We start from the raw sequence: 61390 nt of genomic DNA, 5'->3' as shown, positions 1-61390 counted from the left end.
CCTCCCATCGGGGTCCAGATGCTCCCAAAGGGGTCCAGACCCTCCAACCGGGGTCCTCCCATGGAGTTGAGACCCTCCCACGGGGTCCAGATCTTCCCAAAGGGGTCCTCCCATCGGGGTCCAGACCTTCAAACCGGGGTCCTCCAACAGGAATCCAGGCCCTCCAAGCGGGGTCCCAAAGGGGTCCAGATCCTCCCAACGGGGCTCTCCCACATGGGTCCCACTGGGGTCCAACTAATAAAGGTGTTTGGGTTAGATCGCGTATGTGTCGTAGCCCTTCACCACCCGACACAGCCAGTAAGGTTTGTCACGTTAACAAAACGCGCCCGATGATGCTGGATGTAATTACCGGCGAAACGCCGTGGACTCAAATTATAAACGTTGTGGATTTACTCTCCAGCACACTGGTGAGCTAAAGTCGTAACTAATAGGGCGCGTCTTGTGTGTATGTGACAAACATCACTGGCTGTGTCGGGTGGTGGAAGGTTACGACACATGTATACTTACGCGATCTAACCTATAAGCCCTGACTATGCTGATGGTGGTGGTGATGGCCGTGATGGTGTGAGGTGTCAGGGTGCTGACTCGCTGCTCCATCACGCGCGCGCGCCAGGATGACGCTGAAGCCCCCTCTCTCCCCACTCCAGGGGGCCCAGCAGGGAACGAGGGGGTCCTTATAGGGGCATCGCGGGGTGTGAGGACCCCGGGGGCTCGGATTAAGGTCACCCGCGGCTGGCGGGGGTGGGCGGGAGTCGAGAACGGTCCGGACCCTGGTGGAAGGATTTGGACCTCTGTGGGGGTCGCTTTGGAAGGGTTTGAACCACGGTGGGAACTTTATGGGAGGGCCTGGACTCTCTGCTGCAGGGTCTGGAGCCCCCTGTGGGACCGTTGTCAGACCCCAGTCGGAGATTCTGGACCCCTTTGGGAAGGTCTGCATCCCTGAGGAATATTGGTCGTGAAAGCCTACGTGTTAAACCATTATTATCATCGCCACCACCGTCATAATCATACTCATCATATGCACCACCACTATCGCCATCATCATACTTACCAACATTATCATAATCACTATCATCACCATCACCACCACCACCACAATATTCATGGTCATTATCCTTCCCATCACAAGTATGACTGTCATCATCATCATACCGAGATTATCAACCACTATCGCCATAACCACTACCACCATCTCCACTATCATCCACACCACATTCTCATCGACCCTCCCACGCCACTATCACCCTCACCTCGTGTCACTCGCATTTACCCTCACCACTCACACTCACCACCTTCACCAACACCGCCCTCTACACCCACCAAACCTCACCACCGATGCTCTCAGCTCAACAGCATCTCACTACCCTCACCACCACCACCCTTACCATGACTGCCCTCATCACCCACCATTCTCTTCAGGCTCACCACCCACAGCCCTCACCACCTTCACCACCACAGCCTCTGTCTACCCTCACCAACCACACGGGCTTCCTGCATCTTCACAAACTCGGCCATGTCTCCACTCCCCTCTCCGCAGCCAGTCTTCACCCTCACTGCCACCGGCCCTATCCAGCCGCCTGCCACCGTTGCCCCGTGTCACCCCGCACTTGATGGATGCACGGTGTGGGTTTTGTTGATGAGGCTAAGTCTGGCTGTCAGCGGGCGCACGTGTTGAGACAGCGGGTTTTTTATGGAGGCACGACCACAATAATAATAATACAAATACAAGCTGGCAAGCCAGCCCGTTAATTGAGCCTCTCGTTGTTCGTGCAGACCGCAGTACAATCGAAATATTTAATATCGTGGATTGGACTAATGCCTCCCGAAAGCCCTCGCCATCTCTCACGGTCACGCGACGCCAAACATCCATCGAGCATCTGCAAACGGGTCATTCATTGAATATCGCTCCATCTCGGTGGTGGTGGTCGTCCTTTTGATCGAATCCCATCTTTTGGCTGCCATTCCGGCAGCAGTCTCGACCATTGAGCCTCATCGCTACCGGCGACGTGTCTTGCCCAACTACATTTGTTTTTCTTCAAAGTAAACACTTGTACCTTCAAACATGCACTCACCTAAACTAGCGGTAATTGAGGCAACTATTAAAACGCAGGGAAAACTGTGAACTTAAAACTACAAACTGACATTCAAACTTCCAAATCCTTTGAGGCCCTGCTTGGCGCAAGCAGCGAGCGTTGTAGTTCAGCACCGCAGACTCAGATTCTTAAGTACATTATATCATACGGTAATAGTAGATACGAATACAACTTGCACTTATATTGCGCCTGTAGCGTCATGAAACATGACCGAGCGCAGTTGTTTTAGCCTAGGGGACCCCCTTGTCGGCAGCTCTCCCTTTGCGCCACAAGATGAACACAGCACCGGCCTGTAAGTGGGTCTGCCAGTAGGGGCGGATGTTGCTGTGTGCTTATTCCAAGCGAGCAATGTGAGAGTAATATCTATTTTATATATACATAATCCGAAAAATCTGAACCGCGACATCCGCTACATACATCGCCTACTCATTTTCGAATAACGTCACACGGGATCTTTATTGTCCAAACTGGTGAAGCAGACGGCGCATATTTTCTGGTTAATACACCCGCGGTATTAAGCAGGGCGGCCGGGGACTTGAACCGCGAATATCTGCAACAAGCACCGAGCGCCCGACCGCTGGGCCGTGTCATTCGAGGAGCGGAATGTGCAGAGGCAGCAGTGGTAATTCAGGGCGGTGGTGGCTTGGAACGCGGCCTGTAATCCGGCACCGGAGGCGAGGGTTGGTGGATCACACGCAGATGTTGTTGTAAAACCGCCTTCTCGTGGGTGTCGAGGAGGTGCCCGTACCCTGGCTCGCCAGGTGAAGACATTGCAGCAAAGTGGACTAATCGCCACCTGTTTCCATCTGTACGGGGATAGGATGTTGTCTACCTCGCGCGCGTGGGGGTTTCGTCGGGTGCTCTGGATTTCTCCCACGTGTGAAATGAACGCGACTCGTCATTAATTGGCTGTGCACTTCTTACGAATAAAAAAAACAAGTGCAAAACCCTCCTGAAAAAAAGAGTCATACGACCTGGTGTGGCTTTCCTGGACAATAACTCCAGCGAGTGTTAACGGGACAACGGCACGTGGACGATACAAGACAAAGCTTACTCTTTGGTTCTTTCGGTAAAGTCGCGAAGGTATAAAATCAAGATTGAAGACAAAGCTTATTATCGAACCCAGGTGAGAGGCCCTGGATACCAACGCCATCTTGGGACAGGCCGACTCAAGGCGACTAGAGGTGGCCTGAGGTGGCCTGGTCGATCCCAGAAATCGTTGGTAAAAAATAAACATCTCCACGATTTCCAAATTACTAGAAATATCACGCGGATTCGCGAGTTAAATATCAATACCGCGTTGCTGCTGGAGTTAAATGTTGTTTATTCAGAAGAGATGTATTGGGTTAGCTGTAAGTGGGAATGGAACTCGGGTAAGCAGGAGTTTGCGTATCGCGATGCACTAACAGCTAACTACTACGCTACCGACGCGCACAAAGACAAAAATCCCCCGTATAGCCTTAACAGACTGTAGGGGCAAGTGCTGTTAGCGAGAACCTATGAAGGCCGGGGGTGAGTGGCCAGCACCACGCCCGACCGCCTTTGTCTCTCTAGTGGCAATGTTGACACACCGCACCAGGTACTAATTTGAGGCTGAGTCGACCTAGGGGAGGCCCGAGACCAGTTCAGATAATCGTCATTGGTGTTGGCCGTGAGCGGGAGTCGAACTCGGGTCGCCGGGTTCATTGCGCAGCGCGCTAACCGCTGCACCACCGCTCTCCACACACACCGGCATACACAACAGCCGCCGTTCGCCACCAAGTGGCGGTGACGTTACCACAGCACTTGTGCCAGGCTCGGTGCACTTTGAGGCCACGTGCAGTGTCGAAGGCTCGCTGACAGGAGGTCACGGGACAAACCCCGGTGCCATGGGTTGACTGACTGAGATGTATGGCAGATCCATCAGCTGTGCTCCCCACGGTGCCAACTCGCTGTGTTTAGCTGCTCCTTGCTGGGAGCGTCGCTCTTCTGCCCTCCGCTGTTGCTGGAGGGCGACTGCTTGAAGCTGCCCAGAAGCGTCCTTTACGAACCTCCGCCACAGATGCCGATCTTGACATCACTGGTACCCGTCACCGGCAAGTCCAATCAGCAGCCCTGGCACACACGCACACACGTCACGCGGCGTACATACACCATCGCACAACATTTCAACGCCTTCCTAAGAGGTGTTACTTTATCGGTCAGCACCTGCTTAATCAGCTCGGGTCACGTTGACCATAAATTACAAGAACGCACCAATTATTCACCCGGGACAGCGGTAATACATCTCGTACGGGAAGACATATGACCAGATGGGAAGGCACAGGAGCTAATAAGAAAACAGGACTGGATGGGAAGACGTGAGATCAGAAGATTCCATTGGCTACGTACGGTGCGAAAGTGGCTCAACATACATACATACATAGACCCCGATGGGAAGACAAACTGGACAGAGACTTGGCACGATGGGATCTGATAACAACAATAGCCGCACAGTAGGCGGAGAGAGATCAGGAGAGATTGTGGGCAGCAGGGTAGCAGCGCAGTGACTACACCACTCGTGGCTCACAGCAAGAACCACCCCGGTTTGACTCCTGACTCGGGCGCCTTTTTCTGCGCGGTTTGTTCATTCTCCCACCCTTCTGCGTGGGTTTCCTCCCGGGGTTTCCGGTTTCCACCCAGAGGTAAAACGTCCCAATGCTGAAAAATGGCCCGCAAATCACTCGTTTGCGATCACACGCAGCAGCAGCAGCATCGCCCCCTTCCTGACACAAAACCATGGCAGCACCCTCCTGGAAAAGAGTTCTGAGACTCAGTGAGGCTTAATAATACCGTGAATGGAACTCGTATCGGCAGCTCGAAGTGTAGCAACGCATGAGTGTGCCGCCTGATGATGATTCGAGAGGGCACTTAGCGTCAGGTGAAGCTGCTGTGTTCATTAAGCGCGGCTTATGAGGCCCACTTAGCTGCGTGGCTCTTTTTTCAGAAGCGACCTGGTCAAGAATGATAGAACCAACGAAGTGGCTTATCATCGTGTGGAAATGTATCGTAAGCCAAATACTCTAAACGCACGTTGCTTCTAAATGTGGAGGGGAAAAACCGGACGAGCCGGAGAAACATCCACGCGACCACGGGGAGAACACGCAAACTCCAAATATACAGCAGGCATAGTCAGGGTCGGGATCGAACTGAGGACCTGCTGTATACTAGGCGAGGTAGTTAACATCTCCTCGCCACCGTGATGGTGCTGAGACAGACACGCAAACTGCAGCTATACAGTCGGCGACGTCAGGGTCGGGTTCGAACCCACGGCCCTCCTGTATACCAGGCGAGGTAGTTAACATATCCTAGCCACCGTGATGGTGATGAGAGAGACACACAAACTCCAAACATACAGCAGGCGACGTCAGGGTCGGGATCGAACCCACGACCCTCCTGTATACCAGGCGAGGTAGTTAACATATCCTAGCCACCGTGAAGGTGATGAGAGAGACACACAAACTCCAAACATACAGCTGGAGTCGTCAGGGTCGGGATCGAACCCACGACCCTCCTGTATACCAGGCGAGGTAATTAACATCTCTTAGCCACCGTGGCGCCCCATGCTGATGATGAGCCCTAAAAGGGGCGAACCCAACCCAGAGTTTTGCGCGGCGTAAATGGTTGTCGCTGGGAAGATTTAATAGGTCGACAGACTGAAAACATATACACACTTAAACTTTATGTAGGGATACCAAACCAGATGATTGAGTTTATTTCCCACTCACTTTAATTATTGCTGAGTAAATAATTGGCGTTATTAATGTGACGTGTATTGGCCACGGAGACCGTGGCAGGCCATAAACAGCTGCGAACCGATAAAGTAACGCGTCTCGGAGACAAGATGAAATATCATGTGATGATACATTTACGTCTCGTGGTTTGTGTGTGCGCGTGTGCGTGCGTGTGCGTGCGTGTGCGTGTGGCGTACGGCTCTCCATGGCTGTTCGTTAACACCGCTTTCCCCAACAGCCTGGTAAGGCGAAACGGGTGATCTTTGTCTATGTATGTACATCGATGTAGGGTGTATGCGTGGGGCATCTGACAGTCATCTCAGTCAGTGAACCTATATCACCTGGGTCTACTGCCGGAACCTCCTGCCAGCGAACCTTCCACATATCACATGAACCTAGCCTGGCACAAGCCCCGTGGTGAAGTCATCGTTACTTATTGGCGAATTTCCTTTGTTGTCTGATTGCCTATGCGTGTAGGCGTGCCTGTGCGTGTGTGTGAATTAATGGGTGCGTGTATGCGAGGCTGTGTATAGGAGTGCACTTGCCCCGACAGTCTGTTGAGGCTGTACGGGGGGGTCTTTGTCTTTGTAGGAGTGCCCGAGTTTGTGTGTGCGTGTGTTTAGTGGTGAGTGTGTGTGTGTGCGCCTACGTGGGTATGCGTGATACGCGTGTGCACGAGTGCCTATTTGTGTGTGTGGCGCAGTGGTTGGCGTGCTGCGCTACGAACCCGCAGCCAACCGAGTTCGATTCCCGATCACGGCCACACCACTGTGACTATTGTCTGAACCAGTCCTTTTGGGCCTCCTTCAAGGTCGACTCAGCCACAAATGAGCGTGGTGCGCCGTTGCTCGCTAACCGACAGCGCTTCTCACTCGCAGGGGGGGCAGCCCCCCCACCCAACCCCCTCCCTGTCCCCTTTGCAAACCCTCCGCGTCACGCAACCCCCGCCCCCTCCTTGTAAGTGAATCCGGGGGTCGGACACCGTTGGCATTTCTCCGCCCGTACAGCGACAACACGCGCCACGCTTGTGCCGATTTCATTGCCCGAGGAGCCCCCCCCAAAGGGGAAAGCAAGCCGGGGGTGTGCAGGCACGGCGCGTGGAGACACGATGGGGGCAAGGGGGGGGGGGCACGTGGATGGAAGAGGGACACCACTGGGAGACGCGGGGAGGTGAGGGAGACACGGTGCGGACAAGGGGCGGGGGGGGGGGCATGGCAAGTGGAAGGAGGAAGTGACACGGGGAGACATGGGGGACGGAGACACGGCGGCGGACACGGGTAGACAAGGTGGCGGGAAGGGGGGGGGGGGCAGTGTAAGAGGGACACGGGGAGACACGGGGACACTTGGAGATACTGAGACACGGTGGGGGGGTGGGGGGGGGCATTAGGGCACGGGGACGTAAGGAGACAGGGGGGGGGGACACGGGTAGACACGAGGACTGGTGCAGGTATCAATGGAGGGGGGGGGTCACCCCTCTCACATCCACCGCCTCACCCCCCCCCCGGGTATCACGTCTCGCCCCCCCGCTCCTCCGAGCTGACGCACGCGCTATTCCGGGAGCACGTGGTGTTACATCACTCACGCGCACTTGGCGCGCGCATCGCTGACCTCACCATTGCGACCCCCCGTGGTGCCCCCCCTCCCCTCTCACACCCCCCACTAATCCCTCCCCCTTCACCCCTCCACTGCCCCCTCCCCTCACATCTCCACCACCCCCCCGCCTCCTCGCACCGACTCATAACAAACAACGAGCGGTAAGGCGTGCGGTGAGGAGAGTGAGGTGAGGGGTCAGGTGAGTTCAGACGTCAGGTGAGGGATTAGGAGTGAGTGTGTGTGGTGACGGATCAGGTGAGATGTCATGTTACGTGAGAGGTGGAGTCAGGTGAAGCGAGGTGTCAGTTAGGTGAGAGGTCAGGTGAGGGGTTAGGTGAGAGGTCAAGAGAGATATTAGAATCAGAATATTGAATTATACCGGAGGAATCCGATGAGCTATAAAGCTCTCTTTTCTCAGATGTCCAGTAGATGTCAGGTGAGGGGGTCGGCTGAGAGGTCAAGCGAGGTGAGGGGTGAGGTGAGGCGCTGCTCACCTAATCACACCTGCACGAGACCTGCTGCTTCGCTCATGCAGACCACGCTCACTTTGAAAATGATGATGGTGGATGTGATGATGATGTTGGTGATGGTGGTGGTGATGGTGGTGGTGATGGTGGCGATGGTGGTGGTGATGGTGGTGATGGTGGCGATGGTGGTGGTGATGGTGGTGATGGTGGATGTGATGATGATGGTGGTGATGGTGGCGATGGTGGTGGTGATGGTGGTGATTACGGTGACGACGATTCTGGCGACTCTGGGCACAACGCTGCCCCAGCGGATCACGGCGAATCAGCCCAGCGGTAGCGCATTCATTGCTTGTTGCAGAAGTTCCACGGCTCGAACCCAGCGGCCGCCCCGATTAATGCGGCGCGTGTATTATTATCCATACAAATACGCGCCGTCTACTGCACAGTGGACGTTAAGGATCCCGTAGGCTTTGGCGACCAATGTTATCCATAATAAAGGGGTTTTTGTTGTTGTTGTTGTTGTTGTTAATGTTGTGGGTTTACTCTCCAACACACACGCCGTGTGCTGTAGTAGCAACCAATTGGCACGTTTTTCTTACGCGACAAACCTTACTGATTGGCTGTGTCGGGTTGTGGCGGGTTTGACGACACATTTATATGTTACTCGATCTAACTCCCGTGATGTGATTCGCAAGAATAGGCCATCGTGTGCCGGCGTCAAGGTACAAACGAGCCACATATTTAAAAAAGACACCGCAAAATGAGACTCAATTAGAATCTGGCAATCATCGCCCCCCCTCCTCCTCCTGCTGCTGTGAAAACTTGGCCAGGACCTTCCTCAAAAAAGGGGGCCATGAGACTCGGGTGAGGATTTTCCTGAGTAAACGAGCGCAGCAATAAAAACACGACGATGATGATGATGCTGCTGCTGGTGAGGATTGTGATGACGGTGATGATGATGAAGGCGAAGATGATAATACGATGATGATGATGATGCTGCTGGTGAGAATTGTGATGACGGTGATGATGATGAAGGCGATGATGATAATACGATGATGATGATGATGCTGCTGCTGGTGAGGATTGTGATGACGGTGATGATGATGAAGGCGATGATGATAATACGATGATGATGAATGTCATGATGATGACGGTGATAAATGCTGGACTAGCGCGCGTGGTGGAATGCGTTACCGTGAACACGATTCCATCCCACGCGGGGATGGGGGGGGGTGTGGGGCAAGGGGGAGAGGGAACCGAGCCCCTCCCCTCGGTGCCCCCCCCCCCCACCTATTGCCCCCCCCCCCCTCCTCTTATAGGGCCGCGCCCAAACTTTGGAAGCGCTTGTGCAGCACTCAAGGACGAGGAGGAGGGGATGCGAGCACAGTGGGGACCCGAGGGTTGAGGGATATCGAGGGGATCTCGGAATTACTGGGGTCGCGAGCGTAGAGGGAACCTTAGGAATAGGGAAGACCCCAAGAGGGTGATTGCTATTTTTTAGGACAGGGACTGGGAGAGATTCTGAGTCCCTAAGGACAACGCGGGGAGAGACTCGGGGCGATTGAGGAAAATTCGTAGACACTCAGAGAGGCTGAGGGAAGAGTCAGTGAGACAACAGAGAATCAGGGAGGCTCAGAGAGACTCAGAGAGACTCGGGGAGACTTGGGGAAATTCATAGACACTCGGAGAGGCTGAGGGACACTCAGAGAGACTCAGGGAGACTCAGAGAGACGGAGGGAAATTCATAGACACTCGGAGAGCCGAGGGACACTCAGATAGACTCAGAGAGACTTAGGGAGACTTAGGGAGACGGAGGGAAATTCATAGACACTCGGAGAGCTGAGGGACACTCAGAGAGACTCAGAGAGACTCAGAGAGACGGAGGGAAATTCATAGACACTCGGAGAGGCTGAGGGACACTCAGAGAGACTCAGGGAGACTCAGGGAGACTCAGAGAGACGGAGGGAAATTCATAGACACTCGGAGAGGCTGAGGGACACTCAGAGAAACTCAGGGAGACTCGGAGAGACTCAGAGAGACGGAGGGAAATTCATAGACACTCGGAGAGGCTGAGGGACACTCAGAGAGACTCAGGGAGACTCACTGGGAGCTATGGTGGTGGAACGGCGCTTCAGACTCGACGCGGACATAAGTTTCGCGAACTATGCTCGCAGCCAAGGTGAGGACTCGTGGGGACACGCACAGACACGATTTAGCAGCGAAACATGTTTCACATGCGGGTGCCACGCTGTCGAGATGTTAACTACATCGCCTGGTATGCAGGAGGTCGTGGGTTTGATCCCGACCCTGACGCCTGCTGCTGTGTATTTGCAGGTTGCGTGTCTCTCTCCCCGTGGTCGCGTGGATTTTTTTACCGGTGCTCCGGGTTTTTCCCTCCACATTTTGAATCAACGCCACCACGCGTTTAGAGTCTTTGGCTCCTGTTATAAATGTCCACGTGATGGGCCACTTTGTTGCGCTATCATTTGTGATGGCCAGGTCGCTTCTGAAACAGAGCTACACAGCTTCATGAGCCTTACCTGGTAAAATAACGAAAACTAGTTGAGACTTTATAGGTGGTACCGCCAGGTGAGTTACCACACAGGTGAGATATCCGCTCTGGGCTCGTGGACCATGAAGAGCGGGTTCTGAGATTCCCATGGCTGTGCTACAGAGACTCGCGGGACTCGGGAATCATTCAAATATACGGGCCACGCGCAGGTGAGGGGCACCTGTGTGAGTGAGTGAGTGAGGTGAGGGGCACCTGTGTGAGTGAGTGAGTGAGGTGAGGGGCACCTGTGTGAGTGAGTGAGTGAGGTGAGGGGCACCTGTGTGAGTGAGTGAGTGAGGTGAGGGGCACCTGTGTGAGTGAGTGAGTGAGGTGAGGGGCACCTGTGTGAGTGAGTGAGTGAGGTGAGGGGCACCTGTGTGAGTGAGTGAGTGAGGTGAGGGGCACTTGTGTGAGTGAGTGAGTGAGGGGCACCTGTGTGAGTGAGTGAGGTGAGGGGCACCTGTGTGTGTGAGTGAGGTGAGGGGCACCTGTGTGAGTGAGTGAGTGAGGGGCACCTGTGTGAGTGAGTGAGTGAGGGGCACCTGTGTGAGTGAGTGAGTGAGGGGCACCTGTGTGAGTGAGTGAGTGAGTGAGGGGCACCTGTGTGAGTGAGTGAGTGAGTGAGGGGCACCTGTGTGTGTGTGTGAGGTGAGGGGCACCTGTGTGAGTGAGTGAGTGAGTGAGGGGCACCTGTGTGAGTGAGTGAGGTGAGGGGCACCTGTGTGAGTGAGTGAGTGAGTGAGGGGCACCTGTGTGTGTGTGTGAGGTGAGGGGCACCTGTGTGAGTGAGTGAGGTGAGGGGCACCTGAGTGAGTGAGTGAGGGGCACCTGTGTATGTGAGTGAGTGAGGTGAGGGGCACCTGTGTGAGTGAGTGAGTGAGGAGAGGGGCACCTGTGTGAGTGAGGTGAGTGAGTGAGGGGCACCTGAGTGAGTGAGTGAGGTGAGGGGCACCTGTGTGAGTGAGGTGAGTGAGTGAGGGGCACCTGAGTGAGTGAGTGAGGTGAGGGGCACCTGTGTGAGTGAGTGAGGTGAGGGGCACCTGAGTGAGTGAGTGAGGGGCACCTGTGTGTGTGTGTGAGGTGAGGGGCACCTGTGTGAGTGAGTGAGGTGAGGGGCACCTGAGTGAGTGAGTGAGGGGCACCTGTGTATGTGAGTGAGTGAGGTGAGGGGCACCTGTGTGAGTGAGTGAGTGAGGAGAGGGGCACCTGTGTGAGTGAGTGAGTGAGGTGAGGGGCACCTGTGTGAGTGAGTGAGTGAGGTGAGGGGCACCTGTGTGAGTGAGTGAGTGAGGTGAGGGGCACCTGTGTGAGTGAGTGAGTGAGGTGAGGGGCACCTGTGTGAGTGAGTGAGTGAGGAGAGGGGCACCTGTGTGAGTGAGTGAGTGAGGTGAGGGGCACCTGTGTGAGTGAGTGAGTGAGGTGAGGGGCACCTGTGTGAGTGAGTGAGTGAGGTGAGGGGCACCTGTGTGAGTGAGTGAGTGAGGTGAGGGGCACCTGTGTGAGTGAGTGAGGTGAGGGGCACCTGAGTGAGTGAGTGAGGGGCACCTGTGTATGTGAGTGAGTGAGGTGAGGGGCACCTGTGTGAGTGAGTGAGTGAGTGAGGTGAGGGGCACCTGTGTGAGTGAGTGAGTGAGGTGAGGGGCACCTGTGTGAGTGAGTGAGTGAGTGAGGTGAGGGGCACCTGTGTGAGTGAGTGAGTGAGTTGAGGGGCACCTGTGTGAGTGAGTGAGTGAGTGAGGTGAGGGGCACCTGTGTGAGTGAGTGAGTGAGGAGAGGGGCACCTGTGTGAGTGAGTGAGTGAGGTGAGGGGCACCTGTGTGAGTGAGTGAGTGAGTGAGGAGAGGGGCACCTGTGTGAGTGAGTGAGTGAGGTGAGGGGCACCTGTGTGAGTGAGTGAGTGAGTGAGTGAGGTGAGGGGCACCTGTGTGAGTGAGTGAGTGAGGTGAGGGGCACCTGTGTGAGTGAGTGAGTGAGGAGAGGGGCACCTGTGTGAGTGAGTGAGTGAGGGGCACCTGTGTGAGTGAGTGAGTGAGGTGAGGGGCACCTGTGTGAGTGAGTGAGGTGAGGGGCACCTGTGTGAGTGAGTGAGGTGAGGGGCACCTGTGTGAGTGAGTGAGGTGAGGGGCACCTGTGTGAGTGAGTGAGTGAGGTGAGGGGCACCTGTGTGAGTGAGTGAGTGAGGTGAGGGGCACCTGTGTGAGTGAGTGAGTGAGGGGCACCTGTGTGAGTGAGTGAGGTGAGGGGCACCTGTGTGAGTGAGTGAGGTGAGGGGCACCTGTGTGAGTGAGTGAGTGAGGTGAGGGGCACCTGTGTGAGTGAGTGAGTGAGGAGAGGGGCACCTGTGTGAGTGAGTGAGTGAGGTGAGGGGCACCTGTGTGAGTGAGTGAGTGAGGTGAGGGGCACCTGTGTGAGTGAGTGAGTGAGGTGAGGGGCACCTGTGTGAGTGAGTGAGGTGAGGGGCACCTGTGTGAGTGAGTGAGTGAGTGAGTGAGGAGAGGGGCACCTGTGTGAGTGAGTGAGTGAGGTGAGGGGCACCTGTGTGAGTGAGTGAGTGAGGAGAGGGGCACCTGTGTGAGTGAGTGAGTGAGGTGAGGGGCACCTGTGTGAGTGAGTGAGTGAGGTGAGGGGCACCTGTGTGAGTGAGTGAGTGAGGAGAGGGGCACCTGTGTGAGTGAGTGAGGTGAGGGGCACCTGTGTGAGTGAGTGAGTGAGGAGAGGGGCACCTGTGTGAGTGAGTGAGTGAGGTGAGGGGCACCTGTGTGAGTGAGTGAGTGAGGAGAGGGGCACCTGTGTGAGTGAGTGAGTGAGGTGAGGGGCACCTGTGTGAGTGAGTGAGTGAGGTGAGGGGCACCTGTGTGAGTGAGTGAGTGAGGTGAGGGGCACCTGTGTGAGTGAGTGAGTGAGGAGAGGGGCACCTGTGTGAGTGAGTGAGTGAGGTGAGGGGCACCTGTGTGAGTGAGTGAGGTGAGGGGCACCTGTGTGAGTGAGTGAGTGAGGAGAGGGGCACCTGTGTGAGTGAGTGAGTGAGGTGAGGGGCACCTGTGTGAGTGAGTGAGTGAGGAGAGGGGCACCTGTGTGAGTGAGTGAGTGAGGTGAGGGGCACCTGTGTGAGTGAGTGAGTGAGGTGAGGGGCACCTGTGTGAGTGAGTGAGTGAGGTGAGGGGCACCTGTGTGAGTGAGTGAGGTGAGGGGCACCTGTGTGAGTGAGTGAGTGAGGAGAGGGGCACCTGTGTGAGTGAGTGAGTGAGGTGAGGGGCACCTGTGTGAGTGAGTGAGTGAGGTGAGGGGCACCTGTGTGAGTGAGTGAGTGAGGAGAGGGGCACCTGTGTGAGTGAGTGAGTGAGGTGAGGGGCACCTGTGTGAGTGAGTGAGTGAGGTGAGGGGCACCTGTGTGAGTGAGTGAGTGAGGTGAGGGGCACCTGTGTGAGTGAGTGAGTGAGGTGAGGGGCACCTGTGTGAGTGAGTGAGTGAGGAGAGGGGCACCTGAGTGAGTGAGTGAGGAGAGGGGCACCTGTGTGAGTGAGTGAGGTGAGGGGCACCTGTGTGAGTGAGTGAGGTGAGGGGCACCTGTGTGAGTGAGTGAGTGAGGTGCGGGGCACCTGTGTGAGTGAGTGAGTGAGGAGAGGGGCACCTGTGTGAGTGAGTGAGGTGAGGGGCACCTGTGTGAGTGAGTGAGTGAGGAGAGGGGCACCTGTGTGAGTGAGTGAGTGAGGTGAGGGGCACCTGTGTGAGTGAGTGAGTGAGGTGAGGGGCACCTGTGTGAGTGAGTGAGTGAGGAGAGGGGCACCTGTGTGAGTGAGTGAGTGAGGTGAGGGGCACCTGTGTGAGTGAGTGAGTGAGGTGAGGGGCACCTGTGTGAGTGAGTGAGTGAGGTGAGGGGCACCTGTGTGAGTGAGTGAGTGAGGTGAGGGGCACCTGTGTGAGTGAGTGAGTGAGGAGAGGGGCACCTGTGTGAGTGAGTGAGGTGAGGGGCACCTGTGTGAGTGAGTGAGGAGAGGGGCACCTGAGTGAGTGAGTGAGGTGAGGGGCACCTGTGTGAGTGAGTGAGGTGAGGGGCACCTGTGTGAGTGAGTGAGGTGAGGGGCACCTGTGTGAGTGAGTGAGTGAGGTGCGGGGCACCTGTGTGAGTGAGTGAGTGAGGAGAGGGGCACCTGTGTGAGTGAGTGAGGTGAGGGGCACCTGTGTGAGTGAGTGAGTGAGGTGCGGGGCACCTGTGTGAGTGAGTGAGTGAGGTGAGGGGCACCTGTGTGAGTGAGTGAGTGAGGAGAGGGGCACCTGTGTGAGTGAGTGAGTGAGGTGCGGGGCACCTGTGTGAGTGAGTGAGTGAGGAGAGGGGCACCTGTGTGAGTGAGTGAGTGAGGTGAGGGGCACCTGTGTGAGTGAGTGAGTGAGGTGAGGGGCACCTGTGTGAGTGAGTGAGTGAGGAGAGGGGCACCTGTGTGAGTGAGTGAATGAGTGAGTGAGGGGCACCTGTGTGAGTGAGTGAGTGAGGTGCGGGGCACCTGTGTGAGTGAGTGAGGAGAGGGGCACCTGTGTGAGTGAGTGAGTGAGTGAGTGAGGTGAGGGGCACCTGTGTGAGTGAGTGAGTGAGTGAGGTGAGGGGCACCTGTGTGAGTGAGTGTGTGAGTGAGGTGAGGGGCACCTGTGTGAGTGAGTGAGTGAGGTGCGGGGCACCTGTGTGAGTGAGTGAGGAGAGGGGCACCTGTGTGAGTGAGTGAGTGAGTGAGGGGCACCTGTGTGAGTGAGTGAGTGAGTGAGGGGCACCTGTGTGAGTGAGTGAGGAGAGGGGCACCTGTGTGAGTGAGTGAGTGAGGGGCACCTGTGTGAGTGAGTGAGTGAGGGGCACCTGTGTGAGTGAGTGAGGAGAGGGGCACCTGTGTGAGTGAGTGAGTGAGTGAGTGAGGTGAGGGGCACCTGTGTGAGTGAGTGAGGAGAGGGGCACCTGTGTGAGTGAGTGAGTGAGGGGCACCTGTGTGAGTGAGTGAGTGAGGGGCACCTGTGTGAGTGAGTGAGGTGAGGGGCACCTGTGTGAGTGAGTGAGTGAGTGAGTGAGGTGAGGGGCACCTGTGTGAGTGAGTGAGGAGAGGGGCACCTGTGTGAGTGAGTGAGTGAGTGAGTGAGGTGAGGGGCACCTGTGTGAGTGAGTGAGTGAGTGAGTGAGGTGAGGGGCACCTGTGTGAGTGAGTGAGTGAGTGAGGGGCACCTGTGTGAGTGAGTGAGTGAGGTGAGGGGCACCTGTGTGAGTGAGTGAGTGAGGAGAGGGGCACCTGTGTGAGTGAGTGAGTGAGGGGCACCTGTGTGAGTGAGTGAGTGAGGGGCACCTGTGTGAGTGAGTGAGTGAGGAGAGGGGCACCTGTGTGAGTGAGTGAGGTGAGGGGCACCTGTGTGAGTGAGTGAGTGAGGGGCACCTGTGTGAGTGAGTGAGTGAGTGAGTGAGGTGAGGGGCACCTGTGTGAGTGAGTGAGTGAGGTGAGGGGCACCTGTGTGAGTGAGTGAGTGAGGGGCACCTGTGTGAGTGAGTGAGTGAGTGAGGGGCACCTGTGTGAGTGAGTGAGTGAGGTGAGGGGCACCTGTGTGAGTGAGTGAGTGAGGTGAGGGGCACCTGTGTGAGTGAGTGAGTGAGGGGCACCTGTGTGAGTGAGTGAGTGAGTGAGGGGCACCTGTGTGAGTGAGTGAGTGAGGTGAGGGGCACCTGTGTGAGTGAGTGAGTGAGGTGAGGGGCACCTGTGTGAGTGAGTGAGTGAGGTGAGGGGCACCTGTGTGAGTGAGTGAGGAGAGGGGCACCTGTGTGAGTGAGTGAGTGAGTGAGTGAGGTGAGGGGCACCTGTGTGAGTGAGTGAGTGAGGTGAGGGGCACCTGAGTGAGTGAGTGAGGTGAGGGGCACTTGTGTGTGTGTGTGAGACACAGGTGATGAGTACCTGTGTGAGTGAGTGAGACACAGGTGGGGGGTAGGGAGGTGGGGGGTTGGGCGCGTGGGCAGGAGGAGTCACGTGACGCGCGGCGTCTGGTTGCCAGGGCCAACGGAAAAACAGCAAAGATCCCCCCGGGCTCAAGACTCCAAGAACCCCTCAAGTCTCCGTGAGATTCCCAGAGTCCCCCTAGAGACCCCATAGCCCCTTAAACATCCCAGACACCCCTGTAAGGTCCACAGACATCACAGAGACCCCTAGAGAGCCCCTCCAGCTCCTGGGCTATCCCTGTAGATCCCTAGAGATCCTCAGAGACTCCCGGAGACCCCCAACGTTCCAAGGCGGCCCTGATGATTTCCAGAGAACCGGGAGACGGCGGGATATCCCTACAGACCCCCAAGTGATCCCTCTAGCCTCCAGAGACCATGAATAGCCCCTCGTAGTACACGGGAGACCCCTTGACACTGTTGTAAGACCCCCCCCCCCGACCCAAAGAGACCTAGGGAATTACAGAGTACCCCCAGATTATTGTGCATACCCCCAGAAACCCACAGAGGCCCTAAAGAAGCCGACAGCCCCCTCGCTCCCCCCCCCCCGAAAGAAAAAACTAAACGAGACCCCCTAGGAGACCCCCTAGGAGACCCCGGGAGCTCACCGCTCGTGGGACGCAATGCCGGGGCCTGGGTGACCCGAGTCCCCCTGACGGCCCTGAGCGGACGGGGTCATGAACGTGCTGCAAGGTGAGGGGCTCACCTGGGGAGGGGCTCACCTGGTGAGGGGCTCACCTGGGGAGGAGCTCACCTGGTGAGGGGCTCACCTGGTGAGGGGCTCACCTGGTGAGGAGCTCACCTGGGGAGGAGCTCACCTGGTGAGGAGCTCACCTGGTGAGGGGTTCACCCGGTGAGGGGTTCACCTGGTGAGGAGCTCACCTGGTGAGGGGTTCACCTGGTGAGGAGCTCACCTGGTGAGGGGTTCACCCGTTGAGGGTGCTCACCTGGTGAGGAGCTCACCTGGTGAGGGCTTTACCTGGTGAGGGTGCTCACTTGGTGAGGGGTTCACTTGGTGAGGAGGTTCACCTGGTGAGGAGCTCACCTGGTGAGGGCTTTACCTGGTGAGGAGCTTCACCTGGTAAAGGGGTTCACCTGGTTAGGCGGTCACACCTACGGCCACAGCTGTTTGCATAACGCTGCTTCTGCAACTCGTGATAATTATTAATGATGATGATGACGACAGCGTTGCTGATGGAATTTCTGCTGCTGATGATGATGGTAGTGCTGATGTAGGTAATGTTTCTGCTGCTGCTGCTGATGATGATGATGATGTGTGAGTGAGTGAAACAGACACATACTCGTCACCTGTGTTTGCCTCACAGGCATGATGATGATGTTGTTGTTGAAGCTGCTGCTGCTAATGCAGCAGCTGATATTGCTGCTTCTGATAATGATGTTGATATTGCTGCTGATGATCCCCATGATGCAGATGATGTTTATTCTGCTGCTGCTGATGATGATTATGTTGCTGATGATGTTGCTGATGATGTTGCTGTCGCCTGATGAAGCTCGGTATAATTACTGGCGAAACGTCGTACTCAGATTGTTAATGTTGTGGCTTTGCTCTCCAACACACCGGTGTGCTGTACGAGTAACAAAGTGGCTATATTCTGTTTACGTGACAAACCTTATTAATTGGCTGTGTCGGGTGGTGGTGGGTTTAACGACACATTGCTATTATTGTTGATGATGTTGCTGATGATGTTCCTGATGATGATGATGTTGCTGATGATGATGCTGATGATGCTGATTATGATGATGCTGATGATGCTGATGATGATGCTGATGATGAGGATACTGATGATGTTTCTGATGATGATGTTGCTGATGCTGCTGCTGATGCTGCTGCTGCTAATGGTGTTGCTGATGATGCTGATTATGATGATGCTGATGATGATGCTGATGATGAGGATACTGATGATGTTGCTGATGATGATGTTGCTGATGCTGCTGATGATGATGCTGCTGATTATGATGCTGATGATACTAATGATGATGTTGCTGATGATGATCTTACTGATGATGATGTTGCTGATATTGATGTTGCTGATGATGATGGTGACATCACAGATTACCGGCTGCTGGGACGCAAGGGCGAGGGAACCTTCTCGGAGGTCCTCAAGTGCCAGAGTCTGCGCGACGGCGCCTACTACGCCTGCAAGCGACTCAAGCAGCGATACGACAGGCGAGGCTCTCTCACCTCCTCACGCACCCACTTAGCCACTCACTCACTCACCCACTCACTCACTCACTCACCCACTCACTCACTCACTCACCCACTCAGCCACTCACTCACCGACTCAGCCACTCACCCACTCAGCCACTCACTCACCCACTCAGCCACTCACCCACTCATTCACCCACTCAGCCACTCACCCACTCAGCCATTCACTCACCCACTCACTCTCTCACTCCCTCACTCACCCACTCAGCCACTCACTCACTCACTCACCCACTCAGCCACTCACTCACCCACTCACTCACTCAGCCACTCACTCACCCACTCAGCCACTCACCCACTCAGCCACTCAACCACTCACTCACCCACTCACTCACTCAGCCACTCACTCACCCACTCAGCCACTCCCTCACTCATTCACCCACTTATCCACTCACTCAATCAGCCATTCACTCACTTTTCCACTCAGTCATCCACTTACTAACTCACCCACTCACTCGCCCACTCAGCCACTTACTCACTCACCCACTCCCTCACTCATTCACCCACTTATCCACTCACTCAATCAGCCATTCACTCACTTTCCCACTCACTCAGTCAGCCAATTACTAACTCACTCGCTCACTCAATCAACCATTCACTAACTTACCCACTCACTCACTCACCCACTCACTCACCCACTCACCCACTCACTCACTCAATCAGCCACTCCCTCACTCACTCACTTACCCACTCACTCACCCACTCACTCAATCAGCCACTCCCTCACTCACTCACTCCCCAACTTGCCCACTCACTCACCCACCCACCCACTTGCTCACTCAATCAGCCACTCCCTCACTCATTCACCCACTCATTCACCCACTCAATCAGCCACGCACTCACATACTCACTCACTCCCCCACTTTCCCACTCACTCACCCACCCACTCAGCTACTCACTCAATCAGCCACTCCCTCACTAATTTACCCACTCACTCACCCACTCAATCAGACACTCCCTCGTCCATTCACTCACCCACTCACTTACCCACTCACTTACCCACTCAAGCAGCTACACACTCACCCATGCACTAATTCACTCACTAATGCACCTACTCACTCATTCACCTATTCACCCACTCACTCGCCTAATCGGCAAATTTGTCACCTGCTGACTCACCCACTCATTCACCCAATTACCCACTCACTACCTCACCCACCCAGTCGCTCACTCAATTACCTACTCACCCACTCATTCACCCAATTACCCACTCACTACCTTACCCACCCAGTCGCTCACTCAATCACCTACTCACCGACTCACTCACGCGTGCGCTCTCCTGCTCGACACCCCGCTCCCGGCTGTTTGTGTGCAGCCAGGAGAGTGTGAACGGCCTGCGCGAGGTGCAGGCCATGCGACGCCTCGGCTCCCACCCCAACATCGTGCAGCTGCACGAGGTTCTCTAGTGAGTGAGCCATCATCTCATCATCATCACTACATCATTATGTCAGCATCCTTCATCATCATCCATCATCATCATCCATCATCATCCATCATCATCACATCATCATCACCTTATCATGATCCTTCACCAGCCATCCTCACATCCTCCCATCATCCATCATCATCACCTTATGATCCTTCACCAGCCATCCTCAATCCTCCCATCGTCCATCATCCATCATCATCACCTTATCATGATCCTTCACCAGCCATCCTCACATCCTCCCTTCACTGCATCTCTAAACACATCGAGTGACTTGTAAAGATGCTTGCGTACGCGACACCTCTGTGACAAGTATGTATTTAAGCGTGCACGTGGTACCCGTGTGTGTCACCCGAGTGCCTGCACGCATCGCCTGTGTGTCACCTGTCACCTGTGTTACTCTTGTTACCTGTGTCACTGGTATGATGACTGTGTGTCACCTGCCTGTCGACTGTGCGACTCCGGTTACCTGCGTGTCACCCGTGCGTCTCCGCGTGTCACGTGTTCTCTGGCAGCGATAAGAAGTCGGGGACTCTGGCGCTGATCTGCGAACTCATGGACATGAACATGTACGAGCTGATCCGAGGTGAGCCACTCACTCACCCCTCACTCACTACGTAACACTCATCCACTCACTCACCACTAACACACCATGACCGCTCACTCGGGTTCAATATCAGTCGGGGGGGGGGTCTGTCTGGGTCAGGCGACCTGGAGGAAAATGTTTTTACCCTGCACACCACATCCAGTATGCCTCTCGCTATAGCTGTGGCTGGCAGTCACGTGTCTTCTACTACAATCAACCAACCAGTGGCTCGGAAAATATTCAATTATAAATTTTTTACTGGTAGGAACCTCCTGGTTACACCAGCCCACAGGGGATTATTGTGTCCGTCCGTCGTGCATCCAAAAATGGGAGGGGTGGGGCTGGGTGGAGAGGGGAGGGTGGGGAGAGGTTGGGTGGGGAGGGAAGGGTGGGGAGGGGCTGGGTGGGGCTGGGTGGGGGGTGGGAGGGGTGGGGCTGGGGCTGGGTGGGGAAGGGCTGGTCACCCCGTGGTGCCCTTATAAAACTCAACGTTTAACCTATTCAGGCCGGCTTGTGCCCGCCCTCACAGTCGGGCATATCTGCGGAATACACCACGCCGCCGTTGACCCTGGCCATTGACCGAGCAACCCAACGTTGCTACCAGCTCCCTCCGCAGGAATGTGTTTATCCCTGCTCCTAACCCTCTTCCCCCCACCCCCTCCCCCGTCCCCACTTGCACCCCTCACCTTCAGATCGGAGAAACTTCTTGCCAGAAGGGAGGATTCGCAGCTACATGCAGCAGCTGTGCCGTTCTCTTGACTACATGCACAGGTGAGCACAGGGAGCCACTCACAGGTGAGCAAGTGAGCACAGGTCGCCAGTATACAGGTGAGCACAGGTGAGTGAGCTTAGGTGAGCACAAGTGAGTACACACAAGTACGGGCACAGGTGAGCGTTTGTGAGTGCACAAAGGATAACACAAAATTGCACAGATGAACATAGGTGATCATGCACAGGTGAGCGGCATAGGTGATCATGCACAGGTGAGCGGCATAGGTAATGATTCGCAGGTGAGCGAGGACAGTTGAATGAACTGAAGTGAAAATGCTCCAGGTGAGCACAGGTGACTATAGGTGAGCACATACAGGTGAGCACAGCTGATCCCCCTACTCGACCAGGCACTCACATCATTCCCTCTCTTCTGCCCCCCGCCCCCTGCTCCCCCCCCCCCCATGCCCCTTGAAGGAACGGCATCTTCCACCGCGACGTGAAGCCAGAGAACATCCTCATCAAGGTGAGGCATGGACACTCGCGCACATTTAACGCCGTGGCCTCACGGCGGCTGTTGACGACGGCGGTCCGGGCCAAGCTGAGCGAGCTCCCTTAGGGGGGCGAGACAGGGGGTGGGGGCGAGACAGGGGGTGGGGGGGGGGGCGAGACAGGGGGTGGGGGGGGGCGAGACAGGGGGTGGGGGGGGGCGAGACAGGGGGTGGGGGGGCGTACGCGCGCTGGGACGGCTCGGGTACGGCCCCCCCCGGCTCGCTTCCTCGTTGGGGTCACGCTGGGGTCGTGTCCGACGTTGGGGTTATGTTGATTTTTGTGTTGTCGGGGTCACGTCGGGGTCGTGTCAGGGTCATGCTTGGGGTCATGCTTGGGGTCATGCTTGGGGTCATGTTCAATGTTGGGATTTTGTTGATATTTTTTTTGTTGAGCGTCGGGGTCGCGCCGGGGTCGAGTCGAGGTCGCGCCGGGTTCATGCTGGGGTCGCCACGTCATCGGGGTCACGCCGGGGTCGTGTCGGGCAGCAGAACGAGGTGCTGAAGCTGGCGGACTTCGGTTCGTGCAAGAGCGCGTTCGCGCGGCCGCCCTTCACGGAGTACATCTCGACGCGCTGGTACCGCGCGCCCGAGTGCCTCCTCACCGACGGACACTACGGCCTCGCCATGGACGTGTGGAGCGCCGGCTGCGTCTTCTACGAGATCACCAGGTGAGCCGCGTGGCACACACCTGTAGAGAGACGAAAATCTCCCGCCTGTAGACGTCAACAGACTGTTGGGGCGAGTGCGGTTAGCGTGCACCTGTGAAGGCTGGTACGGCACACGAGTTGGTGGGTGGTCAGCACCACGGCTGGCCGCCTTTGTCTCCCCAGTGGCAATGTTTACACATCAGGTACTCATTTGAGGCTGAGTCGACCTAGGGGACGCCCAGGACCAGTCCAGATAATCATCACTGATGTTGGTCGTGTGAGGAAATTTAACTCAGGTTCGTAGTGCAGCGCGCTAATGGTTGCACTACTGCTCACCAGGAACGCACACACTTGTACTCACACACCTGGACTGTGCCACACCTGTTAACACGTGTACCTGTATGCAAACACACCTGTACACACACTTGTATCCAAGTACACCTCTACATTTAAACACGTAGGCTTTCGCGACGAATATTATCCATAATAAAGGTTTTTTGAGGGTGAGATCTACATGCACACACTTGCATTCACACACACCTGTACTCACATACAAAGACACCCCGTATAGCCTTAACAGACTGTTGGGGCAAGTGCTGTTAGCGAGCACCTATAAAGGCTGATACAGCACACGAAGGGGTGGGTGGCCAGCACTACGCCCGGCCGTCTTTGTCTCCCCAGTAGCGATGTTTACTGCACACCGCACCAGGTACTCATTTGAGGCTGAGTCGAACTAGGGGAGGCCCAGGACCAGTTCAGATAATCGTCACTGGTGGTGGCCATGAGCGAGAATCGAACTCGGGTTGCCAGGTTCGTAGAGCAGCGTGCTAACCGTCACACCACCGCTCCCCACTCACACACACACTGTGCACGCACACCCCTTCACTCTACCATGTACTCCTCCTCAGTCTGCAGCCGCTCTTCCCGGGAGCGAACGAGGTGGATCAGATCTCAAAGATCCACGAGGTCCTGGGAACCCCTACCGCTGCCCTGCTCAACAAGATGAGGAGGTGAGAGCCTTATGCACAAGCCCCCCCCCCACCCGAGCCTCGCCCCCCCCCCCACCTCTCAAAGAGGTTGGGGGGGGGGGCAACTGAGCAATCGGGTTGCATGCAACTTGGTTGCACACAACAGAATTGCTTACGTGTTGACGATATCTCGAGCGTGTGCCACCTGCGCACGTCCGTGACGCGTTCCATCACGAAGTGCACGTGTGCGACCTGTGATTGGTTGGAAATAATAAAATAATAAAAATAAAACATAATAAAATAATTCTCACGACGTTTCGGCCACAACGCAAGCAGCCGTCCTCAGGTGAAGACCAGGTCTGTCGGGAAGACAGCGTCATTTTTCATTCAGACGCTGTCTCCCCGACAGACCTGGTCTTCACCTGAGGACAGCTGCTTGCGTTGTGGCCGAAACGTCGTGAGAATTATTTTATGATGTTTTATTATTATTATTTTATTATTTCCATTCTACGTGACTTCACCGGAAGAACCAAGATGAATCCCTGCAGTCACGAAAGCTTTAAATCGAAACTGTGATTGGTTGTTACGATCCGAGACGTGGGGGGGGGTAGAGGCTATGCGGTAAAGGGGCGTGGCTAGACTGCGTAGCCACGCCCCGACACCACGCCCCTCGTCACGCAACTACTCGCCGAGATGTGGACAAAGCAGTTGCAGACAGCGTCAAGTTACCGCGATGATTTGAGGGCGAGTTTTGGTTACGCAGCAGATCGCAGAGATGTGGACCCGGCCTCAAGGCCCAACCCCTCAGCAACAACAACAACATTAAATTTCGATTTAAAGCTTTCGTGACTGCAGCATTATTTCTGATAGTGGCTTTCAGCGGTGGCACGACCTAACAAAGCACTAAACGACCCAGTCATAATCCGGAGTCACGATAACACAGAACAATTGAGAGATTAGCAGCGGCTAAATAAATCGCAGCTCATTGCTGCCAAGTGTAATGTTATTCGGGGCCTCACCGAACAGGTTGTAATGGAAACGCGGACTTTGAGCAGCGGCGCGGCTATGCAGGGTGCAGGCGGTGCAACCAAAGTGACTGTTCCATCCGCACTGTGTTCAACCACAACGCTGCAGATCACTCATCCACCCACTCACCCGTTCACTCACTTACAACCCCACTCACCACACTGCAAGTCACGGCACTTCTCGCTCTACCTCCTCCCTCGCACCGTTCCACTTTGTAAATCCCCTCCTGCCATCATCATCATCGTCGTCGTCGTCTGTTCTCCCCAAGCTCTTACAACAATATCCTGGCTCAAACTTCGATTCAAAGCTTTCGTGACTGCAGGGATTCATCTTCTTGGTTCTTTCGGTAAAGTCACGTAGAAGGGAAATAATACAATAATAAAAATAAAACATAATAAAATAATTCTCACGACGTTTCGGCCACAACGCAAGCAGCCGTCCTCAGGTGAAGACCAGGTTTGTCGGGAAGATAGCGTCTGAATGAATTTGCTGCTTGCGTTGTGGCCGAAACGTCGTGAGAATTATTTTATTATGTTTTATTTTTTTTATTTTATTATTTCTCTTCTACGTGACTTTACCGAAAGAACCAAGAAGATCCTGGGTCAAATCAAGAAACGTGTTCCACACCCGTATCTATTACAACTTTGATAATAGTGCTGTTTGCTGCTGGCTGCTTGGCTTTGTGAGCATTTGGACTTTGCACTCCTCACCTATGCTAACCAATAAACTACACTGGGACCCCCACGGTCGCTGGGCTTGGAAGAGGGTGGTGGTGGGGTGGCATAGGATGGGGGTGGGGGGAGGAGATGGGGGGGGGGGCACTTGCCCCAAAAGTATGTGAAGGTTATATGGGGGAATCTTTGTCTGCCTTGTCTATCATAGTCGTTGTGTGTGTCCTCTATGAAAATAGTTGCATGTCTATCTGTGTATATTGGATAACAAAAGCTGTACTGTATATGTACACAATTTTATTTTTTTATTTTATTAACATTCCACTTGTTTATCCAAGAAAGCCTTACTGGGGTCTTACCTCTATTTCAGGAGGGTTCTGAAAAGTGTTGGCAGGTGGAGGGGGTGAGGGGGTGGAGGGGGGTTGAGGGGGTGGGGGGGTGGAGGGGGTGGGGGGCGATGTTTGAAGCTGCGTGTGATCCCAATAATGTTCAGGTGACGTCTCTAGCATTGGGATGTTTCGGCCAATAGCAGCGCTATTTAATTCCTGACACCAGGGCCCATATCGGCCACGCTGAGTCGGGGAATCTTAGCGAGGTCGCAGGAGAGACGTTCCCAGGCCCACGGGGTTAACAAGGAGGAGGCTCCATCGCCTTGAGTGCTCGCGTTATCTTGTATTAGTTTAGCGGGCTGAGAACGGTACGCTAGATTTATAACTCTGTCAGCTGGCTCAATTAGCGCCGTGTCTTGTTTACAGAGTAAACGGCGATCAGTTATCTCTGAACTGAATGTGTTGCTGCAGGGTTAGAGGTCGAGTAAGGTGATTTATGTCACGTTTATCTGACAATCCTGTCGGGTCGTGGCGGGCTGATGCCAAGGATTTCGGCATCAAAACTACCACGTGGCCTCACCCAAAAAAACACAAATATGGATTCATAGAATTATCTACGATTTGTAGTTGGTTGTTTTTTGTGTGCTGCTTTGTTGTACGACTTGTATGTTGTGTTGTATTGCATTATATTGCTAAGTTTACTATGTTTGTTTTCTCTTTCATTTGTACCTGATGATGATCGCTTGTGTTGCAATCGAAACGTCGCATGCTATTGTTTAATCTATTTTTCTTTCTACGTCACTTTACCGAAAGAACCAAAGAGTTTACGATTTTTATTTTGTCATTTTGGTGACCCGGTTCGGTCTGCCCACGCGTCGACTCCGCGGGTCTCTTGAGTTCTCAACCGGGTGAAACTAAATAAACGTGAATGTTGAAACTTGACCTGGGGATGCGAGGAGACAGGAGCTCAGTCCCGGGCGAGAGAGAGAGAGAGATCCGCGTGGCCCACAAGACGAGAGCTTGATGACAGACGGCTCAAAAGCAGAAGCCACAGGGCGACACGATCCCTGTCACGTGGACCGCTCCTGAGACGCGGCGCTGCGTCCTGGTGTTGTTGTGTTTTATCGACTTGTTTTGCTTTTCCCACTTTACTCTCTGCTGTGTTTCCTGAAACGCATTCGTTTTCGACGCATTTCTCAATCGTGTTACCTGTGCGTGCGTCTACGTGGGGTCTGTCGCGTGGAGACGGGGGCGTAGCGGTGAGCGCTACGAACCCGGCCACCAGAGTTCAATTCCTGCTCACGGCCAACACCGGTGGCGATTATCTGAACCGGTCCTGGGCCTCCCCTAGGTCGACTCAGCCTCAAATGAGTACTTGGTGCGATGCGTAAACATCGCCACTAGGGAGACAAAGGCGGTCGGGCGTGGTGCTGGCTACCCACCCCCTGGTGTGCTTTGCCGGCCTTCATAGGTGCTCGCTAACAGCACTTGCCCCAACAGTCTGTTAAGGCTACACGGGGGGTCTTTGTCTCTGGTCTGTCCCATCATCTCTTGCCAGCGAGCCTTCGACACTTTACGTGGCCTCAAAGTGCACCTAGCCTGGCGCAATCGCCGTGGTAACATCACCGCCGCTGAGTGGCGAACGGCAATCGTCGTTGTAGTCCATAACAATAGCTGTGTCTGTGTGCACTCCGTAACAATAGTGCAGCGTGTGTGTGTGTCGGCCTTCATAGGTGGTTGCTAACGGCACTTGCCCCAAAAGTATGTGAAGGTTATATGGGGGAATCTTTGTCTGCCTTGTCTATCATAGTCGTTGTGTGTGTACTCTATGAAAATAGTTGTATGTCTATCTGTGGATATTGGATAACAAAAGCTGTTCTGTATTTGTACACAATTTTATTTTTTTATTTTATTAACATTCCGCTTGTTTACCCAAGAAAGCCTTACTGGGGTCTCACCTCTATTTCAAGAGGGTTCTGAAAAGTGTTGGCAGGTGGAGGGGGTGGAGGGTGGGGGGGTGGAGGGGGAGGAGGGGGTGGATGGGGTGGGGGGTGGGGGGGTGGATGGGGTGGGGGGATGGAGGGGGTGGAGGGGGAGGAGGGGGTAGATGGAGTGGGGGGTGGAGGGGGTGGGGGAGTGGATGGGGTGGGGGGGGATGGGGTGGGGGATGGAGGGGGTGGGGGGGAATGGATGGGGTGGGGGGGATGGGGTGGGGGGGCGATGTTTTAAGCTGCGCGTGATCCCAATAATGTCCAGGTGACGTTTCTAGCATTGGGATGTTTCGGCCAATATCAGCGCTACGGTTTGTCTTCTCACCTATGGTAGGAAACTGGAGAACCCGGAGGAAGCCCATGCAGAACAAGGGGAATGTGGGGGGGGGGGGCAGAACATACAAACTCCACACAGGCAGGCGTCCTAGTTAGGCACCGAACCCAGGCTCCTCCAGCTGAGAGGCACGAGTGTTCCCGCTGCGCTGCCGCCCAGCTCTTCAACTCCTCATAATCAACGTTTTTGGGTTTAGATCGCGTTATTTATAAATGTGTCGTAACCCTCCACCACCCGACACGGCCAATCAGTAAAAGAGTGTCACGTTGACAAAAGACAAATTAGTTCACTGCTTTAGCCCACCGGTGTGTTGAAGCGCGAAACCACAACATTTACAATTTTTGAGTACGACGTTTCGCTGGTAATTGCATCCAGCATCATCGGGCAATTCGCCAGAATGGTGAGGCTCTGCTGTGTCTCCCGTTCTTATATAGAGCAGCAGCAGGGTGACGTCATCATTAACTCCGTGTCGACGACTTGGTTCACATTCTCGTTGTTGTGCATCTCGTTATCTTTCCTCGTCGCCGTGCACGTCGGGATTTACGTTCTGCTCGTAAAGTTCCGATCGCCCCGGCAGAGAAATTGAGCGCGGCCAAGATAAAAAAAACAACCCCGGTAATGCTAGAGCGATAATAATGATGTTGTTGTTGTTGTAACGTCTGGCGCTGTGGTTCTTGGAGCACGCAGGGCGATCAGCAGCAAGGCGCTGCTGCGTTTGACAGACGCAGCGTGTTGTAGCGTCAGAGTAGAGGTGGGAGGGGGGGATTTCGCAGTGTGTAATCCTAATTGAGTCATTGGCTGATAATGTTTCAAGTCTAAATGAAGTCACTGGATCGTTAACATCCACTGCGAAGCAAATTGCGTAAAAGTATCGAGTAAATTACACCTGCAGTGATAACCTGGGTGGCCTGCCAGATTTGAACCGCGAACCTCTGCAACAAGTGGCCGAATGTACAACATTTGGGCCATTTCAACATCCCACAGAGACGCGAAACACCGATCCCATGCAGGCTTCGGGCTCGGCCGCATGTCAGCCCATGGGTTTGCTCAGCTGCCTAGACGTTGACCAGGAGCAGCATTGTGTCGGGCAATGGTTAGCCAACTGCACTAAGAACCCGGTGACACGAGTTCGATTCCTGCTCATGACCACTGTTCCTGGGCCTCCTTTAGGTCGGCTTAGTCTTAGTGAGTATCAGGTGCAGTGTGTAAAATAACAACACTTGGGAGACAAATGCGAGTCGGGGGTTGTTCAGGCCACACCACTCCTTGCGTGCCATGCCGGCCCTCAGCAGCATTGGTTCAGGAGAGGCAAAACTCCGGAGCGGTTTCAACCCACAGTGTCTCATCAGCAGAATTGGCCTCGCTTGAATCAATGCTAGCGAACTGCCAGAGACCGTGCGTAACCGATTGGGTTGCGTAAGAAGAACACTTTATATATGTATTTACCTGGAGAGACAGATAAGTGAAGGAGACACAATCCATGTTTTTAATTTGGTGTCTTTCCCTAGCACGGTTGGCTACATATGGTGCGAAAGAAGTTCAACATACACTCAAAAAATGTTTTGTTAGCTCAAAAACATATCATCATTATTACCCCCCTGTGTCATTCTGGTCCGTGACGCCCCCTCCCCTCAACCCTCTTGCAGTAAGAGCCGTGGCCTGGGCCTGGAGTTCCCCTCCCAGAAGGGGCTGGGGCTGAGCCGGCTCGTGCCGCACGCCTCGGCCGAGGCCACGCAGCTCATGGCCGCCATGCTGACCTACGACCCCGAGGAGCGGCTCTCGGCCAAGGCGGCGCTCCGGCACGCGTTCTTCACCGGCGTGCGCTCGGCCAGCCAGCCGGCGCAGATAGGGCACGGCTCGCATCCATCGCTAACATCAAACTAACAGCGCACATCACCCACACACACACATAGCGGCGAGTGAGCAAGCCGGCGCAGATAGGGCACGGCTCGCATCCATCGCTAACATCAAACTAACAGCGCACATCACACACACACACACAGCGGCGAGCGAGCCAGCCGGCGCAGATAGGGCACGGCTCGCATCCATCGCCAGCACCATCGCCAACATCAAACTAGCAGCGCACATCACCCCCCACCACACACACACAGCGGTGAGTGAGCCAGCCGGCGCAGATAGGGCACGGCTCGCATCCATCGCCAGCACCATCGCCAACATCGCTAACATCATACTGGCAACATACATCACTCGCACACACACACAGCTGTGATCAAGCGAGTAGTCAGCGCAGATAGGGCACAGTTCACCCAACCGCCAGCACCATCGCCAACATTATACTAACAACAAACATCATTCACACACACAGCAGTGAGCGAGCCGCAGCTAGGGCACGGCTTAACATCATCAGAAAACATCACTAAGATCCCATAACATCATCATACCATACTCTTTGGTTTTATCGGTAAAGTCACGTAGGTAAAAATATATATTTGCTTTCATTTTTCATTTATTTTATAATTTTCTACCTACGTGACTTTACCGAAAAAAACAAAGAGTATGGATCCTTGCAGTCACGAAAACTTCAAATCGAGAATCAGCATACCATTACATAACATCATACCAACATCACCCATACATAGACACCATCACCACTCACTCACACGTGGCACACGGGTTATATGATCCAGCGAATGCAGCATCGCCTGCCAGAGGAGCTCACTGATTGGACGGTGTCCAGATCTGTCAAGGACCCGTAACGTTCTCACACAATCCAGTCTGGTTCAACCCAAAATGGAACAAAGGCAGACCAGCCAGAATGTTTCCAGCCAACGCAGCTGTTCCTGATCAGGGGACCCGTAGCTTTGTGTGTACTGACAGGTCAGGCAGCTTGCACACAGTGTTCTCTTGCACAAAAGACAAAGAAAAAGATCCCCCATATAGCCTTTACAGACTGTCGGGGCATGTGCTGTTAGCAAGCACCTCTGAAGGCTGGCACTGCGCACGAGGGGATGGGTGGCCAGCAAAACGCCCGACCGCTATTGTTTTCCTAGTGACAATGATTTTACACACCATACCAGGTACTCATTTGAAGCTGAGTCGACTTAGGGGAGGCCCATGACCGGTTCAGATAATCTTCACTGGTGCTGGCCATGAGCAGAAATCGAACTCGGGTCGCTGGGTTCGTAGTGAAGTGCACTAACCGTTGCACTACGGCTCCTTTCACAGAGGTACACACACGTAATGTATATACATACACAAACGCATGCATACTCATACCAACAACAACAAAATCCACCTATTGCCATGAAAACTGTTGGGGAAAGTGCTATTAGTGAGCAATAATACACACTTATTCACACTCACACACGTACATGCTCACACACTTACACACACATCAGCTACCTTCTGGAGGCAGAGCACCCTCCCTACCTCCCCCATCTCCCTCCCCGTGCCTCTCCTTGTGGGAGCCGCCCACGCTGAGAGCTCTTGGGCAGTGGAGCTGCAGCGTCCTCCTGGCAACGCTGGGGACGACAGCCCCCCCCTCGTCTACCCAACTCCTCCATCCACCCCAGCTCCCGAACCCTCGCCCCCCACCACAACTGCCCTGACCTCCCCCCCCCCTCCTCCTCCTCCATGACAGCGATCCACGTAACCAAGGAGCCCTCCTCCCCTTGTCCCCTCTTACAGGGATCCGGAGCGCCATCCCATGGGGGTCTACGGCCCCCTGTCCCCACTGGGGCTCAAGGAGGACCCCCCGACGAAGGCTGCGTCGCTCCCCTGGATCAGCGCCGCCAAACCCATACCCCGCCGGGTGCGTGTGCGCACGGGACAGCATCTAAATCACGGGTTATTTAAACGTCTAGTTGCATAACGTTTCTAATTTATATTGATCTTACACAATCCAACGTAATTGGTAAATGCATCTCAATCACGAGATAGGGGCTAAATTGAATTGCTTTGGCCATTTGTAATCGTTCAAGTATCTTGCCAACGTCTTATTTAAATCGGAACGCTGCGTATTTGTCTGGGAGAGACTCCTGTTCAGGAGGGCCCTGCCCTCCCCCGCGCCTACCATGAGCACGGTTGGCTACGTACGGCGCGAAAGAAGCTCGGCACATACACACGTACATGCTGCTACGTCTGGATGTTTGCAATGAGTGGTTTTACACGTGAGGAAAAAAAACTGGCGGGCCCGGAGAAAACTCCCACCGTGCAAACGAGGGGTCACCAGCACTCACAGGTCCGCACAAACGGTGTCCACGAACCCCGCTTGCTGTACTGCCACCTCCTCGTCTGAGGTGGCGACAAGCAACACGAGGAGAGGAAGGGGAGAGTGCACTGGCTAACCACATGCCCTACCCACTTCGTCATCCACTTACTTTCCATCTCACTCACTTACGCACGATCCCATCCACTCACTCACCCATCCACTCGCCCACCTAACCACTTTTGTCACTCACTCGCCCACTTATTCACCCACTCACCTCTTCACTCGTCCAATAACCCATCCACCCACCTACTCAGTCACACTCCTTTGCGGTGTGTGTCGCCCATCTATGTGGAAGTCACTGCCGGTCCCTGTTTGGGATTTGTCACCAACTCGGAGCCAGCTCTGCAGTCGGCTCGAGTGAGCTGTAAACACAGCACCTTCGCGAAAGCCCGAGTGCTCGAATAGCAAACGTACAATTACCGATTGTAAGACTTGTTCTTGAACTCACCGGGGTGAGCCGAAACAGTAATAATTAATAGGAGCGTTTTCAAACGCTTGTAGACGTGACGATTTAATTTGTTTGGCTATGTCGCGTGGTGGAGGGTCTCACGACACAGATTTATTCGGATCATTCCGTTGCCTGACCCAAAAATCTATTTTGAATCAAAATAGCGGCTTAGAAAACCTGCGCGTTCGTTTCGCACAAACACCACCACCGCCGCCACCACCATTCTGCATCTCTCCGTCTCACCCACAACCCCCCCCCACCCCCCCAAAATTCTCCAGCAGAAGCGATTCCAGGCGCAGGGGGGGCTGGCCGTGCCGGTGTCGCACCCCCGCGGGGGGGGCGGCCCCCCCGAAAGCAGCTTCTCGTCGGCCTCCGCCTTCCACGGGCTGCCCCTGTCGCGCCTGCGCGTCGGGGGGGTCGCCCCCCCGCTGCGGCTGCCCCCGCTGCCCCCGCTGCACGCCTCGGGGTCAGGGATCCACCTCTCCACGCTGCAGGCGCAGGCGCGCAAGGTGAGCGAGCGCGCAAGGTGAGCGAGCGCGCAAGGTGAGCGAGCGCGCAAGGTGAGCGAGCGCGCAAGGTGAGCGAGCGCGCAAGGTGAGCGAGCGCGCAAGGTGAGCGAGCGCGCAAGGTGAGCGAGCGCGCAAGGTGAGCGAGCGCGCAAGGTGAGCGAGCGCGCAAGGTGAGCGAGCGCGCAAGGTGAGCGAGCGCGCAAGGTGAGCGAGCGCGCAAGGTGAGCGAGCGCGCAGCGAGACCCCGGGGAGACCGGTGGCGAGACATTGACTCCACCGCGAGAGGGATGCAGGCGCTCTGCGAGAGAGAGAGAGAGAGTTCGCGTGTTCTCGGTCCCCGTGGATTTTTCTCCGGGTCCTCACTCCACATTTAGACCCAACTTGCCTTTAACGAATGTGGTGGCTGCTCGAAATGTTCACTTTGTTGAAGTATCATTTGTCGGCCAGGTCACTTCTTAAAACGAGTTCTATAACTCAGTGGGACTTAGCTGGTAAAATAAATAGTTTATCATCAGCATCAGCAGCAGCAGCCATGAGCTATCCACTGCTGGATGAAGGCCTCTCCAAGCCACCGCCAATGCATCGAACCGATTGGGGCTCGCACGGGAGCTGACGTTTGTCGCTCCATCTCCGCATTTGACGTCCTCCAGGGCACGTTTCTTGCTTTGGCCGCCACTGTTGTTAGTTTGGGCTATCATCCCTTCTGGCCATGTGAGCGCCGATTGCTGCTGTGTGCAATGAGTAATTCTTCATCTTGATCGCGGTCAGCTCACGATAACCGTCCTAAGTACTAACATTCTGCTTCATTGTCCAGTTGGTGCCCCTCTAGACAATATCTCCATGTGTCTCGAAAACTTCTTGTGGGTGACTTTTGTTTGGCTCGAACTGGATTCATCTTGAGCCTCACTTTGTAGCGTTCTTATAGACGTTCTTCTATCGTTCTCTAACTTTTATCTCCATTCTTGACGTGTTTCGGGGAATTAGATGCCAGTTGTTGACGACACAACAGCGGGGGGATGGGTACAACACCATTATTTAGATGTATTATTATATCCGAACTGACACGTGTATAATTACATTTCATGGAAAGAGCACCTTCACTTAAGGCGCTTCGTGACATCGCTTACAGAACGGAGACACGATGCTGTAGTCGACGGGGGCGTACTGCAGGGGTTGAGGAATAAGTGACAGCAGCAATAGAGGGAGTACTTAGGGATCACGAAAGGGCTATCGGGGAGGGACGGGAATGAGTGGAGGGTGAAGGAAGAGAATGGCCAATAGATAGGAGGTTGAGGATTTAAGAGAGGAACGGAAGGGAGTTGAGAAGGGCGGGCGAATTTCCTGATTTTTAAATCCTTTATATTAAGTTCGCTTGCTTGCGCGCTTACGACCGTGCAAATCTTTCGGTCGTTTTTTAACCCACTTCCCGTGATCCAATCGAGCTGACATTTTGCACACAGACTCGTTGTGCGTGACAATTTATTTTCGTAAAAAAAAAATTCCTAAATTGTACACTTTTTAGGATTTTTTTTTATATTTAATTACCAATTGCTTAATGGTGGCAGGCAATCATCTGACCCATAGGTGGCAGCCATCTCAAGCCAGAGGACGAGAGGACTCTAGCCGCCCGTTTCAAAGACCAATGTGGGCTGGGTTGTGGCCCATTGAACACGCATATAAAGGATTTATAGTGAAAAACTTTGTTTTTACGGGTTAATTCTTTTGAGTCGCGTACAGCGAGAGGCGTGATGGTGCTCGACCACCAGGGGGCGCGGTTATCACACGCGAGCGAGATGGCTACGATTGCAATCGACGTTCTATGCCCACCACCAATGAATGTATGGGACAGCACGTGACAAGCTGCCCAATTACCCTTGATGCAATCTCGTACGGTACTTGAAAATCATCCGCAATGCGCCCAACCTCGGAAGACAGACGGGGGTTGAGCCTGCAATTCGTGTTCAGAAGGGTGACTCGCCATGCATACCTGGTTGTCATAGGCGGCAGTGCTTGACAGTCTAGTAGGGGGGTGATTGGGTGAGCGAGTGAGCACCAACTACAAATCGAACCAGGTCTCGGTACAAATCAGTTCCTGGCAGCTGAACACGAATCAGATGCCAATTCCCGGACTGTCCGAGTCAAACCTGGACAGGTGGTAACCCGAGCTGGGAGGCCCTCGCGTCTATGATCTCCGTATTTGCCCATGAGCCCCGTGTCTCCCAATGATTCCCGTGACTTAGCATGGTCTTCGTGTCTTAAAATGGTCCCCGTATCTCCCCATGATGCCCGTGTCTCCATGGTCCCCGTGTCTATGATCCCTGTCTCACCCTGGTCCCTGTTTCCCCAGGCCGAGCACGCAGAGCGCCTGGGAATCCACTACCCTCTGCCCTCCATGGCACGTCGCGGGGGGAAGTACCACTGATCGCTTCTGCTAACCCTCGGATCCCCCTCCCGGGGGTGATGAGGGAACCCGGGTGCCCCCCAGGATCCCACGTCTCACGACCACAGCCGCTGAGCCTCACGTCGCCATGAGAGGGCGCCATCAGCGCGGCCGAGCGACGAAGCTCCCAGGCGGTTTGCCAACTCAGGAGTGGGAACCGAAGGAGCGCGAGCGATGGACGAGCGGCTGCGCCCAGTGAGGGGCTGTGGACTCTGCCGGTTGGAGGGTGAGCCAGCTGCTGTAGCCCCCCACCCCCACGGTTCAGCAGGGTGCGCCAGCGGTGGTAGGGTCAGGTGGAGCCACCCAAGTGGTCTTACTCACCTGATCATCAGTCACTGAACCGCTCTCATCACTTGGGTGGTTTTCCGTTGTGGTTTGGGGGAGGCGACATTGGTGAGTTTTCTCCCAAACCTTACGAAACTTTCTCCAGCACCGCAGCAATTGGGACTCCATTGCAAGGGAGACCTGGTCCACAGGGTGCTGCAGACCACGGGAGGCGCTGGGGCAGCACAACTCCTCACAGCTACACCACAGAGCTGAGCTGTAATCTGATTATTTAATAGATTACTTTATCAAGTTTATTGGCTCGATTACTCAGCTAATCGGATTACATGTACATGAAAATAGGAGAAAAAAGCCTCACCTCTGTCCTCATGTGTGCCACTGGACAGATGGTGACGAGCGGGGTTTTTGTTAAGTAATTGACACCATTAGCCGTGTCACGCTGGACGTGGCTTATCGGGGGTTTCCTGCCTTCGTCGGGCAGAAAGTACACGAGGGTGGCCCCGTCACTTTTTAAAATCGACAACTAAAAACAGTAGTCTATTACAATTTTAATCAAATAATAATCCCAGCTAAAAACTCTTCACGGATGAAACTCATCCTCAGATAAATTCCTCCGAGTGAAGGGGCCCCGCGGAGATTGTGAAGATTTCATCCCAAGCCGGTCACGGCCGCGGCGTGAACGACACCGCTGGGAGCTGCGATCATCGATGCCGATTCCGAGTCTTTCGGGGGGCACCTGGGCAGTGGAAGGGGGTGAATGAGGTTGGGCGCGGGGCCCATAATGGATTCGGTAGGGCGTGGCGGGTGGGGTTAGGGCTTGTACAGAGCTGTGCCGTGTTTTATTCTTGGTTGTAAATTCTCTTGCTGCAGAAATAAAATGCGATGAGGCGCGAGAGAGGAGTTAATCTCAACCGAGTGGCGCAGAGACGCAAGCCAGCAGGGGGAGGGGGACCTGGGGCCACCGCCTTGCTGTGGTCCCGAGCTCAGGGGATTCCAGGATTGAGATTGAGGAAGCACGCATCCAGACACACACAACCCCCCATTACCCAAACTCGGGGGGCCCCATGAACCACACCATCTGCACTCCATAAAGCAGAGGTGCAACACGACCCCTTCCGCTAGCTCAGGGAGGACCACACCAACTCCCACTTCAGAAAAACCACACACCACCCCCTGGATCCATATATACCTACCTCAGAGGGACTATATTGAAAACTAATTTCTTAACCGCTTTGTGTTTAGTTTGTTGTCCTTCCCCCGCATATCCGGTTAGTACGGTTGGCTACGTACGGTGCGAAAGAAGTTCAACATACGCCTGGGGGGTCCCTTCCATACCTAAATTCCTAATTCAGAAAAAAACAGGAAGCACACAACCTCCATTACTTAAATTCAGGAGACCCCCACCCTCCGGATAGCTTCTCCATCTCGAAAGCCAGACACCATGCACACACACTTTTCCACAAAGACACTTGGTCTCAGCTTTGTCTGTCCAGTTTACCTCTCGCTATGGCTGTGGTTACCAGTCACATGCCACCTTACACACCAGTCTGCCAGCGACCGGGAAAATATTCAGTGAGAAATTAAGCCCCTTCGTCACCCGACACGAAGCCAGCGAGCCCCATTCCAGACATGAACCTGTCGCGGTGATTTGGCACAATCACGGGCGGTGATAACCGTGAGAATTCCCCCCCACCGCTCGCACACCGTTGTTGCTAACGGAGCCAGCGCAGAACTCACACCAAAAGCGCTGACAACTGCTCAAAAGTTTTACTCAAAACGCGTAGAAAACGAGTGCTAACACTGGGGGGCGGGCGGCCGATTGTTCACGCGTGGACGCGCTGGGGGGGTGGGGGGAGGGTGGGGGGAGGGAGGGGGGTGGGGGGAGGGTGGGGGGTGGGGGGAGGGAGGGGCGCAGGAGGGACGCCGTGCTGGGGCCCGGCCGTCGTGGTCGGAGGGAGTGTCATCGCCCAGACAGACAGTCGCTGTGTAAACATTCATATAATTGGTCTCGTGTTGCTGCTGCCACGTTAAGCATTGCGCCGCACATCGTAAAACGCTGCCACCATGGCCCATCAATCACCGCGGCTCTCACCCCGGGATGATCCCAGCACAGTGGCGGCGTTGGAGGCGGTCGAGCTAGCCGTGGCGGTAGTGGCGATGGCGCCGGCACGGGTGTGGAAACGCGCGCCTCGCCGCGTGCGATTGTCGTTGCCATTATCAGCCGGTGTTGCAGGTGGAGCCGACGGCTCCCGTCTATTCAAGGCAAGCTGTGCCCATTCGTGACCGTTGTCCCTCGACATCCACCGGTGTGCGAAGTTGGGGGGGGGGGAGGGGGAGAGGGGGGGCCACGCCGGGCGTGGGAGGGAGGAGCTAGGGAGCCCCGTCGCCATCCGTGGCCGCCACGGTGGCATAGGCCTTGCCAGAGACGCTGGGCTGGCGCGAGAAGAAAGAGGCGGCGCGACGTGGCTTCACACGCCGCAGCTCCTTCCCTGCACAGGCACACACACGGGGGCAGCGTGAACGCACGTACACGTGTAAGCGAGTGTGTGGACACGACGGCACGCGAGTGTGTGTGTGTACGCGTGTGTACATGCACAAGCACACGGGGTGGTGTGAGCGCACGGCACACACACAAGTACACACTCGCAACACGAATGGGTACATGGGTGTATACTACGTGTGTACACCGAGTGTGGTGGGAGCACGCGTGTACCCTCCACATCCGTGTGTTGGTGTCCACCCAGCAGTGGACCCATGACCCACCGTCGTCCACATATGAGATGGTGGACAGCTGCTCCACCCGACTGTCCAGCACGCTCTCTTGCCGCTGCAGTTTCCCCCTACGCCCGCGCCCCCTGGCCCCTGCCTCGGTACTGGCGGTGTTGGGAGCCCCTCCTTCCGAGGAGGGGCCCGTAATGACAGCGGGCTCCTCGGGATCGCTAGAGGTCACGGGGGTCACGGGGGCCACCGAATTCAAGGGTGTGGCAGGGGTCGTCGCGTGGCTCAGCTCCATGCAGTGCTCGATCATCCCGTTCATCAACTCGGCCTAAGAGCGCAGGAGAGTCCACGGGTGAGCGTGTAGGTATGTGTACAGTTGAGGGCACAGGTGAGCGGATAGGCAAGTTTACAGGTTAATAGACAGGTGCAGGTGAGGGACAGCACCTGTTTGGAGTAGACCTTGAGGAGGCGGTTGACGGCAGCGCCGTCTTCGGTGCCGTCGAACTCGAGCCAGAGCGCGTGGGCGTCGTCCGGGTGCTCCTCGTCGGGGCCCGTCACGTCCCACGACAGCTCCGTGTGGCGCAGGCCCAGCAGCACATGCTGAGAGAGCACGCCAAGGGGAGACACGGCAGCGAAGTGGTGTAGATGTGATTGGGCAAAGAACCAGTAGCGCCACGTGAGATATGTGGGCAGGATGGGGGAGGGCCGATTACCAAGACAGGCATTCCATAAACCCAATCTAAGAGCATATGGTGGGACGTGGTTCCAAGAGATCTATGGGTCTCTGCATGAGTCTGTGGGTATATGTATAAGCCTATAGGTCTCTTATGAGAGTCGAAGAAAAAGATGGCAGGAAGACTGTCTCCTGTGCAGCAACTGTGGGATCTGCCGGAGAGTAGAAAGCGTTTGGCGCGGTGGTGGTTGCACGAATGGCTTTGGACACAATGACATCTTGATCTTGAATTGACTTAAATCGACCCAATAGTAGTTGGGAGGCCCCCACCTTCTCCTTGACGTCAATGATGTAGATGCCTTCGAGGGAAATAGCGACCAGCACAGGCTTACGGCCGGCTCCCACCAGGCGGAGCATCCCACCTCCTGCGGGCCGCTCAACCTCGCCAGAGAAGAACGCACACCTACACACACAGAATCATACGTTCATATACACTCACACATACGCTCACAAACGCTCAGACAGAATCATATGCTCATATATACACACACACAGACAGAATCATATGCTCATATATACACACACACAGACAGAATCATATGCTCATATATACACACACACAGACAGAATCATATGCTCATATACACACACACAGACAGAATTAAAGAACCGCCCCTAAAGCCTAATACCCAATTCACGGATCAATTTCAGTGACCATAAAGATATTTGAGCACCCTGCACGCCACATCCATCACGTACAGCACGATAACAGCTGCACTACTGCTCCCCCATATACACAAACAGAACCATACCCTCATACACATAAATATAGACAGGATCATACCCTATTTACCTACACACGCATATACATACACACATATGCACGCACTCTTAAATATCAATCAATAAATCATTAATTATGTATCCAGCTCACCTCCCATCAATAAAGGTGTCTGGGAGACCTCTACATAAAATAACAATTACATGAATGTCCAACACTTACATAACATACAATTAATTTAGTATAAAATGACAAGGAAATGTACCCGAGGCAATATAAAGTAAAACTAATAAAAGATTACATTATAATGAAAAATTATTATTAATATCAAGCGAAAACATCTATCTTGCCTTGTGCAAAATTACAATATTGAAGATGAACTCAAGAGATAGTTTTTTTTAATAAACTTACATTTATCTAAAACTATCTGCTCCTCTTGAGGTTCATGGGGAGAATGTTACATAACGGAGCCAGACAAGAGATGCATCAGAATCGAGGAGCTACAAGGCAGCTCTGCGAACTACATCTCAGGCACGTGGCAGGCACGTCATTCTTGAAGTCAGAGAGGTCAGTCGAGCTGGTGCCGTGTAAATCCCTGTACGTTAACATAAATATTTTTTATGAACAATATCAAGAATAAGTACTTTTGGTATTTTGCGTACTTTTGGTATATGCCCCATTCCTTTTGCGCAGGGGCTTTAATGAAGGCACTTTGTTTGACAGGAGGATATAGTCTGCCAGTAGGGAGCAATGTTTCTACATGAGTCATCTCAATTAAGTAATTTGCGGTGTTATCTTTCAAACTTGGCAACATTGAGATCATGACCCCGGCACGCAATGGCCTGCACAATTCAAATGACCTCAGGGAATCTTTTTCATGTCCACTGTGAAGCAGACGATGAATAAACTCGTAATAATAACCAGGGCGGCCTGCTGCGCCACCGCCCTGTGTAACCGCAAGCATGAACCATGAACAGAATCAGAATAGATATTTATACTGGTGGAATCCGATGAGCTATAAAGCTCTATTTCACAGATGTCCAGTAGGGGTAGGTGAGAACGTTACAACAAACAGTACAAAAAACACGATGGGAGTGCAAAGTACAGTAAAAGCAAACAAATCACCCAAAAACATACTAATAAAACTAAACTATCCCCATCCTTCCAGGCAAAGCCCACCGAGGTATTAACTTACTTTTTACAAGTGACAAGGCCACAAATCATAGCACTAGAGATATATGCTCATAAAAACTCTAGCTAGCAGCTACATCCTGCACTGAGCTTAAGAAGGTTGCTAAGCAAAAGGGGCGCATGATGAGAGTCAAGCGTAGAGGTTATAAAACGTGTGACACAGGATCCTCTGCATCCCCTTAAGATTAAAAATGGATGTATACGGGAAATATGTATAAGATGATAAACAAGCAGTCCATCCCACAGGAGAGATGTGTCCTAGATTTGAAGCTTTCGTGACTGCAAGGAATCATATTCTTAGGTTTTTTCGGTAAAGTCACGTAGGTAAAACATCAAAATTAATGAAAATCAAATAAAATAAAACAAATTTTTGTTTTATTTTATTTTCATTAATTTTGATGTTTTACCTACGTGACTTTACCGAAAAAACCTAAGAATAGGAGAGATGTGCTTCTACAATCTGAGAACATTGTCTAGGGTGACCCTCCAAAGCTCCTCACAGAAGAGAGATTAAGGTATTATTTTCCAGGGAGCCAAATTAAGCCCAGAGAAGTGTCTAAAAGTTGGCTAGTTGCTGCTTTGTGCCAAGAAAAAGTAACTCTGTCTCAATAACACTGAGCTGAAGGATTTTGGAGGTCATCCAAAAGGGAATGTCCATAAGGCATGCTGCTAAGGTGTGGCAGCAAGGTGTCAGTGGTAACACTGGTGCCTCACTGCAAGAAGCTCCTGGGTTCGGGTTCGATTACCGACTCCGGCGCCTTTCTGTGTGGAGTTTGTATGCTCTCTCCCTCTGTTATGCATGGGTTTTCCTGGTTTAGAGCAGCCTGCTAACCACGACACTACCGCTCGCCGCTTATATGTACAGTGAGGGAAAAAAGTATTTTATCCCCTGCTGATTTTGTACGTTTGCCCACTGACAAAGAAATGATCAGTCTATAATTTTAATGGTAGGTGTATTTGAACAGAGTGTGCTCCTAATCTCAGCTCGTTACCTGTATAAAAGACACCTGGGAGCCAGAAATCTTTCTGATTGAGAGGGGGTCAAATACTTATTTCCCTCATTAAAATGCAAATCATTTTATAACATTTTTGACATGCGGTTTTCTGGATTTTGTTGTTGTTATTCTGTCTCTCACTGTTCAAAAACCTACCATTAAAATTATAAACTGATCATTTCTTTGTCAGTGGGCAAACGTACAAAATCAGCAGGGGAACAAATACTTTTTTCCCTCACTGTATGTTGAACTTCCTTCGCAACGTACGTAGCCAATCGTGCTAATCGGAGGTGCGGGGAAAGACACACAAACTAAACACACAGTCACACTGTGTGATACGTGCCATGGTCTATCCACTGCTACTTATATCAATGAGCGGCCTACACTGGATACATGTAAGGAATGTACACACACACTCGCACACTAAGCACCAGAGGTGTGGACTCGAGTCATGTGACTTGGACTCGAGTCAGACTCGAGTCATGAATTTGATGACTTGCGACTCGACTTGGACTTGCATAACAATGACTTTGTCCCACCTCTGCTAAGCACTCACAAACTCAGTCTCAAATTATTTGGCGTAAGGAGCCCCTAAACAATGGATCTCAAAACACCATAAATAGCACTACCTTAAAATTAATCACAATAATAATTGATGTTTCGGGCAACGACCCTCCTTCAAAGCACATATTAATGTTTTGTATGTGTTATTGACGAGCACGTTCAGTTTATATATAGTCTCAAGACACTAAGCCACACGCTCGCACGTACCCACTCAGTTTCTAATCAGATATTTTGTTTTTGCAAGCGCTGTTTATTCATTTTAATTCATTTGGAAAATTAATAGGATGGCTAAAAATGCATATGCCCTTCCAAATACAATGCACCCTACTCGTGACCACAATAAAAATGTACTTGTCCTTTGTATTTTATTGAACGTATTAGAGGACGATTTAAGCGCATTCATTATAAACGTATCATTGGGGACGCAATGAATGAGAATGAAGGGAGAAATGAGCCTCGCATGACAAATTCCATCAAATCATAAGCCGCTCCAGCCAGGAGGCCACTGTGGACATGACATAAATCTCAGCGTGCATTGCCAGTGGACAGTTAAGGTGAAACATTTCTGAGATAATCCTCAACTTAGAGGTATCAAATGGCATCTCTGAATGCAGCAACGTGAGTTATTCCTCATACTGCCTAAAGAAAACCCAGTCACCGGCACGAACCCATTTTCTCGTGCACCGTTGAGTCGATTGCATAGCTATCGAGTGTGCAGGCTGTGCAACTGCACAGGGGCCAACCACAATGTAAATCATCTTCACACCACACACCTGGCTGGCCTGGGGGTGCTTTGGCCAGGCAGGGTAGGCTGTGTTTTACCTGTGGTGGGGTTGTGGCTGAGCATGATTCCTCACCCTGAGTAGGGTGGTGTGGCCAGGCATGGCTGGGCAGTATCTCACACCTCACACATAGTATGGTGGTTGTGTGGCTGGACGTCTCACCAATAGCAGGGTGTCACACCAGTAGTAGGGTGGTGACATGGTAGGGCGTCTCACCCGTAGTAGGGCAGCTGCTGGCAGATGTGCAGGTACTGCGTGAACAGGGGTGTGCGCTGGGTGCAGGCTTCTGCGCCCTGCTCCCTGCACAGATTCTCGTAGCCCTGCAGCAGCACTATCTCCCGTGCTGGGGGGCGGCTGCCCCCTCCCGCTGTCCCCCGAGACAGCAGCCCTGAGAGCAGCCCCCCTCCGCTCCCTCCGCCGGACTTGCACATGTGGGGGGGCAGGTACTCGCTTAACGATGTTCTGGGGCAAAGGGAGGAAAAGTTCAAAACGTGTGAACGTGGCTCCCATCAGTCACCAACACCAAGGCCAACACCGACGCGCAGGTCTCGTGGCAGTCTGTTCTGTACGCCGACGGCCTAGCCACCAAGGCAGCCTGCCACAACCCCCCAAAGTTTTCTGACCACTGGCCATGCTGGTCTGAAACGCAGTGGCTGAAAAAGTGAAAATTATTGAAGTTTTTCCAGAATTTGCATCTGCCGCCCCCCACTGATACCACGACTGCGGTAATGGCTTTTACTGCCACGCGGGGAGTGGCGCGACTCGCGCGATCATCCCGTTTATTAACCGGAGGAGTGCGGCGAGAAGCAATCAGAGATTTAAGTGCTTGGGTCGACAAATCCAGTGATCCTGAACAAGTAGGAATTTACTCAGAAGGTCCAATTAATTACATAAACAGCAGCACTTACAGGGACGCGTAACTTAGTGACGGGGAAAGCGCTGAGATGGTGGATAGTTGAAGCGGTAATGTTGGTGGCGGAATTCAGCGGAAGGGGGGAAGGGAGGCCGAGGCTGGCGCTCACTTGATGCGGGCGGCGGTGTGCTGAGCGGGGTCGTGAGGGCCCATCTCGATGGCGCAGGTGAGAACGCCCAGCTGCGTAAGCACAGCCGGGTCACATGGGTAGCGCTCGGCCAACACGTTGCCCTTCGCCTCGCGGTACAGCAACCCCAGCATCTCAGTGTTTGTCACCTACAGACACGCACAAAACTATATATATATACACACACACACAAAGTCAACCACACAAAGATCCCCCCCCTATGGGTTGAACACACTGTTGGGGTAAGTGCTGTTAGTAAGCACCTATGCTTGTCCAACAAGGTACATGAGGGGATGGTGTGGCCAGCACATCACCTGGCTGCCTTTGTGTCCCCAGTGCTGATGATTACACATAACACTCGTTTCAGGCCGAGTCGACGTAGGGCAGGCCCAGAATCGGTTCATGTATTCGTCACTGATGTTGGCAGCGAGTTTGTAGCAGTGAGCCAAGCTATTCACTTCCACACAAACGGACATACAATACTCACACATATAAGAATAGGTTTTCCCCTTTTTTCTGGCAACAAAACTGACACCATTTTACAAGGAATCATGTCTGCATTAACCACAATACTTGTGGTCAGAATGCAAACAAAAACACTCTGATAATATAGGCATTGTCCTTGAAACTAATTAGTCCACACCAGAGACCGCTTTCTTTTGAGCCTCGTCTCAAACTGTGCCAGACCAGAGGACGCCAAAAGGCGTACAGCTCAAAGACAATGCACTATTCAAAGTAATGAGGGCTCGGGGTAAGCATCTACATCACTATCATATTAATACGGTGGATCACCCAGACACCCAACGAAAGAGACTGAAGGGGATGAATAATTTCCACTGTAAAAGCAAGTCACTCGTTTCAGAGAAGAAAATTGAGTGCATATAATTAAGTTTCTCATTATGTATGATATTTAATGCACTTAAAATGAAGCACAGATCAAGAATTCATAATGTAATTATCATTTAACATTTATGAAAACTTCACATTTCGGCTATCACATGCAACGGCTGTCTAAACATTTCGGGGGTGGGGAACTACTACTTGGATGTGCCTCTGCACAAACACTGACACGCGTTTATATTATTACAAAGACAAAGATCCTCCCCTATAGCCTTTACAGGATTTTGGGGCAAGTGCTGTTAGCGAGCACCTTTGAAAGCTGGCACGGCAAATGAGGGGGTGAGTAGGGTCAGCACCACGCCCAACCGTCTTTGTCTCCCCAGTGGCGATGTTTACACACCATAGAATGTACTCATTTAAGGCTGAGTAGACCTAGGGGAAGCCCAGAACCGGATCAGCTGATCTTCACCGGTGTTGGTCGTGAGCGGGAATTTAACTCGGGTCGCCGGATTCATAGATCAGCGTGCAAACCACTGCTCTCTCTCCCCACACATATACAGTATACACTAATTTACTGTATATATACACACATCTCAATACAGTAGTATGGATTGTTGGGGCAAGCACTCTTCAAGATTACCTATTACGCCCATCACAGCGCATTAAAGGGTGGTGAGGACACACCAGAATCTGGCCAACTTTGTCTATCCAGTGCTAATTGTCTACAGACTGCACCACACTCGCTTAAGGACCAAAACATGTTGTGATTCTTGCAACTGATGTTTAGCTGTGGCCAGGAATAAAACTCATGTGACAGGTTTTATAGCGCAGTGTGCCAACGCCACTGCACTGCGTGTAACAATACACACACCAAACGTATATATACGCAAAACACACGTGCACATACACAATTGAAAAACTTACCATATTCATCATAAAAGTGCCTCACCACAAAACAAATTTCTGTTAGGAGGCAAGGTTATTGAGGCATACTGAGAGATTGATTTGTATTTGTGGACCACTGCCAACAGTCAGCAAAATGCAATGTTTAATTTTATACATACGCATATGCAGCATAGAAATACAAAGATCCCCTGTGTAACCATACTGGCTGTTGAGGCAAGTGCTATTAGTAAGCACCTGTTCAGGCTGGCCCGGCGTATGAGGGAGACGTGGCTGAAACTACGCCCAGCCACCTCTGTGTCCCCAGTGCTGATGCTTACACACTGCACCAGGTCCTCATTTAAGGATGACCTTGGGGGAGGCTCAGGACCGGTTCATATACTCGTCTCTGATGTTGGCCATTAAGCGGGAATCAAACTCGGATGCCCGATGGTTCGTAGCACAGTATGCTAACCACTGGACTACCGCTTCACCCTGCGCGATTACAGACACACGAACGGACGTGGTCAACTGTGCCAGCTCCCTCCACCCGACACAACACGAGCGCGGGCGCTGAGCCGTGGCCCCCCACCCTCCCTTGCCTCCAACTATGCCCCCCCCCACCCCGAAATACCCCCACACACCCCGTGCTGGAAGTCAGTCAACAATGGCACAACCCACTAAAATTACATAATCGCATCCAAGGATATAACTGGAGCCCGTTATGCAAGTGCCATAATGGTAATTATTCACCACGTTTTTGACTGGAATTGTTCAGAAATGTCCAACGCAAAGAGCAATTTCTCTAACACCATCACGTGGCTCATTATTATCAGCCATGATCAATCCAGTGCTGGATGAAGGCCTCCCCATATTGCAACCATGTCTAAATTGGGACAATTGGTATCAGCAGGGTGAGGACGGAAGGAGGGAAATCAATATAACTGAAGAAGGCAATATATATTTTCCAAGAGGCAGTTAACTTTCATTATGAAAGTGTCAGATGCTAATTTTCTCTAGGAATCAGACAGCGTTTTTAAATTGAAAAATTCATTGGATAGGTTGCCCAGCTTCTGCTAAGGCTGTCTGAAAACACTACAGGCAACAAGGTGGCAGCACGATGGTAATACTTGTGCCTCACAGCAAGAAGATCCTGGGTTCGATTCCCAATTCAGGCAACTTTCTGTGCGGAGTTTGTACATTCTCTGCCTATTCTGCACGGGTTTCTTCCAGGTTCTCCAGTTACCTCCCATAGCTAAATAAACAATGTAACTGATATTGGCCAAAACACACCAATACTAAGAAGTTACTAGCAAATAACTCAAGTGGGAAAAAACAAGGCAACATAGTCCCCCGACTGCAAAAACTTGACAGGACCTTCCTGAAAAAGAGTCTCGATACGTTACTGGGTGACCAAGCAGACAAATAACAACAAGCTACAACCCTCACCTACAAACCACAAAACACACCATGGGCTCAGTGGCCTTTACCTCGGCTTCTCGGCTCTTGGGAAAAAACACGTTCCTGCGGTAGATGAGAGCCGGCACATCTGCAGGGGGACAGACTCACACACAGCGGAAGATGTAAACATATATACACTAGGGGGAGACACGGACACACACAGCAGGAGACACGGACACACAGTGGATAATACAAACACAGCGGGAGACAGACACACACAGCGAGCGATAGACACAACAGAACACCCTGACTCAGAGGGATAAAGTTGCATAGGGGGAGAAAGACATTACACATATTGTTGTCACAGATACATTAAGACACAAAGATCCCCCCTATCGCCTAAATACTCTTTTGGCAAGTGCTTTAGCGAACACCTATGAAGGCCAACATGGCATACTAGACGGTGGATGGTCAGCACCACGCCAGGCTGTCTCTGTCTCCCCAGTGGCAATGTTTAAACATCATACTAGGTACTCATTTGCGGCTGAATCGACCTAGGAAAGGCCCAGGACCGGTTTTGATCAGTCACTGGTGTTGGCCGTGAGCGGGAATCGAACTCGGACCGCCGAGTTCGTAGTGCAGCGCGCTAACCGCTACAATACCACTCCCCACACAGACACACACAAGCACTCACACTCGTGTACATGCGCGTGTGCACATTCGCACTCACACGCATTTACACACGAGTGGATGAACGAGTGCATCTAGTGCGTAAGAACAGATTGAATCAATGCGCCTCTGAGTTGCGGCCGTTACGTCCGCAAATTTGCGCGCGTTATCAATTGCATTATTATTATGATAAATGGCAAGTTTTCACGCTGAGGGCTCAGCTTTTGTAATAAGATTGAGCCTTGATGTAACAAGAGCGTGCTGCCCCTCACACTCACGATGCGTGCAACTAGAGAGCCCGCAGGGCGAGGCTGGAGCTAAGGGAATAGAGGCTGAGGAATAGCCCGCATCTCAGCCCTTCGTCACCCAGAGGGCAATATTGGTAATATTATTATTATTCTTGTTTACCAAAAAAAGCCTCAGTGAGCATCAAGACGCGTTTTCAGGAGGGTCCTGCCAGGTTTTCAGAGTAGAGGATGATGTTGTTGCTGTGTAATCCCAATTGAGCAATATGCAGACATTTTTTTCGGCATTCAGATGTTTGGCCAATACCAGTTACAGTTGGTGTTTTTTTGAGTGAATATAAAACTAGGGGTGAGTTTCGTATTTAAACATTTCAGAGTTTGGGACTTTTAAGGACAATTTTGGATATTTTTTGGGAGCTTGGACAAATAACATCATGTTGTATCTGTATATATCGTCGGACTCACAAACGTGACATCACTGGACGCTAAGTGTCACCGTTTTTTCCGTGGGAAAACTGCAGGAGTGACATCACATTCGTGACGTCACTTCCCTTGTTGGAAGAATCAGAAATACATTTTCTGGATAAAGCTCAAGTTACCAGAAGGTGTAGATTTAGAGACGAGATTTGGGCTGAAGGTAGTGTCAGGACTGGGATTAGAGCTAGGATATGGGCTTGGGACAGAGCTACGAGTAGCAGGACGGTTGATGGCAGTGCCAGGGCCGAGGTTGTGGCGTGTATTCATGGCGTGGGGCCCGCACCATCATGGATGTGACTCAGGGGGCAGTCGGTGAAGCGGTAGAGGAGGTCCGGCCACTGGCGGCACAGGCGGTACGGCTGGTGGCGCGGCTTCAGCTGCAACTCTGCACATCCCACAACACGGCACACCAAGGTTAAACCATCCCCACGGCACTCCACAGCCAGTCATACTCTGGTAAAGTATGGCCCTCCACACTGAATCACTCCACACCACATGTAGGTAAGTGATATCAAAGAGGAAAAATCCCCCATATAGCCTTAACGGACTGTTGGGGCAAGTGCTATCAGCGAGTAGCTATGAAAGCCGGGATGGCACATGAGGAGGTGGGTGGCCAGCACCATGCCCGACCGCCTTTGTCTCCCTACTAGCGATGCTTACACACCGCATCAGGTACTAATGTGACATCACACCCACAGCGTGACGCATTGAGTCACGCCACAACCTCAGGAGGGGCCGGCGGAGTTTGTGTTTGTTTTTAGATGCAAGCAGACCGAGCCAGGCAGGGTCAAGATCAATGTTTTTGTGCGAGTGAGTGATATTATGCCTTAGCCACATCAGCAACAGCACCGGGTGAGCACGAGGTGGTGTATGGTGGTCGTGTCGCATGGCCAATTGTGGGTGGAGTGGCCGCCTTGCAAGGCAGTGTGGCAGAATGATGGTGGAGTGGCTGAATTAAAGTGGCTTCACTGAGCGAGGGCAATGTAGATGAGCAAGGGTCTTGATCATGACTGAATGCCGGCAGGGCCTTAACGGGGCATAACGGCTGGCGTCATCACCCCCCCCCCGCCCCCCGCTGTGTGGAGAATGCGGGAGAGGACGTGCGCACCTTTGTCCACTTCTGGTAAATCTTTCGTGAATACATTTTTTTACGTAGGGACAGTGGGGGAAATGGCTCTTGCTTTTTCATGTAGCCTGTTTCAATCCTTTGTTGCCAGGAGGAAAAGACGAATTGCATACAAATTGGTTTCTGAGTATTTCGTGTCGGTTTGTGCTTGACATGCCCTCAATGTATTTGACGTGATGTAATGTTCTGGGGGGCGAAGAGCAAAATGGCCATGGACAATGTTGTGGAAACTAGAGAGGCGAGTGGCGTGTCCCTAATGAAAGTAAGTTGGTGTGGCCAGACGTGGGGGAGTGGGCAGAATCACCGAGCCGTGACGATATGAGCCACAGAGCAAAGACGTCGTTGGCGAGGGTTGGGAGACCGTGTGCCTCTTGCAGGTAGTGGCACAGCTCCCCAGCCGTGACACCTGCACCATTCTCAACAACTAGTGGCACCGGCATGTCATCCGCCAAGTAGACACACAGCTCCAGCGCTACTCACACACAAAGATAAAAAGACAAAGACCCGTTTAGCCTTCACAGACTGTTGGGGTAGGTGCTGTTAGCGAGCATCTATGAAGGACGGGACAGTGTGTACTTTAAATATCTGGTTAATTCATAGGTGGGGTGCCCTGAAATATATGTTTTATGAAGAACACTCTTATCTCCAAGAAGACCATTTTCTATGAAAAAAATAGGTTTTACCCTTTCTGGCAATAAAACAGGTGCTACGATGTTCACACACCAAATATAAACCGTTTGCAATGAATCCTGTCTGCATTAGCCACAAGCACTTGTGGTGAAAATGCAAAAAAATAAAATACTTGCTCTGTAATATATGCATTGTCTTTGAAACGGATTGGTCTATATACGAGACAGCCTTCTTTTGTGCCAAGTCTCACCAGTGTCAAACCAGAGAATGCCAAAAGGCGAACAGTGAAACATGCAAATATGGAAAGCAAGATAAATAAAATGGAAAGACCAGATACCACCAAAAACCAGGATAATATTTATCTTGTTTACCCAGGAGTCAATTGAGTCTCATGATTTTTTTTCCAGCCAAAAGTTGTCTCATGACTCTAGTTCAATTGTGGGTAATGTTTAAAAAGTTTGCAAATTTGGACCATGATGCCAGCACACAAAAGTCTACTCTTGCGAATCGTTAATGTCCACTGTGAAGCAGTTGGCGCATGTTTTTTTCGGGTTAATACACCTGCAGTAATAACCAGGGTAGCCGCTGGAATCGAATTGTGAACCTCTGCAGAAAGCAATGAACGTGCTACTGCTAGGCCGTGTCACCGCTCTAGCGAATTCGGGAACGCATAATCCAATGCTGCAGTCATTATTCTCCAGTTCATTATTAGACTGGCTTTGAGGGCGCGCGGCATGAAGACGCAGCTAACAATTCAGCATTACTTTGTGGGCTGTTTAATTTGTGAGGCTCGTGAGTGCGATTTTCAATTCCTTTATATTTTTGGAAAGAGATTATATTCACAGCAAGACAGCATAGCCACCTACACTTTGTCGAGGACACTATTCATACATACATACTTCGTGAACACCTGGGACAAGACAAATGCACCTGTAATTCTTCAAGCCAGTGTTAGCACCCTGTTTGAACAATAATCGAGACATCCTTAATTTATTGGGGCAATTCATTTCGGTATAATCACTGAGTTGAAGGTTTTGCTAAATTTCACTCACCCCTTCGCCCAAAAACACTCACAAGAAAACCCCTTCACTCCTGCTTGTACAACCGTTCAATAATACTGTCAATCTCATTCACATACCCTCCATTTATTGACTCGTACCTTCATTTACACACCTTGCTACACACTCATACACGCTAACACACACATACCCCCATCCCTTCACTCGCACTCGGTTACACTCTCAAAAACAATAATCTCCCTATAGCTGCTGTCGGTAACGATAAGCACTATATGAAGGCTGGTATTGCACACGAGTGGGTGGTTGTGGCCACCTCGTGCCTGGCCGCCTCTTCTCGCACACGGTCTCTCCCTCACACACCCCCTAAGGACAATGGTGATCTAACACGACTTGGACTTTGTTCTTCATCGTCACGTCGCTGCTCATGTAATTTAAAGCGGATCTATGCAGGCACACGCACACACCGACATACACACGCGCACCGATTTAGAGAGTGCTGCAAACACACCGACCGCCCGCCTATGAACAAATTACACAATTACTGTGGTTACCGGAGGCACAATTTGACGATTACAGATTCCGAAACAAATTGGTCAATTTATAAAAAGTCAGAAATAACACAATGCAAAGTGGCCTCAGACACCACACACTCATTTCAACAAGTTTTGCGAGAGCACAACATAGGGGCTTTGGCCAGATGGGCTCGCATCTCTCAACACGCACGGCAGAGTTAGAGGGCGCGTGCGATGGGACGGGTATCGGAGAGTGCCAGAGAGTGTGCGTATAGTGAGGTGGTCTGTGCACTGCACTACGAACCCGGCGACCCGAGTTCGATTCCCGCTCACGGCGAATACCAGTGACGAGTGTCTGAACTGGTCCTGGGCCTCCCCTAGGTTGACTCAGCCTCAAATGAGTACCTGGTGTGGTGTGCAAATATCGCCACTCGGAAGACAAAAGCTGTCGGGCGTGGTGCTGGCTACCCACCCCCTCATGTGCTGTGCCAGCCTTTATAGGTGCTCGCTAACCGCACTGGCCCCAACAGTCTGTTACAGGCTATACAGGGGATCTTCGTCTTTGTTAGAGAGTGCCAGAGAGTGTGCGAAAAGTGAAGTGGTCTGTGCACTACGCTACGAATCCGGCGACCCAATTCCGGCTTACGACCAACATCAGGGATTAATATCTAAATTGGTCATGGGCATCCCTTAGATCGACACCGCCTTAAATGAGTACCTGATGTGGTGTTTAAACATCAGCATTTGAGACCTAAGGGTGACCAGGTGTGGTGTTGGCCACATCACCCTTTCGTGCATCGTTAAAAGGTGCTCACAATCAGCACTTGCCTTAAAGTCTGTGTGGGCTGGATGGCGAATCTTTTGTCTTGTGTTTCTGCGCGAGGGAGTTAATGTGAGATGGTGGTGTGTATGTGATTCTCTTACTTGCGCAAAACCGCTGGTGAATTAACTTACCGCATATAAATTCAACTAATTTATGTGCTATTCATGTTTATGCGCAGAAACGCGTATCTACTCAATTTATGCGCAGAGCCAAAGTGATTTGCGTTCGGCAGCAAAGCAAAGTTTCAAACAACATGCCAAGGTGCAGCGGACTTGGGAGATGTCACAGCAGAGACGCAAGAGAATTCCACATAGTTCCCATTGCGCTTGCCGCAATCAAAGCAAATTATGAGTACAATAGTTCAGTGCGGAAACCACCATGCCACCGCTCCCCACACACAGAAACTGACAGAGCACTGTGCTCTTACGGGATGGGGTGCAGGTTGTATGTGTACAGAGGTGTATGCAATTTTCCATGTGTGTGTACTGGAGAGGTGGCACAGTGGTAAACATGCTGCCATAAGAACTTGGCAACCCAGTTTGATTCCCGCTCACGGCCAACACCAATGACGATTAACTCAAACAGTTCTGGGCGTCCCCTAGGTTGACTCCGCCTATAATAAGTACCTGGTGGGTGTCCACATCGCCAATAAAGAGACAAAGGCAGCTAGGCGTGGTGCTGGCCACCCACCCCCTTGTGTGCCGTGTTGGCTTTCATAGGTGCCCGCTGACGGCACTTGTGACAACAGTCTGTTAAAGGCTATATGGGGTATCTTTGTCTTCTTCTGTGTGCTGGAGGTGTTTGAGTTGCGGGTGTGTGAGTGCATGGGTGTACGAGTGTGCCTGTGGAGAGGGTATATGTGCAAATGTCTTTGTGTGCGTATGCGTGTGCATTTATGGGTTCTGCCTGTATATTTAGGGGACGGTGGTGTAAATGTGGCGTAAAGCACAGCACTACGTAACCGGCGGCCTGATTTTTGGCCACAGCTAAAATCAGTGGGCCTCCCCTAGTCCGACCCAGCCATAACCAAGTACACGGTGCACTGTGAACAAGAGCAGGGGTGAGACAAAGGTAGCCGGTCGCGGCTCTTTCCACAAAAGGCTCTTGTGTGCCGTGTCAGCCTAAGTAGGTGCTTGCGAACAGCACTTGCTTCAACTACCCATCAAAGACTGAAGGCAAATCTTCTTATTTTCCTGTGTGTACATGTATGTGTGTCCTGGGCCGGTGAGAGCCTTTGACACACACCGAGCCAGAATATATGTCCTCAGCCGGTGCACCACATCCAGTATGCCTCTTCGTTATAGCTGTGGCAGTTAATCACGTGCTACCTCCAAGTTGCCCAGTGAGCCGGAAAATATTTAGTGATAAATTAAGCCCTGATTGTGCATATGCATGTGTCTGTGCATGTATATTTCTGTCTGTGTATGTATGTATTATGGACCTGTGTGTGTCTATGTCTACCATGTATTTGTACATGTATGCATGTGCATCTGACTTTTGTATACATTTTTTTGTGTATGTCTACATGTCTTTGTGTAAGTATGCATGCATGTATATATATATCTGTGTGTCTGTATGTGTGTCGTGTGCTGTGCCGGCCTTCATTAGGTGCTCACTAACAGCAACAACAGTCCGTTACAGGCTATATGGTGGATCTTTGTCTTTGTGTCTGTGTGTGTCCCACGCACGCCGGGCTGCAGAGTTGACGCTCTCCTGCCTCGTCAGCCCTGGCTCCCTCCCTCCCTCTCCGACAGTTGCCATCTCCTCCTCCGCCTCCTCCTCCACACGTGAAGTCGTGGCTCAGTGGAGGCAGCAGCCGAGGCTCATGGGGCCTTGAAAAAGGCAGCAGCAGCGGGGGGGTTCTCAGCCTTGCTCACTCCAGCGTACCTGCCGAGAGGTTTGGGGGCAGACCCAGAATTTTAATTCTCACACGTGGATCAGTTTTACACGTTTTAACGAACGATTGTGGAGGTGTCAGGCCCCGTGATAGTCCTGTCAACACAGGATAGCATCAACAGGGTCCCATCAAACCGTTCATACGTGGTGAGCGCAGTTAACGATCACTTATTGACCCAGGAAAGCCATACTGAGTAAGACATATTTTTTTTCAGGAGGGGGTCTGCATTGGAACGTTTGGTCAGCCCCAATTAAATTCTATGTTTTCAGCTATGGAAGAAAAGCAGAGAACCCGGAGGAAACCTATGCAGAACACAGGACCCTTCTTGCTGTGAGCAACAAGTGTTACCACTATGCCACAATTCACCTCCAATTAGCACGATCGGTTACGTCCGGTGCGAAAGACGTTCAACATACATACAAATCAAGCCTACTGGTGACCGAGAGGCAGTGACGGAAATTCCACATTGCCATGGCGGAGGCCAGGCTCTCCGTACAGCAAATTGCCTGTTAACTTGTCAGTGTGGTGGTCGTGTACTTGTTTTATCGACTCAGTAAGCGTTGGTGGCACCGACGACGATGATGTTGGGCTGAGATTTGAGCGGGTAAACAGGTCCCCCCAATTGACCTACGGATAATTGGATACCAGGGGGGGGGGGGGCTATGAGGAACCCCCTGAGACCCAGAGGAGGGGTTCTTCTCCATCCAGAGGTGTCGTTGCAGTTGTGAAGTTGCCGCGATTGCAGACGTGCGTGTTTAATAATCTAATTCATATGTATTATTCGTTGTTGTGGTGTTGTTAAGGCGTACTGTGGTGATGAGATGTAGAGTGGTAGTAGTTTCTCTAATGCAGCTGTGTAATTGCGTTGTTGTATTGTGGCTAATGTCGTTATTGTTTAGTTGTAGTGTTGTGATTATAGTTGCAGTTTGGTTGTGTGATGTGGTTTTAATAATACAGTACTGTAGTTTGTTGTAGTTTTGTTGCTGCAGTGTAGTAGAGCAGTTTATTTGTTTTATTTGAATGTGTTTGGGCGATTTGTTTACCTTTCTTGTACTCTGCACTCCTATCGTCTGTGAAAAAGAGCTTTCTAGCTCATCGGATTCGTCCTGCAGATTAAATAAATATCATGATTCTGTTGTAGGGGCGGTTTGTTGGTCGGTGTGGTTGTATTTGTTGCGATAATTGCTGCCGTGATGATGTTATGGTTGTTTGTTTAGTTGTGGTTATTGTCCAGTGTGGTTTTATTGTGGTAGGTGTTGTAGTGGTTCTAGGTAACCTCAGCAAGTTGTGCTGAAGTTTGGTGGTAGTTAGTTGAAGTGATAACTATTGTACAGTTGTGTTATTGTCGTCGCTGTAATTGTGGTTTAGTTCTGTTGTTACCTCGGTTATAGCTGCAGTATAATTATAGTAGTTTTAATTTAGTTGCATAACAGTATTAGTTGTTGTTACCTCAGCAGCACTGCACTATGTAGTAGTTGTAGTATAGTTGTTGTTTTGTAGTTGTAGTATCATTGTTGTGGACGTTGTCGTAGTCTCATTGAGAGAGTAGAGAAGTAGTTTGTGTTGTTAGCTCAGTAATAGTAGTCTAGTAGTTGTATAGTTGTTGCACTACAGTGGTAGTAGCAGTTCTCTAAGTTGTCGCCCTCACATTAAGTTGCAGTATAGTTAGAGAAACATAGTGTGAGTATAGCAGCAGCAGTAGGTTGTGTTGTTACCTCAGTAATAGTATAATAGTTGTAGTATAGTAGTAATAGTACAGTAGTTGTAGTATAGTGGTTGTAGTGTAGTGGTTGTAGTATAGTTGTTGTAGTATAGTTGTTGTAGTATAATTGTTGTAGTATAGTAGTTGTAGTATAGTAGTTGTAGTATAGTTGTTGTATTGTAGTAGTTGTGAGTTATCAATGTCACATGAAGTTGCAGCGTAAAGTACCTGCATATGAGTACAGCAGTAGTTTGTGTTACCTCAGTAATAGTACAGTAGTAATAGTATAGTAGTTGTAGTAGTATAGTAATAGTACAGTAGTTGTATAGTAGTAGTATAGCAATAGTACAGTAGTTGTAGTATAGTAGTAGTATAGTAGTTGTAGTCCAGTAGTTGTAGTAGTATAGTAGTTGTAGTATAGTAGTTGTAGTATAGTAGTTGTAGTATAGTAGTTGTAGTATAGTAGTTGTAGTATAGTAGTTGTAGTATAGTAGTTGTAGTATAGTAGTTGTAGCACAGTAGTAGTAGTACAGTAGTAATAGTACAGTAGTTGTAGTATAGTAGTTGTAGTATAGTAGTTGTAGTATAGTAGTTGTGTAGTTGTACTGCAGTAGTTGTGGAAGTTGTCGCCGTCACATGAAGTTACAGTACCGGAGTGTGAGTATAGCAGCAGCAGTAGTTTGTGTTGTTACATCAGTAGTAGTAGTCTGGTAGTTATAGTAAAGTTGTTGTAGTATCGTTGTTGTACTGGAGTATCGTTGTTGTTGTTGTGAAAGTTGTCGCCGTCACATGAAGTTGTGGTCAAGTTGCCGGAGTGCGAGTATATGAGCAGCAGCAGCAGTGTGTGTTGCTGTTACCTCAGTAGTAGCAGTGGTGATGAGATAGTAGCTGTACGATGTTAGTAGTTATATGATGTTAGTAGAAGTTGAGTAGTCGCTGCAGTGCTGAGTCGTTGTCGCCTCCGGCCTTGCGACTCCGCGGGGCGCGCTTCACTTCCTGTGCAGTGACGTCACCACCCCGTCACCCCTCCCCCCTGCGCGTCACCCTCCCTGACGTCACGCGGTCTTTTGGCGGGAAAATTTGAGAGCGTGGGAGGCACGTGGGCGGAACCGGCGACCCCGCCCGCCCGCCCCCACCACCCCGCCCAGCCGCCCCCACCACCCCGCCCAGCCGCCCCCACCACCCCGCCCAGCCGCCCCCACCACCCCGCCCAGCCGCCCCCACCACCCCGCCCAGCCGCCCCCACCACCCCGCCCAGCCGCCCCCACCACCCCGCCCAGCCGCCCCCACCACCCCCATCCCGCCCGCCCCCACCACCTCCACCCCGCCCGCCCGGCCCGACCACCACGCCTGCCACACCACCCACCGGACCCTATCCGACTAATCCAGGGGTCGGCAACCTGCGGCTCCGGAGCCGCATGCGGCTCTTTTGAACCTTGACCGCGGCTCCGGGGCGGATGCTAGCGAGGGGAGGAGGCGCACTGTGACACCTGCTCTGGCGTTGCCGCTGCTGACAGGTCGCCGCTCCGCTCCACACTGCCCGCCCGGTGACAGGCAATAACGTTGCCGTTGCTTTGTCACATGTTTGGAAGAAGTAAAAACCTTCCTGGGCAGCAAAGAGCTCACCTTTGCTGAGCTGGAACAGCCAGAGTGGCTGGAAAAATTACATTTTATGGTGGACATGACAGCACATCTAAACACGCTAAATACAACCCTTCAGGGGAAAGGAGGCACATCCCTGCACATGCTGGAGGAGGTTTTGGCATTCGAGCGCAAGTTGACAGTGTTTGTCAAAGATTTACAGAGAGGTACACTGTCTCACTTTCCCTCTTTGAGAGAGTTCAAACAAAGTCATGATACGATAAATTTGGAATATTTCAAGTCTGCAATCACCACAATGCAAAGTTCGTTTGGGAAACGATTCTGTGAGTTCAGAGAGGAAAAAACGACATTATCCTTCCCTGTCACTCCCCTGGCGATCGATCCATCCCTATTGAATATGACTGCATTTGCAGGTGTAAGTCAACCTGATCTTGAGATGGAACTGGCCGATATAGCCGACAAAGATATATGGGTGTCCAAGTTCAAATGCTTGACCGCTACTCTTGAGGATGTTGCCCGTCAGAAGGCCATTCTGGCTCAGAATCATAAATGGAGTGATATTGAAAACCTTCCCAAACAGGACAAACTTGAATTCGAAACATGGAATGCCATCCCCAACACTTATATAAATATGAAAAAGTATGCATTTGGAGTCCTGTCGATCTTCGGCTCCACATATGTATGTGAGCAGGTCTTCTCCAACATGAACTATATTAAAAACAAACATCGATCACGCCTCACAGATGACAGCTTGCAAGCCTGTGTGAAAATGAAGGTGACGTCTTACAGCCCTGATGTGCAGACACTGTGCACTGAGGTTCAGGAGCAAAAATCCCATTAACCAGGTAATTTAGCTATTAATTTGCAAAAATATATTTTACATTGTTAAGTGAAAAAGTCCTTTTTTTATTCAGATTGACAGCTGACTGCACGGTCCTGTATATAGCAATAAGGTAAGAAACAATATATGCAGTGTTATATTTGTTTTAAATGTTGCAATGGTTTTGCGGCTCCCAGTTTATTTTTTCTTTCGGAAACGGGTCCAAGTGGCTCTTTATGTCTTAAAGGTTGCAGACCCCTGGACTAATCCATACCTGTCAAAATTGTCAGTGCCCTACCTTATTACAGACCAATTCAGACCTTATCAATCTCAACGTTCATCCTACAAAGTCCCATCACGAGGGAGAAACACAAACAAATAGACAAAAACCCATTTTTTGCCCGTATTGAAACGGCTGTACGCCGTATGGACCTGAAAACTCAATTTCCCTGTACAAGAATACGAAGTAACCCGTTTGGATTGACATGTGATCTAACACTACCCTTGACTCTGACCTCACACTCCACCCGTGTCCCCGTACCGCACTGCAAGAGATCTCCCGTGAGTGTAAATTAGAGTTGCCACCTGCCATCACCACCAGCGGACCGTGGGTAGGAACGGAGACAGTGCCAGAGACACGGGGAGACACGGAGACCATGGAGAAACACGGAGACCAAGGAAATACACGGGGAGACACGGACACCATGGAGAGACACGCGGAGACACGGAGACCATGGATAGACACGGGGAAACACAGAGACGATGGAGAGACATGGGGAGACGGGGAGACTATGGAGAGACATGGGGAGACACAGATACCATGGAAGGACATGGGGAGACACAGAGACCATGGAAGGACATGGGGAGACAAAGATACCATGAAGAGACATGGGGAGACACGTGGCCCGTGGAGAGACATGGGGAGACACGTGGCCCATGGAGAAACATGGGGAGACACGGAGACCATGGAGAGATATGGGGAGACACGGAGACCATGGAAAGACATGGGGAGACACGTGGCCCGTGGAGAGACATGGGGAGACACGTGGCCCATGGAGAAACATGGGGAGACACAGAGACCATGGAGAGACATGGGGAGACACGGAGACCATGGAAGGACATGGGGAGACACAGAGACCATGAAGATACATGGGGAGACACGGAGACCATGGAAAGACATGGGGAGACACAGAGACCATGGAGAGACATGGGGAGACACGGAGACCATGGAAAGACATGGGGAGACACGGAGACCATGGAGAGACATGGGGAGACACGGAGACCATGAAGATACATGGGGAGACACGGAGACCATGGAAGGACATGGGGAGACACAGAGACCATGAAGATACATGGGGAGACACGGAGACCATGGAAAGACATGGGGAGACACAGAGACCATGGAGAGACATGGGGAGACACGGAGACCATGGAAAGACATGGGGAGACACGGAGACCATGGAAGGACATGGGGAAACACAGAGACCATGAAGATACATGGGGAGACACGGAGACCATGGAAGGACATGGGGAGACACGGAGACCATGGAAAGACATGTGGAGACACAGCGACCATGGAGAGACATGGGGAGACACGGAGACCATGGAGAGACATGGGGAGACGGGGAGACTATGGAGAGACATGGGGAGACACAGATACCATGGAAGGACATGGGGAGACACAGAGACCATGGAAGGACATGGGGAGACAAAAATACCATGAAGAGACATGGGGAGACACGTGGCCCATGGAGAGACATGGGGAGACACGTGGCCCGTGGAGAGACATGGGGAGACACATGGCCCATGGAGAAACATGGGGAGACACAGAGACCATGGAGAGACATGGGGAGACACGGAGACCATGGAAGGACATGGGGAGACACAGAGACCATGAAGATACATGGGGAGACACGGAGACCATGGAAAGACATGGGGAGACACAGAGACCATGGAGAGACATGGGGAGACACGGAGACCATGGAAAGACATAGGGAGACACGGAGACCATGGAGAGACATGGGGAGACACGGAGACCATGAAGATACATGGGGAGACACGGAGACCATGGAAGGACATGGGGAGACACAGAGACCATGAAGATACATGGGGAGACACGGAGACCATGGAAAGACATGGGGAGACACAGAGACCATGGAGAGACATGGGGAGACACGGAGACCATGGAGAGACATGGGGAGACACGGAGACCATG

The 61390-nt window shown here is 52.2% G+C and overlaps 2 protein-coding genes across 2 annotated transcripts; one reads left to right on the top strand and one right to left on the bottom strand.

The window, feature by feature from the left end:
• Positions 1 to 9759: 9759 nt before the first annotated feature.
• MOK (MOK protein kinase) lies at positions 9760 to 36119 on the top strand. The gene is made up of 12 exons (XM_078602412.1): positions 9760 to 10084; positions 18486 to 18600; positions 19952 to 20041; positions 20578 to 20648; positions 21341 to 21419; positions 21834 to 21882; positions 22394 to 22575; positions 23463 to 23564; positions 29520 to 29723; positions 31522 to 31645; positions 32834 to 33061; positions 35409 to 36119. Exons 1-12 carry the CDS (start codon positions 10018 to 10020, stop codon positions 35481 to 35483), a joined length of 1386 nt encoding a protein of 461 aa, XP_078458538.1. The 5' UTR covers positions 9760 to 10017; the 3' UTR covers positions 35484 to 36119.
• A 1649-nt stretch (positions 36120 to 37768) lies between these two features.
• FRMD8 (FERM domain containing 8) lies at positions 37769 to 57785 on the bottom strand. Its single transcript, XM_078602411.1, has 11 exons — positions 57611 to 57785; positions 54843 to 55041; positions 50475 to 50642; positions 49328 to 49429; positions 47743 to 47801; positions 44513 to 44679; positions 43707 to 43952; positions 39508 to 39640; positions 38949 to 39104; positions 38550 to 38832; positions 37769 to 38275 (listed from the first exon to the last, which is right to left on the bottom strand). The coding sequence occupies exons 2-11, from the start codon at positions 54913 to 54915 to the stop codon at positions 38157 to 38159; spliced, it is 1506 nt and encodes a 501-aa protein (XP_078458537.1). The 5' UTR covers positions 54916 to 55041; positions 57611 to 57785; the 3' UTR covers positions 37769 to 38156.
• Between the last annotated feature and the right edge of the window lie 3605 nt (positions 57786 to 61390).

Source organism: Lampetra planeri, chromosome 18 (assembly GCF_965212315.1).
Source record: "Lampetra planeri chromosome 18, kcLamPlan1.2.h2, whole genome shotgun sequence".
Classification (NCBI taxonomy): domain Eukaryota; kingdom Metazoa; phylum Chordata; class Hyperoartia; order Petromyzontiformes; family Petromyzontidae; genus Lampetra; species Lampetra planeri.
This window is presented reverse-complemented; position numbering and strand designations above follow the sequence as displayed.

What these genes read in the sequence shown, in the direction of transcription:
- FRMD8 (XM_078602411.1), bottom strand. Translation starts at nt 54,915, where the DNA reads ATGGCAACTGTCGGAGAGGGAGGGAGGGAGCCAGGGCTGACGAGGCAG. An exon ending in GCTCATATCGTCACGGCTCG is followed by an intron (nt 49,430 to 50,474) that starts GTGATTCTGCCC and finishes TGGGATGTGCAG; the next exon opens with AGTTGCAGCTGAAGCCGCGC. An exon ending in CCAAGAGCCGAGAAGCCGAG is followed by an intron (nt 44,680 to 47,742) that starts GTAAAGGCCACT and finishes GCGTGTCTGTAG; the next exon opens with GTGACAAACACTGAGATGCT.
- MOK (XM_078602412.1), top strand. Translation starts at nt 10,018, where the DNA reads ATGGTGGTGGAACGGCGCTTCAGACTCGACGCGGACATAAGTTTCGCG. An exon ending in CATGTACGAGCTGATCCGAG is followed by an intron (nt 20,649 to 21,340) that starts GTGAGCCACTCA and finishes CCTCACCTTCAG; the next exon opens with ATCGGAGAAACTTCTTGCCA. An exon ending in AGCCAGCCGGCGCAGATAGG is followed by an intron (nt 29,724 to 31,521) that starts GCACGGCTCGCA and finishes CCCCTCTTACAG; the next exon opens with GGATCCGGAGCGCCATCCCA.